The 71378-nt window shown below is 43.9% G+C and overlaps 3 protein-coding genes and 1 long non-coding RNA gene across 10 annotated transcripts in view; 3 read left to right on the forward strand and 1 right to left on the reverse strand.

Annotated features, from left to right (window-relative positions):
- Positions 1 to 5404, forward strand: part of CCL18 (C-C motif chemokine ligand 18) — an 8141-nt gene extending 2737 nt beyond the window's left edge. Inside the window, exons 2-3 of the mRNA XM_055257555.2 lie at positions 3821 to 3932; positions 4325 to 5404. Coding sequence (XP_055113530.1) covers positions 3821 to 3932; positions 4325 to 4415 — 203 coding nt within the window. The 3' untranslated portion in view covers positions 4416 to 5404. The remainder of the gene's footprint in view (positions 1 to 3820; positions 3933 to 4324) is intronic.
- A 2526-nt stretch (positions 5405 to 7930) lies between these two features.
- Positions 7931 to 23133, forward strand: LOC134735382 (uncharacterized). Its single transcript, XR_010118428.1, has 3 exons — positions 7931 to 8166; positions 10019 to 10111; positions 22816 to 23133. It is a non-coding gene; the product is annotated as an uncharacterized lncRNA (long non-coding RNA).
- On the reverse strand, positions 21529 to 23626 carry CCL3 (C-C motif chemokine ligand 3). The gene is made up of 3 exons (XM_055256050.2): positions 23255 to 23626; positions 22455 to 22569; positions 21529 to 22034 (listed from the first exon to the last, which is right to left on the reverse strand). The coding sequence occupies exons 1-3, from the start codon at positions 23325 to 23327 to the stop codon at positions 21944 to 21946; spliced, it is 279 nt and encodes a 92-aa protein (XP_055112025.1). The 5' UTR covers positions 23328 to 23626; the 3' UTR covers positions 21529 to 21943.
- A 12616-nt stretch (positions 23627 to 36242) lies between these two features.
- On the forward strand, positions 36243 to 38375 carry LOC129469446 (C-C motif chemokine 4). Of its 7 annotated transcripts, none has more exons than XM_055256042.2 (3): positions 36265 to 36717; positions 37279 to 37393; positions 37817 to 38375. In XM_055256042.2, exons 1-3 carry the CDS (start codon positions 36642 to 36644, stop codon positions 37935 to 37937), a joined length of 312 nt encoding a protein of 103 aa, XP_055112017.1. In that variant the 5' UTR covers positions 36265 to 36641; the 3' UTR covers positions 37938 to 38375. The 7 variants fall into 7 exon arrangements, with proteins under 7 accessions (XP_055112023.1, XP_055112017.1, XP_055112016.1 ...); XM_055256041.2 differs by having other exon boundaries at positions 36266 to 36717; positions 37807 to 38375; XM_055256043.2 differs by having other exon boundaries at positions 36267 to 36717; positions 37838 to 38375.
- Positions 38376 to 71378: the final 33003 nt, after the last annotated feature.

Consider the following 71378-nt stretch of genomic DNA (forward strand, 5'->3'; position numbering starts at 1 on the left):
TGTTTCCATTGCACAGAAGTGACATGTAAGATGATACCCCAGAATCTTAAGTAGCTCGAGTTGTGTTTGATCCAGACCCAAATGAACAGAATGGAATAGGGAAAGTCTGGACTACAGGAATGACAAGAATGATGGAGCCAGGCTTTTAACTGCTGTTTGATTCATTGAACATTCTTAGGTCCCTACAATATGCCATCATTGGGTTTGACACTGGGTAACAGACATGAATACGCATTACATATGGGGTGTCTATATAGATCAGGAGCCTTAGATGCCCTTATTTTTTCACCCAGGAAGCCTACAGCTAGGAAAATATCCTACAGAAATAACTTCACTTACGGAGAAAGTTTTTTGCATGCAGATATTTGGCACAATTTATAACAATGAAAAATTGGCCAGGTGTGGTGGCTTACACCTGTAATCTTAGCATTTTGGGAGGCTGAGGCAAGCAGATCACCTGAGGTCAGGAGTTCAAGACCAGCCTGGCCAACATGGTGAAACCCCATCTTTACTAAAAATACAAAAATTAGCTGGGCGTGGTGGTGCACGCCTTAGTTCCAGCTACTCAGGAGGCTGAGGTAGGAGAATCGCTTGAACCTGGGAGGTGGGGGTTGCACTGAGCTGGGATCACACCACTGTACTCCATCCTGGGCAACAGAGTGAGACTCCATCTAAAAAAAAAGGAAAAATTAAAACCAACCCACATATGTTACAGTAGTGCATGATAATATTAATGTACTAGGCTTGAGTAAATTAGGCAGTTCTTAAAAATACTGGAACGATTTGGAAAAGTCTTTTAATGTTAAGCACAGTCATATGCTGCATAACAATGCTTTGGTCAATGACAAACTGCATATATTATACAGCGGTGGTCCCATAAGATTATAATTCTGTATTTGTACTATACCTTTTCTATGTTTAGGTAGGTTTAGATATGTGAATACTTAACATTGCATTACAGTTGCCTACAGTATTCAGTACAGTGGCATGCTGTACAACTTTGTAGCCTAGGAGATTCAGGCTGTACCATACAGCGAAGGTGTACAGTAGACTACACCATCTAGGTTTGTGTAAGTCTATGATATTCCCACAATAACAAAACGGACTAATGACAAGTTCCTCAGATGTATTTTTGTCATTAAGTGATACATGGCTGTATAAATAAAAAAATACAAAATGAAAACTTGTATCATGACAACAGTAATGTCTTCCCCCACCAGACACAGTAAGAAGAAGGAAAAAAGCAAATGAGCAAACAGTACTATCATAAGCCTAGAAAAAAAAACTGCACTGGAAAGAAATATACCAAACTGTTAAAAAAAAAAAAAAAAGTGGCTAGGTTTGGGTACTAGAATTTTTCCTACCTTCAATGAAATTTTTTTTTCAGATTTTGCATCAGAATGCACATATGCCACAATAGGGAATGTAGTAAAAATCTCTCACAGTCCTGCCTCCGTTTGCCTGCCACCTACCCAGCTTTGAGATCCTAAATGAGTTTTTATTCTTTTCTGTATTTTATGTGTTTTCAAAATTAGCTTTACTACTTTTCGGTGTAATCTATAGTTCACATGACAAATCATATAAAAAGCTATTTGAACTAAAAACACTAGTAACATTGCTCTTCCTGTACTCCTATGAGACCCCCTCGTATGCTTGTGGATGAGACATTATGAGGATGTGATGACTGAGAAAGCAGCAGCCATTTTGTAACCACGAGGTGACAAGCTCAAATAAGAAAAGCCAACAAAGTGGTGGGGGAAGGGGAGATGTTTTAAGAAGCCTGAGTTCTTGATGGCACAACTGAGCTGTTAAACAAACTCGGGGAGGACCACCCATTAAATTTATGTATTTATCTATTTATTTATTTGAGACAAGGTCTCACTGTATTGCCCAGGCTGGAGTGCAGTGGCATGATCAGAGCTCACTGTAGGCTTGACTTCCTGGGCTGAAACAATCCTCCTGCCTCAGCCTCCAAAGTAGCTGAAACTACAGGCATGCCCAGCTACTTAAAAAGATATATAGAGAGAGACAGGGTCTCACTACGTTGCCCAGGTTGGTCTCACACTCTCGGGTTCAAGCAATCCTCCCACCTTGGCCTCTCCAAGTGCTGGGATTACAGGCATGAGCCACCATCCCTGGCTCTGATTTATTTACTTTTTCAGTTTTAAGGACTAATTATTATTACAAGAGGTGAATATGCCATAATTTATTTAATTGTACATCATCTTTTAAATTGTTACAGATAAGCTGTGACAAATACTTTGTTCATCTTTATGTTTACATCTATAGGATAGATCCCTGGCAGAACACCTTGCTGATCAAAGGGTAACAACTCTTTAAGGCTCGTCATTCATACTAGCCCCCAGTTAACCCAGCTAACCCAGGGACTGGCATATTGTAGCGGTTCAATGAGCCAGTGTCTGAAAGGCCAACCTCAACCTCGCCCCTCCTGTAGCACTTCCCCAGTTCTGCTGTCTCCGTCCAGGGCATGGTTTTCTGTTGGGTTGTGCTTCTTACGATTCTCTGGCATTATCGTCCATGGCACATCTATGCTGTCAGAGCACCTGGGGAGGCCATCAGAAGGTTCCGCTCCATGGGAGAAAGCCTTTATCTACAGATCTGCCCTTGTGAGAAGGTACCAGCTAACCCAGTCTCAGGGTGACACCAGCATCTCACCTCCTCTTACTGTGGAAACCATTTCCCCACCAAGGGAGGAACTACAGCATTCTTGCAAATAGCCTGAAGCTTTGTGGTGACCTGAAGCTCTCCTGGTTTGTGCAATGCACAGCATGACACCAATATCATGATTAAAAATTTTCCCCTTCAGAGAGGATCAGGAAAAAAACTAATGGGTACTAGGCTTAATATCTGGGTGGTGAAATAATCTGTATAACAAACTCCCATGACATGAGTTTACCTATGTAACAAGCCTGCACATGTACCCCAAACTTAAAAGTTTAAAAAAATGAAAAAAGAAACAAAATTCCTCCTCAGTCCCCCCAAGTTTATATCTTCTAATACCCCAAGGCTGCCTGGAAAGAGAAGAGATGACTGAGACCCCAGGAGGAGGCAGCGGCTACAAGTCCTGAGTTCAGCTATTCCCGGCTGCCACGGGAGCTTACACTCTGCCCAGCATCCTGGGGACGCCCCCAGTTGCCCTTGCTGTCCTTTTCTTCACTGAGGCCCTCTGCCCCCAGACCCGCTGTCCCTTGTGTGAATTTGTCTTTTGCTCTTGTGCCCCCACTGTCTGGCCATGGCTTGGACCCCACTGCCCAAGTCTATCCCTGAGGCCTCCAAGTACAGAACATCAGAGGGATTTCAGGGACTATTTCCCGAGGATTTTTCTTCCTAAGAGGTTTCAGCAACTCTATTCTCCATCTCTGGGAGACAGAGGGACAGTGAGTCCCATTCTATGGATGAGAAAATGGAGGCCCGTGGGGATTTTGACAAGAGGTAGGATCTGGGTCCAATTGGTTCTCAGTGGTGTGGCCTTGGCTCTCCTTATGAATTCAGATGGAACTCCTCAAGGAGAGATGGGATGGGAAATAGTTTGTTCAGAAAACTAAATTTCCAGTAAAGAGACAGAGAGACCCAGAACCAAGACAGACAGAGAATGAGAAAAACCAAGAGAAAGATGCAGAAATTAAAATGTCAGGGCAAAGAAGAAATGCCAGCTTCCTTCTGGATCTCTTTGTCCCCATATCCCCACCCCAAGCAGTGATGTCTCCCAGTTCTTCCTGACTCTCAAGGAAAGGGACCAGGAGCAGCTGGCTTGCCTTGTGAACAGTGACTTGGGATCTTTCTGTCCTGTCTCTTGCAGTTGGTACCAACAAAGAGTTCTGCTGCCTCGTCTATACCTCCTGGCAGATTCCACAGAAGTTCATAGTCGACTATTCTGAAACCAGCCCCCAGTGCCCCCAGCCAGGTGTCATGTAAGTGCCAGTGCTCCTGCCCACCCCTCAGGAGGGAGGTTGGGAGGTTTAGGGTGAGGTCCCCTTAGAGTGCTCATCTCTCTAAGGCCCATCAAGGTGAAAGACTCCAGGGGAGGCCCCTGCAATGTTTTCTGACCTGGCCTAGGGCCTGCAGAGTCCTGAAGGCCCTGCCCCTGGGCAGAGGAAAGAGAGCAGACATGACAACAGGAAGTTTGCTTCCTGAGAAACCCCATCGGAGACACTTGGGGAAGGCCTGTGAACCCTGAAGTTAAGGGGAAATTTTACGGGCATGAGGACAGGCTCTGAGATGCCTGGAACAGAGAAGGACGCAGGGGCCACAGGATTCCCCTGATGAGTTCATCAGTTCTTAACTCTTCCTCCCTTCTCCACAGCCTCCTAACCAAGAGAGGCCGGCAGATCTGTGCTGACCCCAATAAGAAGTGGGTCCAGAAATACATCAGCGACCTGGAGCTGAATGCCTGAGGGGCCTGGAAGCTGCGAAGACCCAGTGACCTCGGTGGGCCCAGGAGGGAGCAGGAGCCTGAGCCAGGGCAATGACCCTGCCACCCTGGAGGCCACCTCTTCTAAGAGTCCCATCTGCTATGCCCAGCCACATTAACTAACTTTAATCTTAGTTTATGCATCATATTTCATTTTGAAATTGATTTCTATTGTTGAACTGCATTACAAAATTAGTATTTTCTCTGACACCTCATGACGTTGTCTTTCTCACCCTTTCCCCTTTTCCCTTCAACTCTTCGCACATTCAATGCATGGATCAATCAGTGTGATTAGCTTTCTCAGCAGACATTGTGCCATATGTATCAAATGACAAATCTTTATTGAATGGTTTTGCTCAGCACCACCTTTTAATATATTGGCAGTACTTATATAAAAGGTAAACCAGCATTCTCATTGTGACGACTCTGTTGATTTTGTTTCACTAATCGGAATCACAGATTGAAAGGAATTCTGGGGGAGGAGGAGGGAAATATGAAAAGAGGCAGAAACAGCAAGATAGGGACCGAGTACTTCTACTGTCATACCAGACGTTTCTGTGGAGATACTTTCCTGAAAAGTTGAAACAGACACCATTATTTTATAAACCATATTGTAACTGAAATGTGATAGAAAAATTTTCCACTTAAATGAGTATCAAGATGACACTGCAATGCATATTTATGCGAACGAGCTCATTTTCATAAACGAAGCTTTCCTCAGAATGATGGCTAACATCTGTTGAGGCCTTACCCAGTGCCGGGTTTTGGGCTAAGTACTTATATTAGTAAAAGTCTAGCAAATACTGCCCACAGTCTAGCAAGGACTCCTTACCTGGAAGTTGCTGAAAGCCTTGGTCATGTTATCTTCGTTCTCCACTCTGCTTTTGGGGAGGATGTTTTCCATGACTATCTGAGATGAGGCTTGGGGCTGGGTGGCCAGAGTTAGCAAATAAAAATAAAGAATGGATACTATTTTAGTGTAAGTATATCCCATGCGATATTTGGGACCTACTGGTACCAAAAATGATTTGTTCTTTATCTGAAACTCGAATTTAACAGGGTATCCTAAATTGTATCTGGCAACCCTCCGAAGAAGGAATACCGCTTATAGAGGTGTCTGTTTCCTGTTGGAGATGTTTGTTGATTGGCTTAAATGTAGAACAGGGCTTCTCAAGCTTGAATTCACATTAGAATCACTTAGGAGAGCTTTTAAAAATTCCAATGCCAGGGCCTCACCTCCAAAGTTATGAATTTAATTGGACTGATGTGGGGCCTGGCATCAGTAATTTAAAAACTCCCCAAGGGATCTTAATGCACAGACAAGTTTGAGAACCACTGTTGGTGTGCGGTCATAGGTTGCTTTTAACCAGCAATAAGGTTTCAGAGGCAATGCAACTCCGTTCTAATTTTTGAAGGCATCTGATCTAGTTATTTTTGGTTCATTCCATTGGATGGTTAATCATAAGCAGAAAATCTATCAGATACAGTTATTTCTAGAACTGGGTTTTTAACACGTCTCCTCCAGCAGAGCACTGGGAGCTCTGTGGTCATCCCTTCCACCGCCCATCGGCTCCCCATTGTATTGACTCCACATTGCCCCCTGCTGGTGAAACAAGTGCGAAGGTCACCCTCTTTAGCCCCCTGCCTCTGATGAATACAGCTGCACCTTCACAAAGAGCACAGTTGTTCATTTTGATGGTTAATGTTATGCGTCAATTGGACTAAGCTAAGAGATACCCAGATAGCTGATAAACATCATTTCTGAATGTGTCTGTGTGGTGTTCCAGAAGTGATTAGCATCAGAAGACTAAAGAAGATCTGCCCTCACCAATGCAGGCAGGCATCATCCAATTCACTGAGGTCCCAAATAGAACAAAAAGGCCGAGGAAGGGTGACTTTGCTGTCTGCATTTGAGCTGGGACATCCATCTTCTCCTGCCCTCTGACATCCACACTTCCGCTTCTTGAGCCTTCAGACTCAGACAGGGTCTTGTACCATCACCTCCCCTTCTTGACCCCTTCTCAGGTCTGTGAACTTGGACCAGGACTGACAACTTCAGCTGCCCTGGTTCTAAGGCCTTCGGACCAAATCACACCTCTGGCTTTCCTGGTTCTCCAGCTTGCAGATGGCAGGACTTCTTGGCTTCCATAATTGTGGGAGCCAATCCCCCTAATAAATATTTCAGTATTTATATCTGTATCAACATTGGTATCCAATCTATATCTATAGAGAGAAATAGCCTATTGTTTCTGTTTTTCTGGATAACTGACTAATACATTCATTTTATCATCAAGATAAATATTTACAAGATGGGATCTGAGAAGGAGGTGGATTGGGCTGCTTCAGGACCTGCTTTCCTGCCCTGCCTGATCTCTCACCTCCTCATTTTTGCTTATATTAACATTAGCTTGGAGTGGAAAATTCTGCTCATCTAGTCCTGCAAGCTCCAGATCACAGGATTCTTAATTAGCTTGGTTTTCAGGCAGCAAGCAGAAAGTACATTTCTTTAAAAAACTACTTTTTTTCCCCTTCTCTGCTATCAGATGAATCAGTTTCAAACTAAGTTAATTTCTTTCTTAATGGGCCTTACTAAGACTGATGCAAGAAATAGTATCCAATACCCTGAATTTTCCTTTTTGATAAAACTTTGGCTCGAAGATGGCCTTAGATTATATAACAGGCCATGGGGGTAACTAGCAATTTTGGTAACTAGAGGTATCCCCACTGACTTTGACCTTAGCTACTGCCTTCAGCCAGTTCCACGTTTGGGGACCTATACTTACAACATTGCAGTCTATGTTAGTTAGGGACGGTTTAAGTCACAGTGTAGAAAAATAACTCAATCTGGCTTAAATGATAAAGGGAACTTGTTAGTTCACATAACTGAAGCTTCAAGAAATAGAATTAGTTTCAGGCAAAACTTGATTCAGTGGTCCTTGTTTTGCCATAGACTATACACATCTTTCTGAATTTCTGATCTCCCTGCATTTGAGAGCTTCATCCTAGAACAAAGTTACTATATTCATCCTAGTTACTCTATTGGCAGAATAGCTTCCAGAAACTTCCAGAGCAAATTGGGAAGACAATGTCTGTATCCTCGTATTTTGAGCCAAGAGCCTGAGTTCCACTTTTGTTGGTCTGGCTGGCTTGGACTAAGAGCCCATCTCTTAACCCAGGGGCCAGCAAACTATGGCCATTGGGCCCAATTTGACCTACTACCTGTTTTTGTATGGCCTGCAAGCTAAGACATTTTTACATTGTAAGTCATTGAAAACATCCAAAAGAAGACTATCTTGAGAAATATGAAAATTGTATGAAATTTGAGTTTTAGTGTCCATAAAAAAGTTTTATTGGAATGCATTGGGCTTATTTGTTTGTGTATTGTTTACAGCCCACAGTCTAGCAAGGACTCCTTACCTGGAATGAACCATATTTTCATATGACGAAGCAGAGCTGAGTAGTTGTGAAAGATACTGTAAGACCCACAAAACCTGAAGTAGTTTCCATTTGGTCCTTTACAGAGCAAGTTTACCAACCTATATCTTAATTCATCTTTGTGACCAGGGAAGTGGATTTACTGATTTGTTTCAGCTGATCAGTGTCTATAATAAGCAATGTTAATGGGCTCAAAACCACACAAACTACCAGAGCGGTCGCTTTTCCAAAGAATCATTTAAGGATAAAAGAGAAACAAATAGAGACAGACCTTGGAACCCAACTAGTATCTACCAAATGTATGCAACTTTCTTATATTAATTCTGTCTTTATATGTGAAGACGACCCATCCCCTGCCTGTGATTACAACACATCAGACATGTTCTTCCCAAATTGGGGGTTCCATCCGGACTCTCCTGTTATATGCCAGTTGTCTTAGGGATTTTCTCACTTTATTCAACACTATACTCAATTTTTACATTAATAACGCAGTAATAATTTATTCCTTTGCCATTCTGTATTTTCCTGTATAATAATAATTATTATTGTTATTATTATTTTTTGAGACAGAGTTTTTGCTCTTGTCGCCCAGTTTGGAGTGCAGTGGCGTGATCACAGCTCACTGCCACCTCTGCCTCCTGGGTTCAAATGATTCTTGTGCCTCAGCTTCTGAGTAGCTGGGATTACAGGCATGCACCACCACGCCCAGCTAATTTTTGTATTTTTAGTAGAGACGGGGTTTCACCATGTTGGCCAGGCTGGTCTCGAACTCCTGATCTCAGGTGATCTGCCTGCCTTGGCCTCCCAAAGTGCTGGGATTACAGGTGTGAGCCACTGTGCCTGGTCTTTCCTGAATTATTTTACTGGTTTTGTAAAAAGATTTTGATCAGGATATACCCTGTTGCCCCACAAATGATGGCTAGTTCCCAACTCTGAGACTAAGTTTTCATTATAGAGTTTATATTCTAAGCTAAGTCACTAGCAACTGGGGCCAGACAATCCTTCCAGGGCATCGTAGACATAGGAAGAGGAAAGAAAGTGGTCATCCTAGTGGGTTCCACCTTTGTGAAGGAAAGGTCTTTACCTCTAACTGCCCTTGAAGCCCAGTGAAGGGGGCTCCAGAGAGTAACTTGTACAAACTGGAAGTGCCTGCAAACAAGGCAACTCATTTTCCAGCTGGATGTCAGCTTATACAGTGAACCTCATGATTTGCCTGAGCCAAAATGAGCAGGGGAGAAGAAAACAGAGATAGGAACCAAAGCAGGGAAAAGGATTGTTGGAGGCTGCTCTCCCACCACATGGAATGAGCTTTCCCTTGGCCGAGTGATCCTGTGGAAGGGAGCTGGGCTACAGCCATCCTCCCAGTGACACTCCACACAGGTTGGGGGAATCACGTGTCCCATTTTGTTTGGGAAATGACCCAGTTTATGCCAGTTGTGCCAGTATAGTTATTAATAGTATCCCCTTTGAGTCTTAAAGTGCTCATCCTACCAATAAGAGATCCACTGCTTAGCTTACAAGGATCTTAACAGCAGTAGCTGACGGGGTGGTCTCAGGGCTGCTGTCTACAAAGGCCCCTGGATGTGTGGGCAAGAGGGTGCTGAAAGCCAGTCTGCTCATCACCTGTAAGGTCTTGCACTCACACAGGGCTAGGTGTGCTCCATGGTGCTTTTTTGTAACATCCTCAGTGGTGTCTTCCAGGCTAGCAAAGGCCCAGGGTATGCTGCCAGTGGTGTGAACAGAAGAGAGAGGTGAAAAATGTTGGGCAAGGGTGGGATCTCTCACCTAAGAAACTATGCAGAGAGAGGACCCTCAGGAATGCCCATCTATCCAAGGAAAATATACATGCATTGCCCATAATTTCAATATTTTTTAAAAAGATGCAGGGATAACCTAGCAGTGGCGGCAGGTACTACATCTGTAGGCAGTTAAAAGAATTTTTTCTTTCTCTCTTTTAAACATTTAAATTTAAAAAAATTCTTTTAGAGACAGGGTCTTGTTCTGTCACCCAGGCTGGAGTACAGTGGTGTGATCACAGCTCACTGCAGACTAGAACTTCTGGGCTCAAGTGATCCTCCTGCCTCAGGCTCCTGAGTAGCTAGGACTGTAGCTGCACACTACCACCCCGCTAATTAATTTTTTTTTTTTTAGAGACAGGGTCTCACTGTGTTGCCCAGGCTGGTCTCCAACTCCTGGCCTCAAGTGTTCCTCTGGCCCTGGCCTCCCAAAGCACTGGGATTATAGGTACAAACCACCACATCCAGTAAAATTTTCTCTTTATATTACCCACACAGACAACTCCTCTTTCCAACATGCCAGAGGAGTTAAAAAGAGAAGGAGAGAGGGTATCTCAGAACCAAACTAAAGCTTTATCACACTCCAACTACCAGAGCCTGTTTTGCTCTGGTGGAGGGCAAGGAGAAAGGAAGAAGTAGAAATGTTATTTAAGTCAAATTTAAGATCAGAGTTCTAAACTGAAGGAATTTTAATAACTGGATGTGACCAAAACGTAATGGGATCTGCCCAAGATGTTAAGGTGGAGCTGATGATTGGAGAACAGTTAAGCATTTTATGTTTATACTCTATAACGGTAAGGATAGAATAGGTTGTACCTAGATAACAAACAAACCCCCAGTGGACTAACAAGGTAAAAGTTTTCCACTCATACAAAATCTGATGTGGGCTAGATCACTGGTTCTCACAATTTAGTTGCATCAGAATCCACTGGTGGGCTTGTTTAAACACAGATTCCTGGGTTCCACCTGAGACTCTGATTCTACAGGTCTCGGGTAAGGCTCAAGATTCTGCCTTTCTAATGAGGTTTCAGGTGATGCTGATGCTGCTGACCCATGAACCACACTGAGCAGTACTGATCCTAGAGCATCTCTCCTCCAGGTGGTGACTCAGGAATTCAGGCTGCTTCCATCCTGTAGCTATAGATTCTGGAATGAGAGAGAAGACAGAGAAGGCATACTGCTTTTAACTGTCTTGGTCCAGAAGTGACATGCTTCACTTAATCTTACAATTCATTGGCCAAAATTAGCCACGAGAACCCAATGCAAATGCCATGAAGGGGATCATGTGGACTATTTAGTGAGCACTGCTTTGTCTGTCACTTGCCCTTATAAAAGAGATTAACCAAGGAAAGAGGCCCAGCCAATGTGAACTTGCAGTCTATTAGAATCTTTTGCTTTTCCTTTCCCCTGATTATAATAGGCTGTCAGTTTAGTATTCATCGAATATATGAAGGATTTATGCAATATTCATGTTGTTGAGATGTGAAATAAATCCTAGATCTATTTGAAATATTTTAAAGTTCATGGGCCAATGGTGCCAGTCATCAGATGTTGAGAGCCCTTAGGGGAAGAAAGAATGAGACTCTATGGCTTCATCAAGGCAGAGGTTGCTACTATCATGATTCCGGATAATGCCCCCATACTTGTCCGAGCTGGTTTGCTATGATGGGCTAGAGGAGGAATATCTCAAAATTGGAAGGGAATATAAAATGTTGCATGAGAGAAGCTATTTATGCAGGGGTGTGTGTGTGTGTGTGTGTGTGTGTGTGTGTGTGGAGAGAGAGAGAGACAGAGAGTTAAAACGTACTCTTTGGATCTAGACAGGACATGTTTGTTGCCTTGATCTCTTGATACAATGGGTAACATAACAGCAGCGAACATTCCTGAAGTTCTCTGAACTAGACTGAAATCTGCAAAGCTTGTCCCCTCAATGAGGGACCCAGAGCAAGTGGTTCAAGAGAACTAAGAGAGAACCCAGTTTTCAGTGCAAGGCCCCAGCTTCTCAAATCTTGTTTTTTGAATTAAAAATCACATACTCATACTTATGAAAATCAAAGCACAAAGAATGGAAAATGAAAAGTGGAGATCCTCATTTCTTAAAAATTATAGTTTGCCGGGGAAATCACATTTAATAGATTGGGATATATCACATATGTAAAATGTCTTTCTTAGGTTTATGTAAATATATATAGCTTTTACCAAAGCAAAATATTATTTTATATATATAGTTATATAATAAATATGTGGTAATATAGATATTGGTATAGAGTTACACATATGGAATGTATATTCTATATACATAGTTTTATATTAATATCTTAGATACCTTTCATTTCAGTATGTATATCTACTTCATTCTTTTCAGTAATTTTGTGTTTATTATGTGGCTATACCATGATGGCTTAAACTATTCATCTTTTAAAGAATTTATTTCTATTGGTTGTTTTACAAACAGAGCTGCAAACAACAGCAATGTGCCAACACTTTGTGTCTTTTTTTTTTTTTTTTGAGACAGAGTCTCACTCTGCCACCCAGGCTGGAGTGCAGTGGTGCCATCTCGGCTCACTGAAACCTCTGCCTCCTGGGTTCAAGCAATTCTTCTGCCTCAGCCTCCCAAGTAGCTGAGATTACAGGCGCCTCCCACCATGCCCAGCTAATTTTTGTATTTTAGTAGAGATGAGGTTTCACTGTGTTGGTCAGTCTGTTCTCCAATTCCTGACCTCAAGCTATCCACCTGCCTTGGCCTCCCAAAGTGCAGGGATTATAGGAGTGAGCCACTGCAACTGGCCCTCCTTTGTTTCTTTAGATAGTGTTTCTTGAAATAGATTTCTAGAAATAAGATAGATTGAAGGGTATGTAAATTTTAAATTTTTCTACAGACTGTGTCATTGCTCCTCAAAAATGCTGATTATCAAAATGTCACTTTTTGATACTAAAAATAGATTGTTTTAAACACACAAAGTAAGTAGGGCTTATCAAAAGTTAATATATTTTGCATTTCTCACAAATATGTTGAATTTTTCCCACTTGCACTTTACAGCAGGAATCCTGACTCAGTCTAACTTTCTTATACTTAAAAACATAACATAGGCCAGGAGTTAGCAAACGTTTTCTATAAGAGGCCAGACAGTAAATATTGGTGTCTTTGTGGGTTATACCATCTCTGTTAGAACAATGTGACTCCACCTTTGTCTTGGGAAAGCTTCGATAGATAATATGTAAAAGGGCGGGAGTGGCTGTGTTTCAACCAAACTTTATTTACAAAACAGGGGTCATGCTAGGTTTGTTCTGAGGACCATAGTTTCTTAACCTCAGTCTAGGCAATCCGTCAAATAATTCTGCATTCACAACAGAGGTCTTGTTGTATATATTGGCTGACGGTCTTTCCTTCCTCTAATGTTAACCACTGATTTTGTGGAGCATGGATTCTAGGGAAATAATACCCAGGTAAGATGTCTATTACCATGTGCGTCTTATTTTTAAAAGAGTGGTTAAATTCTTATTGAGGCCGGGCGCAGTGGCTTATGCCTGTAATCCCAGCACTTTGGGAGGCTGAGGCAGGCGGATCTCTCAGGTCAGGAGTTCAAGACCAGCCTGGCCAACATGGTGAAGCCCCGTCTCTATTAAAAATACAAAAATTTAGCCAGGTATAGTGCCATGCACCTGTAATCCCAGCTACTTGGGAGGCTGAAGTAGGAGGATCACTGGAACCTCGGAGGCAGAGGTTGCAATGCGCTGACATCACACCACTGCACTCTAGCCTTGGTGACCGAGTGAGACTCCATCTCAAACAAACAAACAAACAAACAAACAAAAAACCAGTCTTATTGAGAAATTCAGTAGTTTTTGGTCTTTGGTCTGTATGTGTATCACTTGGGGGTTTGGTAAAAATCTAGATTCCCACATCCAAATCCAATTCTCTTGTGAGCATTTTAAACAACTATCCCAGGTGGTTCTGGAATGCTCATAGGTTTGCATATTGGTCACTCTATTTATTCGCTGCATGGCCATGGACAAGTTGTTTTAACTGTCTGAGCCAACACTTCCTCTTCTATCAAATGGGAATATTAATAATACTTAGCCCTTGGAGACATTGTTAGAATTTGAAAGACAATGAATAATTTTTAAGAGAGCTTGACTCGTGAGAAAAATAAACTTAAATGCATGAATATATATATCAAGCATGAATTTACCTAGTGCATATGCATTATACACTGGGTGCATAATATTTTATAAAATAATCATTGTTTTATAAAATAGTGTTTCATTATTTGGGGAGAGGCTTTTCTGTCATTTCCTTTCTGCTGACTTCCCCTCTTCAGAGTTCTCTACTCTTCCCCTCCCATCCCACCGCCTTGCTTTGTCACAAAACAAAGCCAATAGAATCACCACACTTTAAGACCGCTTTACTCAAAACGAATTCATTATCTTACATAGCTGAACACAGAAATGATAAATAATGTTCTATAAATATTTGTTGGTTGACAGCTTTGGAACAATGTCCTCTAGGAAAAGCTGAACATAGCCACCCGCCTTGGATGAGAGCCGCAAAGTATAGCCATGTGCCTGAATATGTGTCAACCACTGTGTGACTGGAGGGGCTGAGGAAGGGGTGTAGAGGGTGTTGTGGGATCCCTTCCGACAAGCAGTCAGGAACACATAGAAATACATTACAAAAGTTAAATAATCTAGGTAAGTTGAAATGCATGTTAAGAAGAGTCCCAGAGTGTGGTTGCTTGGGTAGGGGTAGGTTCAGGAAATGAAGGGACGTCCCTAGGGCCTGGGTCCCTGGTTCCTAATCTGCCACAAACATAACAGTGTCTTGTTGCTTCCAGGTCACTCAGGGATTCGACTCTGAGGTCAGTGATGCACTTGGCACCAGAACTCGGTGGGGTTGGCACAGAACTGCCAGCCTCAGCCACTTTCATTCTGGAAGCTGTTAAAAGAGACAGTTATAAAAATTGAGGAATCAGCAAGGGAATTCCTGTCCCATGCTGCCTTCTCCTGTCTTCTTGGCAAGCGTAGGGCCTGTCCACTTGCTCAGGACTCTTTGCCCAACCTCAGCTCCCTAGACTTTACCTCAGTGGCTCAGGGGGGTCTCCTCAGGCAGCCTCTCCTGCTAACACTTCCTCCTCTCTTCCCTCTGCCAGGGGCAGCTCTTCCCTGGTTCCTTGCAGACCCCAGGTCAGGCCAGAAAACACCTCTATGGCCCTTCCCTGTGTCCCACCACCAGATAGGACCTCAAAGGCCTGGGGTCCCAAGGATGGCCTTCATACCAGCTGGTTCCCTTGCAGGCTGCCCCCCTCTAAGTCCTGCTTCTCTCCAGAGATGGGTAAGAGTACAAGCCCTTACCTGGCACCAGCAGTGAGTCTCATAATTGCCATCTACCATTTTGCTAGGGGGCTTCTGGGGATCCTAGGAAAAGCAGCAGATGCCTGGGTGCTTGGGGACCTGGGCATTCTGAGGGAAGGAGCAGCATGACCCTGAGTCATTTTTCACCGGGGACAAGTGAGCCAACTCCTTCTACCCAGTGATAAAATCAAAAGGAAGTAGGTGGAGACAGCACTGTTCAGGGGATGATTTGGGGATGAGAAGAACTGGCAGGAAGTTGGGGATTTCTTGTTTCCCCACTTTTCCCTTCCGTTTCTGTTTGAGCCTTACGTTTGGCCTCCATCTCCCTCTGTAGAAATTGTAGCTAATTAAATATTCTGCCTCTTATTCCAGCTCTACTGGGGGAACATAATATGGTCTAAGAAGAGATTTTTCCAGCAAGAGGCCATCTCTGCAAATCACCTGTGAGGCAGACCCGTGCCGATTTTATGACTCAGCTGGCCACCGGGAAGCGATTGTAGCTGGGTTCTGCCCCTTACTGAAACCTACTCAATGTTCTCCTTCCCTAAGTAGGACAAGACTTTACCCTGCCTTTAAGATTTATAGAATAAAAAATGAAAACTCTCTGGGGAAAAAAATCTTCCTGAACAGATAGCCCAAGGCATTTTGAAAATCCCTTAGGAAGTTCTCTGTTTCCCTTGGGTACCTCTGTCCTTGGACTTTGGTGATGTAGTTTGACCCCAGCCAGAGAGTGAGGGGAACAACAGCAAAAGGCAGGACAAAGACAGACTCATGAGAGGAGGAGGCCCAGGAACAGGGTGGCATCGTGAGTGAGGAGGACGTGGGGGCCCAAGAGTGTGGGCAAAAGAGGACAGGGCTTGGGCACTCAGTCACCAGCCCCCTTCTGGGGTCCAAGCTGTGTCCCCTTCTCTAAAGAGGTAAGCCCTGAGTCATGGGAAGATGGAAACCGGGGCTGATGAGACAGGATGTTTTTTAAGCACTGTGGTGTCTTGTTGACTTGCACATGCGAGGGGGTCTTGGGTAACCACAGGGCTCAGGGTATTTGCAAGAATAGTTCAAGTGCTCACTTGTCTTGGGGCTGTTTATGGGGAAGTGGTTTCCACAGTGACAGGAGGTGAGATATTGGTGTCACCCTGGACCACACTTAGCTGGTTCCTTCTCACTAAAGCTCTGTAGTCATAGTTTCCCCTGGCAGAGCAGAAGCTTCTATGTTATCCCACAGCTGTTCTAACGGTGTAGACTTGACTCATGCAATGATGCCAGGAGTCCTGAGCAGCACAGCCCAACTTCAACCACACACAGATGGATAGAGCTGTGTTAGCGAAGCCTGAGCTACTAAGCAATGAGAGTACAGCCAGGCTTCCAGACATCTGTTCATTCAAAAGAGATATACGCTAAGCAAAGGACCTAAAGATGAGTTTAATGTGGGTGCTAATATGCATAAGGAACCTTGAAATAAATGTTCTTAGCATTTGGCCAAGAGGGTCCATGTCTAGGAATCTATTCTCTATAGAAATAAATTCAAATATGGAAAAAACGAACAATGCATAAGTGCCCCCAGCATATTTATAGCAACTTAAAATTGGACCCAATTTAAACGCCTATGATATGGATATGGCTAAAAAAATTATGGGATCTTCCCTTGATTGGCTATTAGGCAGCCTTTACAAACAATGCAATGACGAGAAATGCTTATGTTGTGGTAAGTTTAAAAAACTCAAGATGCAAATCAGCTTATTTTAATCAGGACCCACCTAGCATTTGGGATGTGGTCAATCCCACATAATGTATTTTTGTGGGTGCAGTTCCCAGGAAAGAGGAGGAATCAAAACTGCAAGTATGAAGTGTTGCCTTCGCTTTCAGTCTCCTTGTCTACCCCTTTGTCTATCCACTGTGAAAGGACTCCCTTCTCTTCCTTAATATGGACAATTTCTACTGAGGACTCGTTCTAAGAATTGTCTCATCTCCTCCTGCCTCCTCAGTGCCCGATCTTTGGCTTCTGTGAAGGAAGGTGGGTAGTGCTTGTGGCAGGGCCAGTTCTACCTTTCTCAGTATGTTCTGGAGTGGGTATGTAGCCCCATTTTCTATTGGTTACCTTGACATCATGAAGAGTTTATGTCCCTTTTGCCCTAGATTTGGGCAATAGTCATTCATTGGGAAACAGGAAATAACACAAGTCAGCATCTTGTTAAAAATAAGGTCATTCAGGAAAGTGGACAACAGTTTCTCATCTAGAGAGCATAGGAGAAGAAATGTTTACCACACGCAAAGTATTAGTGCCTTTTATATCATCAAGACAAAAATAACAGGAAAAAGACAAACATATTATAGTGAAAACTTGTTTTTCCTAACCAGCATCTATTCTGCATGTTTCCTGATGCCAGAAACACACATTTCCTCAGGGCAAATCTCCCTTCCCCACCATTCTCAGGCTTTAAGTTTATGTAAAATTCAGTAAACCCAAAGATTCAAGTTATGTGCCTTGATTAACTTAAGCAAATCAATGAAACCCATCCCCATAACCACAGCGACTGGTTAGGAATTCGGTTCCTAAGTCAGTCAAATCGGAAAGGGCCTAGTGATGTTTTTTCCAGTGGGAACACAGACTCCCTCTTCCCTGCAGAAAATGAACACGGATTCATGTACACTGGCTGGTACTGGCAGCCACCCAGGGCCTCTCACAGGAAAGGGAGATCAGAAAGAGAAGCAAAGAGGACTCATGAGATACCACAGGGCCGCTGCGTCCAGCCTTGCCTGGAGCTAGCGCCACCTCGATGCCCTATAGTCTTGGAGCCACAACGTGTGTTTACTCAAAGCCTCTTTGAGTTTGGTTTGCTTGTTTGCTTTCTGCCTGGAAACTGCCAGCATCCTGAGAGATATGAGATCTGTATGTGTGCAGAGACACAGGGTCTGTTAAAAGTCACAGGCCCTGACTGAAGTGTGGAACTGGCTGAAACGAGAAAGTAGGAAGTAATTTGGGGAGGACCTTGTGAAATGGAAGTGACTTTTAAACCTTACATGCATCAGAATTACCTGGAGCCTTGTGAAGACACAGGTTACTGGGCCCTAGTCCATTAAGAAAGGAAGTGGGGCTCAGAATGTGCAGTTCTCCCATGTTCCCAGGTGATATTCACCATGCTGTCCTGTCTGGGCACTACCTTTTGCCATACCCATTACAAGGTATTGCACATGCTGGTTGAACTATGGTCTGTCTTATTTTGGTGCTAAAAGCCTGTGCCAAATACCAAGGCTGCAGCGTTAAGGAATTTGATAGAAAAGATTCTGAATATTGGAATTTAGTAGCTGTATATTACATCAGTAAGGTACTTTAAGAAAGAGTTTAGGCTACTTTGAAATGGGTTCATCTGAAATTGAAAAAGAAGAAATGCAACTTGTTAAAAAAGGCCCTTCCAGCCTGTGGTCTGAGAATCCAGTAATCTGGAGACTTGAAGGGCTGTAAGTGCAGAATTTTCTACTCTAAGATAAAGTTAGCATGAGCAGAGACAGGAAGATGAGAGACATAATGAGGCCAGGGGTCAAATATTCATTACCTCCACATGGGCCATGATGCAGGCAGAGGTCTCTCACCAGGGTCTTGGAGGTTGGGGTGACAATGGTATCGCAGCCTGGGCTAGAAAGTGCACATCCCCGGCTGGGCGCGGTGGCTCACGCCTGGAAGCCCAGCACTTTGGGAGGCCAATGCTCGTGGATCACGAGGTCAGGAGTTAAAGACCAGCCTGGCCAACATGGTGAAACCCCATCTCCACTAAAAATACAAAAACTTAGCTGGGTGTGGTGGCGGGCACCTGTAATTCAGCTACTTGGGAGGCTGAGGCAGAAGCATCGCTTGAACCTGGAAGGCAGAGGTTATAGTGAGCCGCGATCACGCCACTGCACTCCAGCCCGGGTGATAGTGGGAGACTCTATCTCAAAAAAAAAAAAAAAAAAGAAAAGAAAAAAGAAAATGCACATCCCCAACCCCAGTTAAAATGCAAATGCAAACTATGTAACTGACAACCTGTCTGCTTCTGGCTACCTGGCCCACGGAATTGATCAGAAGCAAATAGTACCTATGGACATTAGAAGGGAGTCACATTGCCAAAGAAACCATAAGACTGGTTCCAAACAGTCCTTGATTACGCAATACCTAAGGCAACCTCAGGCTAACTCACACAGACAGGAAGTCAGCAGCCTGCAGAAAGCAGATCCTCCACATTGCACATCTCAGATTGTCCATAGAGGACATTCCCCCAGGCAGGAGAGCTAGGGACTGCCGGATCAGCTGAACTGCTTAAAAATGCAATTCCCATTCTCCTGTTCCCTAACAGGGATCTTTGTTCAACTTACTCTGTTTGTTCATAACACTTGCATTTAGGGAATGTTGGGCATGATTAAACTTCGTTTAGTTTTGGGTTTCTGGACCTTGAGAAACAATTCAGTGCAGGCAAATATTGTATGCCCCTATATTTTTTCCTGAAAGCCAATAAAGAAGGAATGATGACACCTTCACCGTGTCTATGGGGACAAAAGCTGCTTTTGTGTGTGTGTGTGTGTGTGTGTGTGTGTGTGTGTGTGTGAGAGAGAGAGAGAGAGAGAGAGAAACAGCCTTGTCAAAAGGACGTGTTTGTTGCTGTACCCTCATTATATGAAAGCCATCATGGCATCAAAACAGTATAAGCCAGGCTGAGCTCTATCCTCTCTGCATCAACTCAGAATCCCTACCAGAAAGCGGTTGTGATGGATGGAATATCACCCATCAAAGAATAGGGTAAGATGCCACCAGAGAGGTAAGCTATGCAAGCTAATCAGAAAATAACTCAAAGTTTTAAAAGTGCAGAATATAAAAAGGAAAAACCCTCATTCCTAAAAAAAAAAGCCTCATTTCCTCAAAGAAATCACAGTTAGCTATTTGATGTGTATCTTTCCAAATATTTGCCTATGTAAATATATATGTGTATATGGCATTTAAAAATAAGACAAAATAATATACTTTATAGATAGTTCCATAGCATATGTACAGAATATATATGTATATACTGAATGTAATTAGATCTGCCTTTTACATATAATATTGTGGACACTTTCCACAGATATAGATGTGTGCTACTTTTTTTTTACTGACTGCAAAATATTCCATTGATGGACATCTTAATCTTCTACTGATTAATCCCCTACTGATGACTGTTTGCATTTCTTTGCTCTTTGCCAACCATACTCGAAAGAATATCCTCATGTCTACATAGTCTCATCATTTGGCAGAGTTTCTATGAAGCAGATTCCTAGAAATGGGATCAGGTCAAATGGGATGTAGGTCACATAGTATATGCATTTTAATATTTGCTAAGTAGTAGTGTTTATGCTTTAAAGAGTTTGAACCCTACAACTCTAAACATGTTTGGACACAAAAATTAGATTATTTGAGACAAAATGAAAAAAGCATAGCTCATAAAAATTAACACGTTTGGTTTTCATACAAATGTTTTGAATTTCTCTTTCTTCTGCAAAAAGGACCCTAGCTTAGTATGCATTTCTTGTACATACAATGCAAGCAATCCATCTATTAAATAACTTACCTTTCACAGTAAACCTATAGACAGCATCCTGCTCCACACAGAAGCTGGTTGTCTTTTCCTTCTCTGACTTTAGCTATTTATTTTGTAGAGTGTAGATTCTAGAGAAATAATGTATAATACACCTGTTGCCATATGCAGATACTTAACCACATTTAGAAAACAGTGGTGAATTCTATTGACAGTTGCTGTCAGTCATTAACATGCTATTGAACACCTCACGAGCTTGATAAAAATATCAGTTCCCAGGTCGACACCTAAAGATCCTGTTTAAGTGGCTTCAACAATCACTGCTCAAACACTCTACATCAACTCAGAATCCTGACCAGAAAGTGGTTGCAATGGATAAAATATCATTCGCTAAAGAATAGGGTAAGATTTGAGTATAGGTGGGTCATACTTTGAGAAATAACTTGGTCAATGGTTAACAGCATAGTCTGTAGTTCAATAAAAGCCCAGTTTTGGAACACAATTGACCATTTACGTGCTGTGTAACCTCAGCCAAGTTGTCTAACCTTTCTGAGTCCTGGGTTACTTTTCTGTCACGTGGAGGTATTAATAGTACCTAAGCTGTACTATTGCATTGGTAAGATTAAATGAACAATGTATAAAAAGCACTCAGTAGGAGTAAGCCTCAACAATGTAAGTAATTGCTATTAAGAGCTTGATTCATCATGAATATGCACCACAGAATACTCTGCTTAATGGTGTCCATTCAAGTAGTGAATTCTCCTAGAGCGTGCACATTACAATTTGAGTTATAACATATTCATAGTTTAAATGTTCCAGAACTGTGTCTCCATTGTAAAGTGGATAACTCTGTGGTAGCCCTCCCCATCTCTCCCAATTTCCCTCCATTTCACATCTTCCTAATCTTTGCCTATGATTCCTCTTAACCAGTGATTTTGATTTGCCGGAAAAACAAAACCAAACTCAAAACTGGTTTACCTTTTAAAAGAGCATCTTTATTATTTCCCCAGGCCGGTCACAGCCCGGAACAAAAGCATCCGATACACATTTGTCAGTCTGGTGGCTTTGGTACCCTCACTGCCTACAGCAGGCCGATGACAGCCACTCGGTTGTCACCAGACACAGTGTGAGGGAAGGGGCAGGGGACAGGGGAACTCTCAGAGCAAACAATCACAAACACACTGTGAAATCGAAAATAAATTACAAAAACTAAATAGTATAAATAAATTAAAATTTAAGTTAAGAAGAGTCCCACAGTGTGGCTGTTTGGCAACAACCAGTCCATAGAAGAGGTAGCTGTGGAGGTCACAGGCATGTTCCCAAGGCTCAGGCTCCTGCTCCCCACTGGGCCCACCGAGGTCACTGGGTCCTCGCAGCTTCCAGACCCCTCAGGCACTCAGCTCCAGGTCGCTGACATATTTCTGGACCCACTCCTCACTGGGGTCAGCACAGACCTGCCGGCCTCTCTTGGTTAGGAAGCTGTGGAGAAGGGAGGAAGGATTAAGCACTGGGGAATCCAGCAGGAGGATCCTGGGCCCACCATGGCCCCGCCATCCTGCTCTCTGTCCTGGGCAGCTCAGGGCCTGCTCCTCGCTCAGGGGCCCCCTGCCTATCTCCATCTAGAGAGCTTCTCTCAGGGACTCACCAGGGGTGGCCCTCAGAGGGTCCCACTGCCTCCTTCTTCCTGTCCCTTTCCTCTGGGCTGGGGCAGCCCTTCCTGACTCTGTAACACCCGCCTCACTCCAGCCCCGAGTCAGGTCACACCTCGGAGCCCTGCGGCCTGTGTCCCCGATAGGCTCCTGAAGGCTGGGCCTTTCCAGGATGGCCTTCTGGCCTGTCCCTGCCCCCACCCCGACCCTCCCTACCTCCCTAGAGGTGAGCAGGAAGACTGGCACTTACATGACACTGGGCTTGGAGCACTGGCTGCTGGTCTCAAAGTAGTCAGCTATGAAGTTCTGTGGAATCTGCCGGGAGATGTAGCTGAAGCAGCAGGCGGTCGGCGTGTCAGCAGCAACTGCGGAGAAAGGGGAGAATGAGCCCGAGTCACAGCTCAGAAGAAAAGGCCAGGCAGCTTCTGATCCCGAGTGTTCGAGGAGGGCAGGCTTGCTCAGACCAAGTGACTGGAAGGCATTTGGGCGTTTTTGCTGAGGAATGTCTCTTTGTTTCTGTCTATATTCTTCTTTCCCCTTGACTCTTTACAGTGGGTTCTCTGTTTCTCTGTGTGATCCAGACACCTGAACGGACTGTTCTCTTATCTCAGTTCTCTTCAGGGAATTTTGTCTGGTTCAAGAAGTCATAGCCTAGCCCAAGAGAAGCCTTGGACATCTCTCATAAGACATCAAAGGGACAGAACTCCTGGGAGACCTAGGGTGAGCTGGAGAGTGAACAACAGACCCCACTGGGAAGTAACCAGCCTGGATTCTGCCTCTTGCAAACTGATTCGTTTCAAACCCTGTTTTTCTATCTGTACAAGGGACTGTAACTCCCCTGCCCCTGCCTAGATTCTCATACCTGGAGACTAGGGGGCTAAGACCCCTTCTAGAGATAAAAATAAAAGTCTTGAAGAGAAAGACCAAGATGTTTGGCAGCCCTTTAAGACATTCTCTTTTCTCTTGGGGGCTCTTAGGCCACAAGAAAAGATTGATGTGGTCTAACCATGGCCAGAGAGTGGTGATACCCACAAAGAAACTCGGACTCACGTGATGCAGAGAACTGGTTGCAGAGAGCCATGGTGCAGAGGAGGACGGCAAGGGCAGCAGTGGAGACCTGCATGATTGTGAGCAGGTGATGGAATGTGGGCTCGAGTGTCAGCAGAGCCAAGAGAGGACTGACCACTGTCTGCTGCCCGTGTCCTTCTGAAGTCTGAAGCCAGCTCTCCTCTTTATAGGCAGCCCTGGCGGATGGGGAAATGGAATCTGGGGGTGAGGAGGGAAATTTTTAAGCGTAGTGATGCTGTCACGCTGAGTGTTGCACAACTCAGGGTCCCTGGTGACCACAGGGGCTCAGGATATCCAAGAATAGCATCTCTGAGCTATTCTCTAACTCTCAGCTCTCAACTCATGACTGGTTGTAGTTTCATGGGGAAATGGTTTCTCCTGTGAGTGTGAAGAGGGGTGTATTTCAACCCAAGGCTATTCTTAGCCAGTCCCTTCTCATAGGAACTGGTCTATGCATGAACTCTCCAGCCCCATTCCTTCCCACAGAGCTGCAATTCTGCTTCCTCAGCTGCTATAACCACAGGGATAGGGTTGATGGGCTGATGCTGTGGAGGGCTGCACAACACTTCCTCCTCCCAGAGGCAAGGAACTCAATGAAAGCTGGAGGAATAGAAAGCATGAGGTCACGTTTCAGTCATTTGTCTATTTATTAGTCTCGGAGTGACTGGGGCGCTGTGTTAAATGCTAGTTGTGGATCATAAAAATACTTTAGAGGTGGGTGTCAATATGTCAGGTGCCTAGAAATATGTGTAGCCATTAACCTAGAAAAAGCATTTCTAGAAACGAGTTCTGTGGAAACAACCCAAATATGGAGCCATCATTAAACATAAAGATACCCGACCCAGCATCATTTATAACTCTAAAATAAGCAAAGCTAAATTTTTCTCTATCAGGGAATGATAAATTATCCACAGATCATTTATTATTAAGTCTCTAAAATGAATGAAGTGGCATAAATATACTTATAACATCAGTGGTTTAAAAAAGCAAGATACGACATTATACAAACTCTACAAAATTTGAAGAATTGTACAAATATATATATTTCTACTATATATACATATATTTGTAGATATACACATATATATTTATACAAATATATATATATTCCTTGCCAACCCTAAGCGTGGAAAAAAATACAAAGGCTTGGAAATACATGCCTTAAAGAATGTTCTTATATTTGTGTGATAGGTCCCTGGGTGATTTATTTTCTTAATTTTTTCTTTTTCTGGATTTTTCTCATCTTACTTAGTTAGACTTTATTACCTTCTTGGTCAGCCCACAAATTTATAAACTAATTTTTAAAAAACATTTCCAACATCACTGGTTGAAAAATAGGTTGTTGTCAGTTGTTTAATCTGAAAGAAATTATTGATAAATATGCTAAAGTTTCTGTTCAATGGTTTTTGCCAAAATGAAGTCTTGATTTCCCATTTCTTTGAAGCATTTTAAGGGTCCTATACTATACTTACATAAATCATGCCAAACTGAAGCAGTATTTTCCTTATTCTTTTCAATACATAATTTCAGTGGTGTGGAAGGGTCTCTACCTTCTCAGCCAGATTATATGCTTTATTTTTCTTTTCCATACTTTGTTATTTTATTCTTTCACGATCAATCAGCATACCTCATTTTATAATGGGAAATAGATTTAGTTGGTTTTAATGATCTTTGTTTCTGAGATGCCCCTGGTCTCGTGGGCGCAGGTAGAGTATATGAACAGGTAGTTGTAGCATTTAGCCGAAAGTGCTAGGACTCCTAGTAGAAAAAGAAATGAAAGCTCAGAACCCCACAAGGGGAAGAAGTGACCTTCCACCAGAGGGTTGGGGAAGGCTTCATGGAAGGGATGGAACTTTAGTAGTGTCTGGATAACTGCCCAGGATTTAGGCATCTATAGATGAGTGCCCAACTGAGGCAGAGTTCTGGGTGTGACATTGTGGGCTCAGAGGAAAGAGGGGGTGCTTCAGTGGAGCTGCAGAGCGGTGGGGGCAAATATGGATGATAAGGCTAAATTGGGACCAAACCAGGACAGGCTTTGAATTCCCTCCAAAGGGGTTAGAGTTGATATGTTTGATGCTGGAGAAAAATGGAGGACAGAAGCCAAGTGTGACCACGCCTTTGGAATTCTGTCCTTTCTAAGTGTCTGTAGACTTAGATCTTTTAATACACATGAGCTCTGTTTCCTTCCCACCCCAATGATGGCTAGTGCCAGTCTTGAGGGAGGAGAAGCAGAGGCAAGATCAGGGGCCGTGGTAGGTTTCAGCGGAGTTTTGGCATCCACGTATCTTCCCCTATTGCTACCAATTCCAAATAAAGGTATCTCTGCCACTTGTCTCATTAGAAACCTACATCACAGGCAATGCCTCCTTCTCACCCCACCCTCTGCCTCCCAGCTCTCGGTGATACCCCAAATTGCATTCCGTCACTCACTTCTTAGGGGAACCCCTTCCATACTCGTGATTCCATTTCTGAAAGCCGACTTCTGTGAGTTGCAGAGAGTGAGAAAGGGAAATGGAAACTGCTGAATCAGTCAGTGTTCTGATAAAGGGACATCTTCTAGCTCTATGATTACAGCACAGTGTGTTATAATTAGTTATCTATGTAATTTGCTCTTCAAAAATCTAGCCCATGTCCTGTTGATTTTATTTCAGTTTCTTTTTCTCAAGAAAGTTATAGTTTAATAAAGGCAATGTGGGAGTTTGAAAACAAATTTTTATTTCGTGCTAATGATAGATTAGCAGCTACACAAATTTTAGTTCACAATAAGTAATATTTATCGAGTGATCACCATGTGCCAATTTCCATAATAGGGATTTACATGTTTGAACTGTTACTCTTCAAAACAACCCTATGATTTAGTTACCATTATACTTTCTCAGTTGAACAGGTGAAGAAACCAAAGTAAATAGAGGTTAAGCAATTTTCCGAAGGCCATAAAGCTGATGACTAGGAGAGCAGGGATTCAAATCCAGGTAGTCTGACTCTAGGTACCACATGCTTCATGTTCTGTACCACAACTTATTATATTTGATCCTCACAACACTCCTATAATGGTAGATTTTTTAGAGTGTCTTCTCAGATCGTAAACCAACTTCAGACCATGTCTTGTGGTTGATTTAAACCAAATCCTAGCACATGATGATTATAACATGATGAACCTCCTGACCTAGTCTCTATCTCTTATTATTGTGTTATTTATAATAAAGATGATTTATTGAATATATAATTCTATCTCAGTGTTTATATATTTGTAAGACTTTCTCTATCAATCCCCAAACCAGGAAATAGCCCTTTGCCATGTGTTTTGCTTGGATTGAAATACAGTTTCATCTATAGCATGTGCTTAATTTATATACGTTGAATGAATAATGTAAGGGAGATATAGGACAGGGTTGAGTTGGGAGGGTCTTAGACATTTCCTAGGTGGTAAATTGATGTTCCCAGTTGAAATGATGTACCCACAGTCATATGGATGGAATTGGTCAGTTTTATATTCCACTATCTGTGTTAGTTACCAGTGTATCTCCAGTGATAACCACAATGCCTGACATATAGTGAAGCATAATAGCTATTTGATGAATAAATAAATCACTGATTTGGCTAACAATATGTGTTATTCCTGAACTCTCACTATGGAGTTGAAATACTAATGGGAAAGGTAGGATAAGTAAGGCCATGGTGAGTGGGAACGGGGAGAGGATCAGGAAAAATAACTAATGGGTACTAGGCTTAATACCTGGGTGATGAAATCACTTGTACACCAAGCCCCCATGACACAAGTTTACTTATGTAACAAACCTGCACATGCATCCCTGAACTTAAAATAAAACACACACACACACACACACGCACACACACACACACAGAGAATCAAGAGAGAGAGTCAAAAGTGTGATGGGTCTCCAGAGCCAAGGAAGAATCTTTAAATAAAATGAGAATTGAAGTGGGGCATGGTGGGTCACACCTGCAATCCCAGCACTTTTGAAGGCCGAGGTGGGCGGATCACCTGAGGCCAGGAGTTTGAGACCAGCCTGGCCAACATGGTGAAACCCATCTTTACTAAAAATACAAAAAATTAGCCAGGCGTGTTGGCACATGTTTGTAGTCCCAGGTACTTGGGAAGCTGAGGCCAGGGAATCACCTGAACCTGGGAGGTTGCAGTGAGCCAAGATCGCACCACTGCGACCAGCCTGGGTGACAGAGTGAGACTCCATCTCAAAAAAAAAAAAAAAAAAAAAAAAAAATTGAGTGTCTTGATAAAGATGCAATTTGAAAGAGAAATATAAACTTATATAAAGAAGTTTTCAGTAACTTGGATCTAAAAGGTTATGATTTGCTTTAAAAAGAAAGGAAGGAAGGAAAGAAAGAAAGAGAAAGAAAGGAGAAAGAGAGAACAAAAGAAGAAAGAGAGAGAAAGAAAGAAGAGAGAAAGAAAAAAGAAAGAAAGCAAGAGAAAGAAGAGAAGAAGAAAGAAAGAGAGAGAAAAAGAAAGAAAGAAAGAAAGACCCTGGTGTCACAGTCTTGATCTTTGGGAAACTGACCATCCAAGATTCCTTAGGTGGTGGTGACAGAAAGTAGCCAGCAGTCAACACCATGGACCCTTCAGCATGGAGGGACCTGATTTGTGTCCCAGCGCTCTGGCTCATTTCAGCTTCTGTGAGGCCCCAACTCAGTCCAGCAGAGGGTCCCAGTCCGCAGTGCAGGGAATCCTGGCTGGGCAGTTTGTCCTCTGCGGCGTCTTTGCCTTGTGCTGCTCGGCTTGCCTCCCCACTGTGTGCTGCTGCCCGTGCTCCCCAGCGTGGGGCATTGCTTTCCTTCCAGATTCTGGCCCCCAGGGCCCACTTCCCCAAGTGTCGCCCTCTGCTATCTCCTTTGGCAGCAGGAGCCCCAGGGATGAGTTCACTGATGATGACATCCTGTTTGGCCCAGCTTTGGCCTCCTTTTCTCATATGTGGTCTGTGTGGTCAGGTTGCAGCAGGTGTGGGCCCCACCTTTCATGCAGGCAGAAGCAGCAGCCTGGAGTCCCCTGTCTAGGATCTTAGACAGACAATGTCTCATTGACACAGCCCCTTCTTTCTGCAGCCAGCCCCTTGTTTCCTGTCCTGAGTCCTTGTTATTTTCTCTGGCCATTTCTTGCGTGTGTGCAGTAGGTCAGGGCATATGTCTTGGTACTGGATCTGATCCCTCTCCCGGTCCCTTGCCCCTTCTTCCATATTCTCTATGCAATAAAAAGTGCCTCTTCCTATCAATATTCCAAGCTGGAAAGCTGAGAGTCACCCTTGTCTCCTCTTTCTCTGTCATTTCCTACAGCTATTCAATCACCAACTCTAGTCTACATTCAATTTTAAATGCATCTGCCTCTCACCATTCCCACTGCCTCTGTCTTAGGTCAAGTGTTCTTATGGTTTCTCACCATGACAACTAGAAGAGGGTCTTAGCAACTCCCTTCCCTCCCTCCCTCCCTCCTTTCCCTTCCTTCCTTCCTTCCTTCCTTCCTTCCTTCCTTCCTTCTTCCTTTTTTCTTTCTTTCTTTCTTTCTTTCTTTCTTTCTTTCTTTCTTTCTTTCTTTCTTTCTTTCTTTTTCTTTCTTTTTCTTTCTTTCTTTCTTCTTTCTTTCTTCCTTCCTTCCTTCCTTCCTTCCTTCCTTCCTTCCTTCCTTCCTTCTTTCTTTCTTTCTTTCCTTCTTTCTTTCTTTTCTTTCTTTCTTCTTCCAAGACAAAGTCTCATTCTGTGGTCCAGGCTGGAGTGCAGTGACTCGATCTTAGCTCACTGCAACCTTGGCCTCCCAGGCTCAAGCAATTCTTGTGCCTCAGCCTTCCTAGTAGCTGTGATTACAGGCATGTGCCACCATGCCCTGCTATTTTTTTTGTACTTCTCGTGGAAATGGGGTTTCACCATGTTGGCCAGGCTGGTCTTGATCTCCTGGCCTCAAGTGATCTGCCTGCTTCGGCCTCCCAAAGTGCTGGGATTGATTACAGGAGTGAGTCACCAGGCCTGGCCTAGTTTTGTATCTTTTTAATCTATCCCACCACACAGCATCCAATATAATTTTGCTAAAGATCAAATCAGTCTCTGTTTCTCTCCTTTTAAAATCTTGCAAACATTCTACATTGCTTCTGGCGTGAAATGGAAACTTCTCTGTAACCTAACCCCTGTCTACCTCTTTGGCCTTGTGGCTTGCCAAGTTGGGACTTCTGAAAACCAAGACTCAGCCTATTTGCACTACCTGTGGTTCCTTAAATGTGCAGCTCTCTTACCTGCTTTTAATGAAGGAGGTGTTGACTTGGTAGAACACAGTTTCCCCTTCTTGTAAGCCACAAGGCAGAGTGTAATACTACAAAAGTGGGCACATCCCAAGACAGCTGCAGGGATTAATATTTAGAACAATTAAGGAAAAACACTATGTCATTCCCCAAATTTTCTTTACTTTTTGTTTTTCTTTTTTTTGGATGGAGTCTCACTGTGTCACCCAGGCTGCAGTGCAGTGGCGTGATCTTGGTTCACTGCAACCTCTGATCCCACCTACCCCTCTCCCCGGGTTCAAGTGATTCTCCCACCTCAGCCTCCTGAGTAGCTGGGATTACAGGCGTGCACCACCACGCCTGGCTAATTTTTATATTTTTAGTAGAGACAGGGTTTCACCATGTTGGCCAGGCTGGTCTTGAACTCCTGACCTCAAGTGATCCGCCTGCCTTGGCCTCCCAAAGTGCTAGGATTATAGGTGTGAGCCACCAAGCCTGGCCTGTAATTCCCCACATTTTCTAAGGAAAAGAGGAAATCCATGGATCTTGCTGTTCAAAGACATGCAAAATGCAAAACAGAAAAGATATTTTACATTAGAATAACAGAAACTTTGGCTGTTATGCTTTGAACATAAATTTATAATACAGCACACTTCCCTTTTGTGACTTATTCATGCTCTAGAGCCAGACTTTTGGCTTCAGCTTCAAATCTGTTATATGTCAGCTGTGTGTTTTTCCCTAGGTTATGTACCTCTCTGTGCTTCAGTTTCTTCATGTGTGAAAGGGGATAGTTACAGCACTTACCTCAGAGGGCCACTGTGAGGATTAAATGCATTAATATCTACGAAAGGCAGAGAACATTACTGGTTCATAATAAGTGCTGTGTTAAGTGCTATCTACTATTATTACTATTTTATTATTATTGCAATATTTCAATATATCCATTTTACATCAGAAACAAGCGCAGGTCTCTTTTTCTTTGCCTGGATACCCCTGTGCCTGTCTTTGCCTGGCTAATGTCAGTTCAACCTATAATACAGAAAAGTCAGAGCAACATAAATGGACTGATGTGAATAGCAGAATGATTAAATACAACTTTTGGTATATCTATGCAATAAAATATCGTGTATATTCATGCCATTTTTGAGTAATATTTAAGTTTGTAATGACACAGAAGAAGATTAAGTAACAATAATAAGAAACACTAGTTCATAAAAGACTATTAAGTAGCAATAATAAAATATAAAACTAGGTACAGAATGATAGGGCAATTTTAATTTCCTTATTTATGCCTCCCTATATTTTCTCAATTTTGTACAATGACCATGTATATTTTCTATAAAAGAAAACCAGACTAATATAATTTTTTTTTTTTTTTGAGACAGAGTCTCACTCTGTCACCCAGGCTGGAGTGCAGTGGCGTGATCTCGGCTCACTACAATCTCCACCTCCCAGATTCAAGAGATTCTCATGCTTCACCCTCCTGAGTAGCTGGGACTACAGGCGTGTGCCACCATGCCAAACTAAGTTTTTGTATTTTTAGTAGAGATGGGGTTTCACTATGTTGGCCAGGCTGTTCTCAAACTCCTGACCTCAGATGATCTACCCACCTCGGCCTCCCAAAGTGCTGAGATTATAGGCATGAGCCACCATGCCTGGCCTATAAATATTTTTTCAAAAAAAAAAAAAATTCAGATCTCACATTTTTTGGAAGCCTTCCTTAACGCTACACTACCACCATCTAAAGTGCATACCCTCACCCTCGGACGAAATGCCTGTCACACAGTAGGTACTCAATAAAGCTTTACTGAATTACGTTCATCTCTTGCTGGAATATTCCCTATGACCTGCATGGAAAGAGGCCAGAAACAATTTGAAGGAAGATGCTTCACAAGGAATACTGAAAGTTTTCTTGACCTCACGAATGCTGGTGAGGCTTTACCCCCTCTCAGGAATTTAGCATCGCCTGAAGTTCCTGACCTCTGCCTTTCACAAGCAAGAGCAGGTTGTGGCAGGCGACGAAGGTCCATTTCCTTGGTAAGAAGAGTGGGGCTGTCCAGCTCCATAGTCAGAGTGTGGCAGTCACTGATGAGCTGCTCTAACCAGCCCATTGTCCTACAGATTTCGTCCTGAAGAATTCTGCACTCTGGATAATTGTGTACTTGTTTCTTCAATTCACAATCCAGCTTCTGCTCCCATTTCCTCTAAAGTGACTTGGACGCCATATTGGCAAAACCACGGGATTTGCCTCTTCTTGGTTTATTGTCTTGGCAAAATGACCCTATGTTCTAGCTCCCCTTGGCTTTCCAGTCTCCACATTTGCCCTCCAGGGGTTCTCTAGTTCTATGCATCCCACCTCATAGAGGCTACCTCTTGGACCCAACACCCAGTGGTCTCCTGGGTGGGGGGTAAGTTAATATTGCTGAACAAAATGATACAAGTCCTTTTTACTCTCAGTGTGGACTTCCACTGGTGCAGACACAGTATTGTTGTTAGGATCTTCATGAAGATCTCTCAAAACCTTTTACCCCCATGAGCCAAAGATCAGATCAGGGCGAGGAAACAAAAGTCAACAAACTCATTGTATGGCTCAGTGATGACTAATCACCCATTTTATCAATCGTTATTCTCCTGAAGCCCCAGAGCAGGCATCCTCCTAACCCCTCCACCCTGCTCATTCAGACAGCTGCTCTAGTGGGGATTGAGACTTCACTTGAAACTACTCATCTACAGCTGATAGACAGCCTTCTCCATCCTTCAGCCTTCCTGACACTTTGTTTCTTCCTCTGACACGACACTTAGCTTATTCCACCTCGTGGGATAGTTATTTCTGTCACTGTCAGTGCCATCACTAGACACGCAACTCTTCGAAGGCAGGGATAGGGCTTCGTTCAGCTCTGCCTGCCCTGACAAATAGCAGATAGTTAGTACATCGGGTTGAATAAAAATGTCATAGATAACGAAGTCTGTGTGAATCCAGAGAACATGAGACACATTCTGCTTCCTTTAAAGTAAGGTCCTTGATGCATGAAGATGAAACTGCACTAACTAGGAAAGGCCAGGAGAGGTACAAACACATCTGCTCTCAGGGAACATGGAACATTACAGCTGGGGGCGAGGGTCTTGGAGAAGATCAGAACATTTGAAGCAAGAGCTGTACAAAGAAAAGGAGGAGAGAACGGATGAGAGAAGTGCAGCTTGTGTGTGCGGGTGGGGAGTGAGGGAGAATGCTGAGATAGGATGACCTTGTACTTTATTTAATGACCCTAAAGTACCCCAGGATGCTGCTCCAACCTCTCCTATGGCTCCCAGATGCTGTAGGTCCCTTTTTTTCTTAACTTGCATTTTAGGTTCAGGGGTACATGTGCAGGTTTGTTATATAGGTAAATTGTGTGTTGTGGGAGTTTGGTGTACAGATTATTTCATCACCCAGGTAATAAGCATAGTACCCAATAGGTGGTTCTTTTTATCCTCGCCCTCCTCCCACCCTTCACCCTTAAGTAGGCCCTGGTGCCTGCTGTTCCCTTCTTTGTGTCCATGTGTACTCAAAGTTTAGCTTCCACTTACAAGTGAGAACATACAGTATTTGGTTTTCTGTTCCTGTGTTAGTTCGCTTCAGATAATGGCCTCCAGCTCCGTCCATGTTGCTGCAAAGGGAATGATGTTGTTCTTTTTTTTTTATGACTGAGAAGTATTCCATGACATATATATACACATATATATACACATATATATACATATATACACATATATACACATATATACACATATATACATATATACACATATATACATATATACACATATACACATATATACACATATATACATATATACACATATATACACATATATACATATATACACATATATATACATATATACACATATATACATATATACACATATATACATATATACACATATACACATATATACACATATACACATATATACACATATACACATATATACATATATACACATATATACATATATACACATATATACATATATAACATATATACATATATACACATATATACATATACACATATACGCATGTATACACATATATACATATATACACATATACACATATATACATATATACACATATACACATATATACACATATACACATATATACATATATACACATATATACATATATACACATATATACGTATATATACACATATATATACGTATATATATATACACATATATATACGTATATATATACACATATATATATATACACCAAATTTTTTTTATCCAGTCTACCATCAGTGGGCATTTAGGTGGATTCCATGTCTTTGCTATTGTGAATAGTGTTGCAATGAACATCTATGTGCACATGTCTTTATGGTAGAATGATTTATATTCCTTTGGGTATATACCCAGTAATGGGATTGCTGGGTTGAATGGTAATTCTGTTTTAAGTTCTTTGAGAAATCGCCAAACTGCTTTCCACAATGGCTGAACTAATTTACATTCCCACCAGCAGTGTATAAGTGTTCCTTTTCTCCACAACCTCACCAACATCTGTTATTTTTTGACTTTTTAGAAATAGCCATCCTGACTGGTTTGAGATGGTATCTCATTGTGGTTTTAATTTGCATTTCTCTAATGATTAGTAGTGTTGAGCATTTTTGTATGTTTCTTGGCCGCGTGTATGTCTTCTTTTGAAATGTGTCTGTTTATGTTCAGTGCCCACTTTTTAATGGAATTGTTTGTTTTTTGCTTGTACGTGTGTTTAAATTCCCTATAGATTCTGGATATTAGACCTTTGTCAGATACATAGTTTGTGAATATTTTCTCCCATTCTGTAGGTTATCTCTTTACTCTGCTGATAATTTATTTTGCTGTGCAGAAGCTCTTTAGTTTAATTAGATCCCATTTGTCAGTTTTTGGTTTTGTGATTTGTTTTTGGCATCTTCATCATGAAATATCTGCCAGATCCTAGGCCCAGAATTCTATTATCTGGGTTATCTTACAGGTATCATATTTTTATAGTTTTATATTTTAGGTTTTACATTTAAGTCTTTAACCCATTGTGAGTTGATTTTTACACATGGTGTAAGGAAGGGGTCCAGTTTCAATCTTTTGCATACAGCTAGCCAGTTATCCCAGTACCATTTATTGAATGGGAAGTCCTTTCCCTGTTGCTTGTTTTTGTTAACTTTGCCAAAGATCAGATGGTTGCAGGTATGCAGCATTATTTCTGAGCTCTCTATTTTGTTCTATTGGTCTATGTGTCTGTTTTTGTACCAGTACCATGCTGTTTTGGTTACTGTAGCCCTGTAGTATAGTTTGAAGTCATGGCTCCCTCTTTTTACTCTTCTTTTTTCTTTATCAGTGAAGAGCAGGTAACAATGTGGGGTTAAAGGTGAGCAGGTGGGTTAGAGTAGTAGAGCTAAAGGCAGATAGAGATCTTGATCCAATTATCTTCATTCCCTTCATTTGTCCAAACTTGCACACTCCTGTATGCAGGGCCTTTGTAAGCTTCACCTTCTGTACAGGTGCCCAGCAACTGTCAAACCAGCCAAGGCTTAACATGAGCATGGGCATTCCCTATGGACTGGCTGGGACACACCCACGTCCTTAGATTACACATTTTGCCTGTAACATAGATAAACTCATTACTAGGTATATAATTCTGTTTTGTTTTGTTTTGCTTTGCTTTGTTTTTGAGACAGGGTCTCATTCTGTCAAACAAGCTGGAGTGCAGTGGCACAATCTCCACTCACTGCAGCCTGGACTTTTTTGGGCTAAGGTGATCTTCCCACCTCAGCCTACTGAGCAGCTGGGACTACATGTGTGTATCACCACTCCCAGCCAAATTTTTTTGTGTGTGTTTTTTTATAGAGACTGTGTTTCACCATATTGCCCAGGCTGGTCTCGAACTACTGGGCTCAAGCAATCTGTCTGCCTTGACTTCCCAAAGTGCTGGGATTACAGGTGTGAGGCCCTGTACCCAGCTCAATCCTGTTTTTATACTAGAAGAACATTCTCTATCTGGGTCTTCCAAACTTGATTCTTACTGGTTTGTTTGTCCTATTCTTTTGTTGGTCCACGAAAATATCCTGAAATCTTTATTTCTTCTCCGTTCCCTCCTTGTCCCAGGACAGACTAGCCCTATCCCTTTCCTGAATTAAGTCTGCATATAATCAGTCTTTGAGTGTGGAATAGTTCCTAGCAGTCTATCAGTCAACAGTTTCTCTTTGTGCTCACACTCTATGTTTATTCTGGAGACTACCGCTTGGAAAGAAAATGGACTTTGGAGTCAGATGAAACTTGATTCAAATCTTGGCAGTGCCATTCATCAGCTGTGTGGCATTGAGCGCATCAGTGGACCGCTCTCTGATCTTCAATTGCCTTATCTGTAAAATGAGATTAGACACCCCTGCTCAAGATTAGGGTAGGATTATATATAATATGTGTAACACTGCTTTCCCAGTGCCTGGTACATGGTAATTGTCCAATAAGAAGTTACAAATGTTCCTGAGCCACCCTACTGGGTCCCTCTGCACATCCAATGCTGGACTCTTCGTGCCCAAGGAAACATATAGGGCACAAAAGTCAGTGGCACTCAGCTCAGCAGAAGAAGGCACAGGAAAGGGATGGGAGAGTCCTGGCTCCCGCTTTGTCCTTGGGGCCAGGCTTGTGGCCAGCCTGGAAAGACTGACATGAACCCTCCAGCATCTGGGGGTGACAACCACCAAGAGCAGCACAGTTCTTGTCTACAAGCCACATGTGGCAGGTGTGAACATTTCATCTTTTCCTGTGGGGTTTGCAACTCTCTCCCCAGTCTCGGTCACTGCCTTTGGTTGTGCCACTTCCCTTTTCTTCTCGCCTGCACCTCCCTCATCTTTCCTCTATGATGACCGCCCTGGGGAAGAGAAGCTGAGAGGAACTCCTCACTCAGCTAGCTTCAGGGGCCATGACATCATCTCTACCATGGAAATTCCACTCACTTCCCTGAGCCCCCACATTCGTCCTAGGCCTCACAGTCCCTATAAAGAGAGATTCCCAACTCAGTAGCAGCACGGGACACAGCTGGGTTCTGAAGCTTCTGAGTTCTGCAGCCTCACCTCTGAGAAAACCTCTTTTCCACCAACACCATGAAGCTCTGTGTGACTGTCCTGTCTCTCCTCGTGCTAGTAGCTGCCTTCTGCTCTCCAGCGCTCTCAGCACCAAGTAAGTCTACTTTTAGAGCTGCCATCTCTAGAGTCAAGGTGTAGGCAGAGTCCTTTTTTCTAGTCATGGCTGGTCAAACAGTGGGATCTGGGGATGGGACAAAAAGCAGCTAGGAAGATTGCCACGTAGTCTGCTACTAAATGTAGAGTCTAGTAGATATTCAATAACACTCAAGTTCCTATTTTCTTAAGAATTAGCAACCAGCAGAGGAAAAGGATGGGCTGGAAGTCAGACTGCTGAATTGGCTCTGCCTCTAATTACTTGTTCAAGCAAGCCCCTGTCTCTCTCTGTACCTTGGTTTCCCCATCTGTCACATGAAGGGAGTGCGATGTGTTCTGAGACTGAATCCAGTTCCAATCTTCTAGATTTCTTTCTTGTTCTTCTCTGAAGATCCACTATTCAGAATAAGACTCCTGCTCAGGTTAGGTGGGAATGGATGCAAGGGACCATATTTGGGGTTCTGGTAGCTCCACAGGGATGCTCAATGAAGACGCAAAATTAGAAGTCAAAATAAACAGCTCCCATGGGCAGTGTTGATCTCACCCTGGCCTTTCCTTTCAGTGGGCTCAGACCCTCCCACCGCCTGCTGCTTTTCTTACACCGTGAGGAAGCTGCCTCGCAACTTTGTGGTCGATTACTACGAGACCAGCAGCCTCTGCTCCCAGCCAGCTGTGGTGTGAGTATCAACCCCTGGGCTGCCCTGGGAGGCAGGGTGAGGGCTGGATTTTAAAAGGGGGCCTGTTTTGGGGAGGGGGTGATTGAGCGCTGGGGAGGCAGCTCTCAGGGCTGAAGCCTTCCCTGAGAGCAGTGAGGACACAGGTCATGAACTCACTTTTCAAGTGCTGAAGGCGGCTGAGTGGCAGCCGAGAGAGAAGGGGATTCCTGGGGAGGAAGTGATCCAGAGGACAGTGAAGTGGGGGAAGGCAGACAGGTCCCATGAGATATGGACCGATTCCTTAAACTGTGCTAGAAAGACATGTGGAAAAGTCACTGCCAGGCTGGCAGGGAATGGGGAGATCTATTCATATTGATCACAATGCCCGTTGGTTCCTAATCTGGGCAACCCCTGGGGCCCACAGCGAAATCCAGTGGGTGGAAGTTACAGGGAGTCTGCTTCCAGTGCTGCTCCAGGAAGGATCCCATCCACCAGAGCTGCCCCACATGGACCACGGTCAGGCAGAGGAAGATGCCGACCACAGGCAAGGGATAAAGCCAGATGACCTCAAAGGTCCCATGGGATTCTAATCTATCTGCTCCTTTTTCTACAGATTCCAAACCAAAAGAGGCAAGCAAGTGTGCGCTGACCCCAGTGAGACGTGGGTCCAGGAGTATGTGAATGACCTGGAACTGAACTGAGCCGCTCAGAGGCAGGAAGTCTTCAGGGAAGGTCACCTGAGCCTGGACGCTTCTCCATGAGACACATCTCCTCCATACTCAGGACTCCTCTCCACAGTTCCTGTCCCTTCTCTTAATTTAATCTTTTTTATGTGCCGTGTTATTGTATTAGGTGTTATTTCCATTATTTATATTACTTTAGCCAAAGGATAATTGTCCCCTAAGGGGATGGTCCACTGTCACTGTTTCTCTGCTGTTACAAATACATGGATAACACATTTGATTCCATGTGTTTTCATAATAAAACCTTAAAATAAAATGCAGACAGTTTCTTTGTTATTTTAATTTGATCTGGGGGTAAAAGGAATGGCCTGGTACTATTGGACGGGGGGCAAGCTACAGTTTCCAAAAGCAGTAAGAATGAGCAATTGCTGAGTCCTTAATATGAGCTCTGGGCTGAACGCTCTCAATACATGATCTCACTGCATACTTTCAACAAGGGTTTTAACACCCTTATGAAGTAGGGACTATTGCCCCCAGTTTCACAGTTAAGGAAACAGAGGCACAGAGAGGTGAAGTGACTTGCTGAGGCTTGTAAGTCTGCTTGGGGAGTGTCATGAAAGAATGCCCCCCAAAAGGAGGTTATCATTTCAACATCTTGAGGGGAAGTTGTAAACAGGGGAAGCAGCACAGCAAAGGGGGAAGAAGAGTGAGAAGAGTGACTTCATCATCTTATTATCAGCATAACATTGGGAAAGTCATCTTGCCTTATTAGACCTCAGTGTTCACACATGTGAAATGGAGATAATATTAACCGCTTCGAAGGGCTGTTACGAGGTGATGTGTAAAGCACCCATCATAGGACCAGGCACCTGGAAGTTTCTCTCCTTCCCTCTCTGAGCTTCAGCCTTTTCAATTAAAATGGACCTAGCAATTATCAGGATCATCATGAGGATTAGATTAGTTAGCTGACAGATCAGCACTCTAAATCCCAAGCTACTGTGAAGTGTTGTCATGAGGACAGTAGGATGGAGGTTTTGTTTGGAAGTGTTGCAGGAGTAACCTAAAGCCACTTCTACTTAATTATCCTTCAATCAGAACTGCTTATTCCATGGGTCAGACACAACACGGCTCTGAAATAGAATTACATGCACAATAAAGCCTGATCCATGGGACACAGACTCGTAGTCTACTAAAGCTGAAAGGAAACTTTAGACCATCTGGTCCAACCCTCTCATTTCATGGAAACTGAAGGAGAAGGCCTGGGAAGTAACTTTCCATGTGCCACTCAGCGAGTGCATAGCAAAGCAGGACCCCTGGCCAGTGCCAGCTCCCAAGCTCAGGCCCTTTCCTGCACACATTCCCTAGTGACACTCCTCTGTGGTCCTCAAAAGGGAGACCGGTTGAGTAAGGACAAGGCAGAGACTACCTTGAAAATCATTTGAGTGTTCTCAGTCCTGTGCAAAAGCAGAACTGGAGCCCTGCACTTCTCTGGGGTCAACAGACACAATTCCTTTCCTTGTCCTGCCCTTGGTCACCCCCATCATTCCAGAGCCCCAGTGGAAACCTCCTTCAGATTCTGCGGGGACTGAGAGAAGGAGGTTGGGGGCAGAGCTGATCCAAAACAGGTGTGGGAAGAGGCTAGCAGCAAAGAATGTGCCTGGCCATTGTTTCTGCTTTCATTTGCCTAGATCTGAGCTATCTAATATGTTAGCCACTGGCCAAAGCGGCTATTTACATTTTCATTACATTTAAATAAAATGAAATAAAATTTAAAATTCAGTTCCTGAGTCACACTAGTCACATTTCAAGTGCTCAGTAGCCCCATGTGGCTAGTTCTCATGTTAGACAGCACAGATGATGGACTTTCTGTCCACCATTGCAGAAAGTTCCGTTGGAGAGCAGTCTCCTAGAATGTTCTCATAGCCTAAAGAGAGTGAAGGGAGGGCAGTTGTGATGGCCTGTAAGATTAGAGTGTGGATTTGGAGAAAGATATGCAATTCTATTCTGAGGGGACGGGATGGGAGAGAGAATGGATGACCCCAGGCCAGAGACAAGGTATAGATCACTATGGTAGCTGAATAATGGCCTCCAAGGCGTCCATATCCTATTCCTCAGAACCTGTGAATGTCACTTTTATAGCAAAATGGACTTTGGAGATATGATCAAGTTAAGAATCTTGAGATGAGTGATTACCTTGAATTATCTGGTCAGGCCCTAAACATAGTTGTGAGTGTCCTTATAAGAGGGAGGAAGAGAAAAATTTGCTAATAGAGGAGAAGGTAGCGATGTGACAGCAGAAGCAAGATGCTATGCTGCTGGCTTGGAAGATGGAGGAAGAGGCCAGGAGCCAAGAGGTGTTAGGATGCAGCTCTAGAAGCTGGAAAAGGCATGGAAATCGTTCCTCCCCTAGAGCCTCCAAAGGGAGTGCGGCCCAGTGAATCTAATTCCAGACTTCACACCTCCAGAACTTTTAGAGAATAAACATGTTGTTATAAGACGCTAAATGTGTGGTAACTTTTTACAGCAGCAGTAGGAACAAATACAACCACCAACTGACACGTCACCGATAGCGACCCCCAATAGCTCAGTGTGGCAGGAAAGGGAGCATTCTAGAGGGTGAGCCAAACCTCCCTGCAGGAGGAACCCAGGGTGAGAGGGACACACCTCAAGGAGATGAACTATAATGAGGAGAGGCATCCCAAGAGGAGACCAGCTTCAGCAACTGAGTTCCGGGGCTGAGGCTTGACCCAGGGTCCAAGACCCTTAGGAAGCATGCCTCTTCTTGAGACATCTAGGGTGCTCTGAGGGGTCCTGGATTCCTGTCTGGGAAAGAGTCCATCCTCTCATCTGTCAGATGCAGCCCAGAGCGGAGCCGTGACCCGTCTCTGGTTCATTGTTGAGTAGGCAGGGTTAGGGCCAGAATCCGGGTCTCCTCCCTCACGATGGAGTCCCTTCCCCAATCCTCCCTGCCCCTCCGCTAATGGAAACGGAGGAACTCAGCTCCACAGAGGCAGGGCCACCAGGGCAGGAGGCCTGGGCAGCCTCATGAAGAAATGCTTCACCAGGAATTACAAACGGCAGCATGGAATCCTCGAAGTGGGGCAATGTGGGACTTCACCTGTTGCACAATATGAGACTGTTTTTTCCTTTCTCTTCTTTTCATACAACTTCCTTTTCCCACCCTGGGCCCAGAGAGCTGGAATCTGCTTACTTGACGTTCCAGTTGAGGTTTCTCCAGGTCTCTGGGTGGGGGCAAAAGCCAGAACAGACAAAGCAGGACACTCGAAAGGAACTATGGATTATGGAGCAACTTCTAGAGATCCAGCTTGTTTTCCTACTCCTTGCAGTGCCCACCACCCCCAGCTCACTCTCCAGATGGGAGTCCATTTTCTTATGTACATGTTCCTTTAGGACATGTTCACGCAAACATGTCTTTATCCCCCTATCCCACCTCAACCTGGAACCCTCCATCACGCTCCCATTGACACAGGCATTTTCCTCCAAGGAGGCCAGGAGCGGAGCAAGCAGAGGCAGGCATCAAGGGAGCAAGATGAGCTGAGGATGGTGACATAGCCACAGCTCTTCCTCGAGGCTGAGACCAGCGACCGGGTGGCAGTCCTGTGCTGCAGTCTGCATTCAGCCTTTACAGACTTGAGGGCCTTAAGACCCTCTCTTTCCCACTTATCTCTACCTGTTCTCCCTTCTAAACTTCTTCTCCCTTGGGTTCCCACTGAGTCTAGCATACGGGAAAATGGAAGAAAAGAATTGAGAGGCAAAATCGTGACGCATTTTTCCACCTTTTAAATAGTTTCATTTTTGGATACAGCCGATGCCTCATATATGTGGGTTCCACATCTGTGGATTCAATCAACAATGGATGGAGAATATTTGGGGAAAAAAAGCACAACAGGCCAGGTTTGGTGGCTCACACCTGTAATCCCAGCACTTTGGGAGGCTAAAGTGGGAGGATCATTTGAGCTCAGGAGTTGGAGACCATTCTGGGCAAACATAACAAGACCCTGACCTTACAAAAAATATCAAAATTAGCTGGGTCAGGTGGTACATGCCTGTAGTCCCAGCTACTTGGGAGGCTGAGGCAGGAGGATCACTTGAGTCCCGGAGGCAGAAGTTACAGACAGCTGAGATGATGCGACTGCACCCCAGCCTGGGCACTAGAGCAAAATCCTGTCTCAAAAACTAAATAATAATAATAAAAAAATACAAATAAAAAACAATGCAGTATAACAATGATCTACATTTACATTTATTAATAGCACTTACATTTTAGGTATTCTAAGTAATCTGGAGATTAAAGTATATGGGAAGATATGCATAGATTATGGGCAAATAACATACTATTTTGTATCAGAGACTTGTGCGTGTGTAGATTTTGGAAGCCATGGGAATTCCTAGAAACAATCCCCTGTGGATATCAAGGGATGGTTCTATATGATAAGTGTGTAAAATATATATATTCAGAAGGAATCAGAAAATCAAAATTAATGTCTTTCAGGGAAGATGGGCTTGATGGGACTTGATGGAGGATGGTCTGGGAGACTCTCCCCTTCTATGGAAACATTCCCAACTGGGAGACCAGCACAGCTGCATGGAAATAATTTCTTCAGGCAGTGTTAGCTGCTTCTAAATCTCAGGACCCTATGTCCCTGGGCTCCTCGAGGACATGTTTGTTATTTACAGTGACTCCTGATTCATTTCCTTACGGGGTCCTCTCTTCCTTCTGCTAGGGACTTGAAGGGGAAAAGTGCCAGCATTTACCAAGCTCCTTAAAGCGCCAGGTGCTGTACTGCTATGAGTTTCGTATATAGTCTTTTTTAATCCTTGCAAAATCTCAGGTACAGTGGCATGTGCCTGTAGTCCCAGCTACATGGGAGGCTGAGGCAGGAAGATTGCTTGAGCCCAGGAGGTCTGGGCTGCGGTGCCCTATGCCAGTCAGTGTCCACACTAAGCTCGGCATTAACACTGTGATCTCCTGGTAGCAGGGGACCACCAGGTTGCCTAAAGAGGGGTGATCCGGCCCAGGTCAGAAATGGAGTAGGTCAAAACTCCCATGCTGATTAGTAGTGGGATCGTGCCTGTGAATAGACACTGCCAACTGGGAAACATAGTGAGACCCTGTCTCCAGAAAAAAAAAAAAAAAAAAAGCAACAACAACAAAAAGCTAAGGTAGATATTGTTATTCCCATTTTAAAGATGAGAAAACCAAGGCTCTGAGAGATCTAGAGGTAGATCCACCGTGTGAGGACACTGGTATTTGTAATCTCTGCAGACCTATTTGATTTATATTAGCTCTTCTTTTCTATAACCTGCCTAAACAGGTCTAGCTTGGCATAGTAAACCTCTTTCCCTTCCATCCTGCTTTTCTATATCTCCTTGATTTTGGAGGTTGGAAGAGCTTGTCTTGTTCTCCCCCTTCATTTCTTGAAAAGAGTGAATCCCTGAATCTTTCAAGCTGTCTGTAGAGGAAGTTATTATATCTATGACTCCAGATGAAGTCTGCAGATTCAAGGCCCTACCCACCCATTAGAACTTCTGACAGATGAGTGCCTACCAAGGAGTTTGATATCATGCACTTAATGGTTTTAAAAGTAATAATTTTTGAATAGATAAGAGTAGACATTATATACAATTCAAAGGGCATAAAAAGATATCCAACCAGAAAGTAAATCTCCCTCCTAGCTCTGTCACTCAAATATCTGTTACCCAGGGTAATGTCTATGTGGCCTAGGTAAATTTCTATGCCACTATAACTCTGCTTATCTTCAGAAAACAGGATGCCTGAGGTCAAAAGTTCCCCCTCGGGACCAACAGACTAAGACTGCTGGGGTCTAAGTTGGCAGCTCGCTTGACCTCTGATGAACTTGTGACTTCATTATAATCTAATGTCCATGCTAAATGACACTCCCACCAGCACCATGACAATTGACAATTTCCATGACAACAACTGAAGAAACCATAAAAGGATCAAAAGAAAGGCAGGAACTCCAATTCCAGGAAGCTCTCCACCCATTCTCAGAAAATACATGAATATTCCTCCCCCTGCTTTTAATGCCCAACCCCTTCATTAAATATATCCTATTATCTGTGATTTCCCGGCTCTCTGAGCTAAGGAGTTGATTTGTGAGCCAGGCTCCTGCTTCTCAGTTCCGTGGCTGTGATGTTAATCAATGTCAACTTGATTGGATTGAGGGATACAAAGTATTAATCCTGGTTGTGTCTGTGTGGGTGTTGCCAAAAGAGATTAACATTTGAGTCAGTGGGCTGGGGAAGGCAGATCCACTCTTAATCTGGTGGACACAATCTAATCAGCTTCCAGCTAATCTAAAGCAGCCAGAAAAACATGAAAAGAAGTGGGCCTAGTCTCCCAGCCTACATCTTTCTCCCATGCTGGATGTTTCCTTGTGATTGTGTAAGTTAACACTTAATAAATCCCCCTCCTCTCTCTCTCTCTATATATATATACTATGAGTTCTGTCCCTCTAAGAGAACCCTGACTAACACAGATTTTGGTACCAGGAGTGGTTCTAGAGAAACAGAATATTAAGGATTGAGTCCTTTCGTTGGTTTTGGGGTTTCTGGAATTGGCTGCTTAATATGGTTAGACCACAAAATGGTAAGGACTCTACGTCTAATAGTATGGAGAACACTGATAGTCCTTGGTGTGAACTGTTTAGAGAGTTAAGCAAAATAAATGCATTTGACACTCCTGATTCACTGCTCATGAGAGGCAAGGAGTTTAGTGACTCTATACATAATACCTTTGACCATATGTGGAGAACCAAGGAACATAATGAAGCTAGTTGGTTGCTCCTAAGCTCAGTAGACAAAGTGATGAAAGAAAATGATGAACTCAGGGATTCTGTCTCCCGGCTTCAGAAATAGATACTAAGCTTCAAATCTGCTAAGATTGCCCTGAGTGAGAACCTTATCTCCTGTACAGAAAGAGCTGAAATTGTAGAAAAACAGACACAAGCTTTTATCATGCAAGTGGCTGACCTGCAACAAAAGGTGCATGCACAGCCTCACCAGGTGTCTATTGTTGAAGTGGGGGCATTGATTGGACCCTGCAACTTGGAATAGGGAAATGTGGAAGCACCCAGATGAAGCTGGGGACACTGAGTTTGTAAACTCCGATGAACCTTTTTTGCCAGAAGGAACAGCTTCCCCATCCCCAGTAGTGGCAACATCCACTCCCCGACCCATGCTGCCATCAGCCTTTCTACCTTTGTTTGAGGGGATAAACCCTGTGCTGCCTGAGGCAACAGTGATGGCCTCCCCTGAGGCAGTTTCCAGGCAAAATAATGTTGATTCCCGTCAGAAGCCATACCCAACACCCCTGTTTGCTGGTCCACTACATTGATGACAGCCTAGACATGTAACTAGACTAAAGTCTGGTCCATTACATTGATGACAGTCTAGACCTGTAACTAAAGTCCCAGTGGGCCCTTGGAGGTGAGATTGAGAGTGTGACCCATGAGGAGGTGCATAGCACTTCAAAAGAACTGTTTGAGTTCTCTAATTTATAAAAACAGCAATCTGGAGAACACGCATGGGAATGGATATTGAGGGTATGGGATAATGGTGGAAGGAACACAGAGTTGGATCAGGCTGAATTTATTGATTTGGGCCCACTAAGTAGGGATTCTGCATTTAATGTTGCAGCTTGGGGAGTTACAAAAGATTCTAATAGTTTATTTGCTTGGTTAGCTGAAATATGCAATAAAAGATGGCCCACTGTGAGCCACCTGGAAATGCCTGATCTCTCTTGGCTTAATGTAGAGGAAGGGATCCAAAGGCTTAGGGAGATTGGGATGGTGGAGTGGATTAGTCACTTTAGACCTAATCATCCCAGTGGGAAGGGTCCAGAAGATACACCCTTGACCATTGCTTTGTGAAATAGATTTGTGAGCACAGCACCAGCATCTTTGAAGAGGCTTGTTATTGCTCTTCTCTGTATGTCAGATCTATCAGTGGGAACTGCAGCCAGTCAACTACAAAATTTAAATACAATGGGAATAATTGGATCCCAAAGTGGCAGGGGCCAGTGACAGCACTTGACCATCAAAAGCAAGGTGAGCATAGACACTGTAACGGACAGCAGAGGCAAAGTGGCAATCAGAATAGCCTGACTCGTGTAGAGCTCTGGCATTGGCTAGTTAATCACGGTGTTCCTAGCAGTGAAATTGATAGGAAGCCTACTGCATTTCTACTTAAATTACACAAACAGAGAACTTCCAGGTAGAATGGACAAAAGACTAATTTGAATAATAAAAACAAAGAATCACGGCCCCTTAATCAATTTCCAGAATTGAGCCAGTTTAGAGATTGAAGGGGAGGCCGGGTCCCCTTGAGGAAGGACCCCACTACATTGCTGGCAATTTATGCAGTGAATTTTTCTCCCACCTTTCCCCAAGGAGACCTCCAGCCTTTCACCAGGGTAACTGTGCTTTGGGGAAGGAGAAACGATCATACATTTTAGGGACTTCTGGACACTGGCTCTGATTTGGCGTTGATTCCAGGGAACCCAAAATGTCACTGTGGTCCTCCAGCTAAAGTAGGAGCTTACAGAGGTCAGGTAATTAATGGAGTTTTAGCTCAGGTCCAACTTACAGTGGGTCCAGTGGGTCTCTGGACTCATCCTGTTGTCATCTTCCCTGTGCCAGAATGCATAATTGGTATAGACATAATTAGCAGCTGGCAGAACCCCTACACTGGTCCCTGACTGGTAGGGTGAGGGCTTTTATGGTGGGAAAGGCCAAATGGAAGTCATTAGAGCTGCCCCTACCTAGAAAAATCGTAAATCAAAAACAATATCACATCCCTGGAGGGACTGCAATTAGTGCCACCATCAAGGACTTGAAGGATGCAGGGGTGGTGCTTCCCAACACATCTCCATTCAAGTCTCCCATTTGACCTGTGTGGAAGACAGATGTGGTTTCAATGCTTGAGCAAATTAACATATCTCCTGGTGCCTGATATGCACCAATTGACTTGGCAAATGCTTTTTCTCCATTCCTGTCCATAAGGCCCACCAGAAGCAATTTGCCTTCAGCTGACAAGGCCAGCAATATACCTTTACTGTCCTACCTCAGTGGTATATCAACTCTCTGGTTTTGTATCATAATCTTATTCAGAGATACCTTGATCAGTTTTTGCTTCTGAAAGATATCACACTGGTTCATTACAATGATGACATTATGATGACTGGATCCAATGAGCAAGAAGTAGCAAACACACTGTACTTATTGGTGAGACATTTGCCTGCCAGAGGATGGGAAATAAATCTGACTAAAATTCAGGGAACTCCTACCTCAGTAAAATTTCTAGGGCTCCAGTGGTGTGGAGCCTATCGAGATATTCCTTCTAAGGTAAAGGATAAGTTGCTGCATTTGGCCCCTCCTACAACCAAGAAAGAGGCACAAAACCTAGTGGGCCTATTTGGATTTTGGAGACAACACATTCCTCATTTGGGTGTGTTACTCTGGCCCATTTATTGAGTGACCCGAAAGGCTGCCAGTTCTGAGTGGGGTCCAGAACAGGAGAAGGCTCTGCAATAGGTCCAGGCTGCTGTGCAAGCTGCTCTGCCACTTGGACCATATGACACAGCAAATCCAATGTGCTTGAGGTGTCAGTGGTAGATAAAGATGCTGTTTGGAGCCTTTGGCAGGTTCCCATAGGTGAATCACAGCAGAGGCATCTAGGATTTTGGAGCAAGGCCCTGCCATCTTGTTCAGATAACTACTCTCCTTTTGAGAGACACCTCTTGGCCTGTTACTGGGCTTTGGTGGAAACTGAACATTTGACTATGGGTCATCAAGTCACCATGTGACCTGAACTGCCTATCATGAACTGGGTGGTTTCCAACCCATCTAGCCATAAAGTGGGTCAGGTACAGCAGCATTCCATCATCAAATGGAAGTGGTATATACGTGATTGAGCTCGAGCAGGTCCTGAAGGCCAAGTAAGTTACATGAGGCCATGGCTCAAATGCCCATGGTCTCCACTCCTGCCACCCTGCCTTCTCTCCCCCAGCCTGCACCAATGGACCTATGATCAGTTGACAGAGGAAGAGAAGACTAGTGCCAGGTTCACAGATGGTTCCGCATGATATGCAGGTGCCACCAGAAAGTGGACAGCTGCAACACTACAGCCCCTTTCTAGGACATCCCTGAAGGACAGCGGTGAAGGGAAATGTTCCCAGTGGGCAGAACTTCGAACAGTGCACTTTACACGAAAGGAGAAATGGTCAGGTGTGCAATTATATACTGATTCATGGGCTGTAGCCAATGGCTTGGCTGGATGGTCAGGGACTTTGAAGAAGCATGATTGGAAAATTGGTGACAAAGAAATTTGGGGAAGAAGTATGTAGATGGACCTCTCCGAGTGGTCAAAAACTGTGAAGATATTTGTATCCCATGTGAGTGCTCACCAACAGGTGACCTCAGCGGAGGAGGTGTTTAATAATCAAGTGGATAGGATGACCCATTCTGTGGACACCACTCAGCCTCTTTCCCCAGCCACCTCTGTCATCGCCCAATAGGCCCATGAACAAAGTTGCCATGGTGGGGGCGATGGAGGTTATGCATGGGCTCAGCAAGATGAACTTCACTCACCAAGACTGATCTGGCTATGGCCACTGCTGAGTGTCCAATTTGCCAATAGAAGAGACGAACACTGAGCCCTTGATATGGCACCATTCCTCGGGGGGATCAGCCAGCCTCCTGGTGGCAGGTTGATTATATTGGACCTTTTCCATCATGGAAAAGGCAGAGGTTTGTTCTTACTAGAATAGGCACTTACTCCTGATATGGGTTTGCCTATCCTGTATGCAATGATTCTGCCAAGACTACCATCCATGGCCTCACAAAATGCATTACCCACCGTCATGGCATTCCACACAGCATTGGGTCTGACCAAGGCACTCACTTTGCAGTTAAGGAAGTGTGGCAGTGGGCTCATGCTCATGGAATTCACTGGTCTCACCATGTTCCCCATCATCCTGAAGCAGCTGGATTGATAGAATGGTGGAATGGCCTTTTGGAGTCACAATTACAATGCCAACTAAGTGACAATAGTTTGCAGGGTTGGGGCAACAGCCAATCCAGGCAGGACTACAAATGACACAGACCCTTCAGGAATGAAGGTTTGGGTCACTCCACCGGAAAAAACAAAACAAAACAAAACAAAAACACGACCTACTGAGGTGATTGCTGAAGGCAAAGGGAATGCAGAATGGGTAGTAGAAGAAGGTAGTCATCAATACCAGCTACGACCACGAGACCAGCTGCAGAAACGAGGATTGTAATTGTCATGAGCATTTCGTCCTTCTTTTGTTAAAAGCATGTTTGTGCATGTATAGACTTGTACTAAGAAAATATCTTAATTTTATTTCCTTTTCCTTTATCATGTGACATAATATTTATTGGCTTCATATCATCATTTAAGTATTGTTCACTTTATGTAATAGTATTTGGGTTGGGTATTGGTGCCTTTCCAGTTGTACAACGGATAGTTGTATTATGTTACATGTAATTATGACCTCATTATTGTCTTTATTTGAAGATTATGTATGATCTCAGGAGATGTGCATGGGTTCAGGTTGACAAGGGGTGGATTTGGGATGGTTAATACTGAGTGTCAACTTGATTGGATTGAGGGTTACAAAGTATTAATCCTGGGTGTGCCTGTGGGTGTTGCCAAAAGAAATTAACACTTGAGTCAGTGGACTGGGAAAGGCAGATCCACCCTTAATCTGGTGGGTACAATCTAATCAGCTGCCAGTGAATATAAGGCAGGCAGAAAAACGTGAAAAAGAGAGATGGGCCTAGCCTCACAGCCTACATCTTTCTCCCATGCTGGATGCTTCCTGCCTTCGAACATCGGACTCCAAGTTCTTCAGTTTGGGGACTCGGACTGGCCCTCCTTGCTCCTCGGCTTGCAGACAGCCTATTGTGGGACCTCGTGATCATGTGAGTTAATTCTTAATAAATTCCCTTTATATCTATCTATCTATCTATCTATCATCTATCTATCTATCTATCTATCTATCTATCTATCTATCTATCATCTATCTATCATCTATCTATCTATCTATCTATCATCTATCTATCTATCTATCTATCTATCTATCTATCTATCTATCTATCCTATTAGCTCTGTCCCTCTAAGAGAACCCTGACTAATACTGTGGCCGTGGAATAAAGCCTGCACTACTTGACACTCACTTTTGGTTTTGTATATTGGCTTCACAGCACTAAAGAGGGAAAGACTCCACTTGTATGGGGACTGGCTTTGTTGTATCATATCCACTTCCCTTTCCTAGAAGCAATGAATAATTGCTAACACTATTTTATGAACACATCTGGAGATTACACAGCCTTTTAGAAGTGTCAGAGAATGGAACAACAAATGCAATAACGAGGATTGGCCAAACGATCAGGGCCTTAGGCTTCTAGCCTTTATCCTGAAAGTACTTTAGCCCTCTCCTCCTACAGGCCCAGATTTACAAAGCTCTTGACAGCTGTGCTCTGGGACAAATTGAATTCTGACATAAAACACTTTCTTGAGATTTGAAAATGCTACCTTTTCTCTCCTTTACTCTGTTCCCTAAACAAGAGGTTGCTGGAAACAACCTTGGTAAGTTTCATAAGACTGCCTGTTTCATATGATGCTTATAAATTTCATAATGACTTTCTTGCACAAAAAAATGTAACTATTTTTCTCCATAATTAAACTTAGCTTTCAATCTCAATTTCTTTTGGTGGCAGAAATTTAATCTGACCAACAAGGTAAACAAAGTTTCTTGCTGCTTTTTTTTTTCCAATTGAGAATCTTCCATCTCCCATCCTTCTTCCTCTTCTCTCCTCCAGTTCTTCCCAGGACCCCTCTGCATTCTGGAAGGCTGGAGTGTGATTGAGCAGTCAGGAGATGCAGGATTCTCACTCATGATTGACACTGACCCCTGCTAGCCACTGATGAGGTGTATTTCTTTTTTTTTTTTTTTTTTTTTTTTTGAGACGGAGTCTCGCTCTGTCGCCCAGGCTGGAGTGCAGTGGCGCAATCTCGGCTCACTGCAAGCTCTGCCTCCCGGGTTCACGCCATTCTCCTGCCTCAGCCTCTCCGAGTAGCTGGGACTACAGGCGCCCGCCACTACGCCCGGCTAATTTTTTTGTATTTTTAGTAGAGACGGGGTTTCACCGTGGTCTCGATCTCCTGACCTCGTGATCCGCCCGCCTCGGCCTCCCAAAGTGCTGGGATTACAAGCGTGAGCCACCGCGCCCGGCCTGATGAGGTGTATTTCAACCTTTCTGGTCACTGCCTGATCACTTGTCCTGCCGTGTCCTCCTGGGTCAGGGCTGTGACTCTGTCCCCTTTGTCCCACCCTAAGCTTCTCTGAGCCTACCAGGTCAGGGGCTTCTTGGAAAGACTGGTGGTGTTCCCAGGCACACCTCCCTCCTGCTGCCCTGCACCTACAGTCCTCCCTCTTCCCAGGCAGATGGACGCCCTATTGGGGTTATTCTCAGATGTCTAGCTTTCTGGCTCCCATCTTCCACTTTATTCTCCCATGAATGTCTATGTGATTTTCTCTCAGTGTGTGGGAAGCTAGCTCTTAAAAATTATCATTAATTTAAAAATGCATATATTACTAATGGTATCATCCCTATCCCCATCGTCATTGGCGGTTTAACCTTAGGAGCACCCTCTCCCTCCCACACTCAGATCCTTTCCTCTCAAAAAGTCCAGATCCTGAAATGCACTTTCAGAATGATTATGTCTGTTATGAGTTAAAAATAAAAAATACCGAGGAACTCAACTGACTTGTTTGTTTACACTCTATCCACCCTGTCCTGCAGGCAGTCAGCATGGATGATGATGATTGCCGGCAAAACAGGGGAGCGGTAGTGAAGGTTAGAAAGCCAGGGACTGGGGACCCTTGTGCTGCCAGAGTGTTCTCTGAGCAATGATGCTGCTTGTGGTGAATTCACATTCATCTCCAGAATGGGTTTCTGGCTTTGCTGAGAAAGGCTTTTATTGAGTGTCATTAGTAATTCTATCAAAGGTGGTGGGGAGGCGGGGAAAATTCCCGTGCTAAGAATCAAATGAAGAAACCCTCTCTGGGGAATAATGAGAGCTGTGTTCTTTCTAATGTGATATGAAAGCACTGAATATTTGTTACTGCTTTTACAGAAATGATTAATTCTCAATCTATGTCAGAGAGATTCTCAGCCCTGATTCTGAGATGATGGCATTGGGAAATAGGCATCACTGCATGAAGTTGCTACCCCTTCTGCAGGCCTCCCTGGTGGCCTGTGTCATTGTTGTGGGCTTCAACTGCCACATTGTGAACTCCTCCCGCCCCGCCCACACCCAGGTGTGGATCAGAAGCTGGAAGGCAGGGTCCGCAGGGTGGCCGTGGAGAGGGGTGTGGTGCAGCTGAAAAGGAATGAGCTCCAGGGAGGGCAGGAAAAGCAATGAGATCAGCTCAGCCAAATCCAGTCCAGCCACAGCTTTTAGCTGGAGAGCATTGACGAGCTGTCCCAGGATGAAAAGGGGGTTTTGTGAAGAACATCACTTGGGTGAGAGACTCATAGGCGTCCTGCAAGACCAGATAAAGACTACATAGGAATTACAGCAAGCTGCAGCAGGATGGTCTCCAGTTTCAGAAGGGCTGCACCAACTTGGAGAGCGATGCATCTGACCCAGTGCATTGACTGAACGAAGGAGGTGCACGAGCCATGTGAGGAACCCACAGAAGAGGTCACCAAAAAGGGAATGAAGCTGTAGCTTCCAGACACCCGAGTGGAAAAAAAGACCAGAGTCAGCAGCTCCAAGCCAAAAATAGAACACAAGCTCTCTTTCAAGTAAGGTGACAGTGGTGCTTATTTATCCTTGAGTATAATTTTGTGTGAAAAAAAGCAGCTTGTAGGAAGAGTCGCTCTTCCACTGTGAAGGAGAGGCTGGTTGCAGGTAGAGAACTCTGTCTGGGTTCCCTCTGGAGTTCTCCTCTTCTTCACACATGGGGCAGAGTGCTGTTTCCAGCCTGTTATTCCTATTCTCGCTGGTACCCACTGAATGACTATGTACCGTGCACTCCCGATTCTGACAATCAATGGTCTAGAACAGCAGTCCCCAACCCCCAGGCCACAGACTGGTACTGGTCCATGACCTGTTATGAACCGAGCCACACAGCAGAAGGTGAGTGGTGGGTGAATGAGAAGCTGCATCTGTATTTACAGCCACTCCCTATCGCTGACATTACTGCCTGAGCTCCGCCTCCTGTCAGGTCAGCCGCAGCATTAGATTCTCATACAAGTGCAAACCCTATTGTGAACTGTGCATGCCAGGGATCTAGGTTGCCTGCTCCTTATGAGAACCTAATGCCTGATGATCTGTCACCATCTCCCATCACTCACGGATGGGACCATCCAGTTGCAGGAAAACAAGCTCAGGGCTCCCACTGATTCTACATTATGGTGAGTTGTATAATTACTTCATTATATATTACAATGTAACAATAATAGAAATAAAGTGCACAATGAATGTAATGCACTTGAATCATCCTGACACAATCCCCCACCCCTTAGTCGGTGGATAAATTGTCTTCCGTGAACCCAGTCCCTAGTGCCAAAAAGGTTGGGACCACTGGCCAAGAGCACTGTTTTTTTATTTTATTTCAGTAGCTTTTGGGATACCAGTGGTTTTTGTTACATGGATGAATTACAGAGTGGCAAAATCTGAGATTTTAGTGCACCCATCACCTGGGTAGTGTATCTTGTATCTAATATGTAGTTTTTTTATCCCTAGCCCCCCTCTCATCCTTTACCTTCTGAGTCTCTAAGGTGCATTATATCACTCTGTTTGCCTTTGCATACTCATAGCTTAGCTCTCACTTATAAGTGAGAACATATGGTTTTTGGCTTTCTGCTACTGTGTTACTTCATTTAGAATAATGGCCTTCAGCTACACCCAACTTGCTGCAAAAGACATTATTTTGTCCTTTTTTATGGCTGAGTAGTATTCCATGGTGTATATATACCACGTTTTCTTTATCCACTCATTAGTCGATGGGCACTTAGGTTGGTTCTGCATGTTAGCAGTTGTGAATTACAGAGAACTGTTAACACAGACAGTATTAGCAACAGTTTTAAACAAGTCTAAATACAAAGCTGTTTGTGCAAGATTTTTTTAAAAGGCTACGTGTATAATAACCCTGTCATTTTTAGTGTACTATTAAGTTATTTAGTATAATAGTGCACTATTAAGTTATTTGTAATTTGAACATTTCTGGTCTATACATACTTTGCTTCCTATGTGTGGGCAAAGCAAAATATTAAGTACATATTGCCAAGAAAATCCATGAGTGTATTAGGCTTTTGATAAAAATGGGCCAAAAATGGGCATGCTTGCCACAGAGCACAGTGAGGGAGGCACAGCATTGTGAGATGGATTTGTTGTGGAGAGATCTATGCCTACTTTACTAATAGAATAAAAGAAAGTTAATTTGTATTGATGGATTTATATAGTGTTACAAATCGGGAATGTTTAGAAAGGCAAGAGGAATACAATGATTGTTTTTGCCGTGGTTTACACATTTAGCTCGTGGTAAATGACTCACAAAACTGATTTAAAAATCAAAGGTTGATGTTAATTTTGAAAATGACTATTTAAAACATGGGCAAAGACTTCATGACTAAAACACCAAAAGCAGTTGCAACAAAAACCAAAATTGACAAATGGAATCTAATTAAACTAAAGAGCTTCTGCACAGCAAAAGAAACTATCATTAGAGTGAAAAGGCAACCTACAGAAAGGCAGAAAATTTTTGCAATCTATCTCTCTGACAAAGTTCTAATATTCAGAATCTACAAAGAACTCAAACAAATTTACAAGAATAAAACAAAAAACCCCATCAAAAAGTGGGTGAAGTATATGAACAAACACTTCTCAAAAGAAGACACTTATGCAGCTAACAAACATATGAAAAAAGCGCATCATCAGTGCTCATTAGAGAAATGCAAATCAAAACCACAATGAGATACCATCTCACACCAGTTAGAATGACGATCATTAAAAAGTCAAGAAACAATAGATGCTGGCGAGGCTGTGGAGAAATAGGAACACTTTTACACCGCTGGTGGGAGTGTAAATCAGTTCAACCATTGTGGAAGACAGTGTGGCGATTCCTCAAGGGTCTAGAACCAGAAATACCATTTGACCCAGCAATTCCATTACTGGGTATATGCCCAAAGGATTATAAATCATTCTGCTATAAAGACACATGCACACTTATGTTTGTTGCAGCACTATTTACAATAGCAAAGACTTGGAACCAACCCAAATTGCCATCAACGATAGAATGGATAAAGAAAATGTGGCATACAAACACCCTGGAATACTATGCAGCCATAAAAAAATGAGTTCATGTCCTTTTTTTTTTTTTTTTTTTTTTTTTGAGATGGAGTCTCGCTCTGTCACCCAGGCACCCAGGCTGGAGTGCAGTGGCGGGATCCCGGCTCACTGCAAGCTCCGCCTCCCGGGTTCATGCCATTCTCCTGCCTCAGCTTCTCCGAGTAGCTGGGACTACAGGCGCCCGCCACCACGCCCGGCTAATTTTTTGTATTTTTAGTAGAGACGGGGTTTCACCGTGGTCTCGATCTCCTAACCTCATGATCCACCTGCCTCAGCCTCCCAAAGTGCTGGGATTACAAGCGTGAGCCACCGCGCCCGGCCGAGTTCATGTCCTTTACAGGGACACGGATGAAGCTGGAAACCATCATCCTCAGCAAACTAACACAGGAACAGAAAACCAAACACCTCATGTTCTCACTTATCCGTGGGAGTTGAACGGTGAGAACACATGGACACAGGGAGGGGAACATCACACACCAGGGCCTGTCAGGTGGTGGGAGGCAAGGGGAGAGAGAGCATTAGGACAAATATCTAATGCATGCAGGGCTTAAAACCTAGTGGATGGGTTGATAGATGCAGCAAACCACCATGGCACATGTGTACTTGTGTAACAAACCTGGACATTCTGCACATGTATCCCAGAACTTAAAGTAAAATAATTTAAAAAAAAGAAAAATGACTATTTAATCATAGTTCCCAATGAAAACAATGGCATTTGGTTTGACTTGAGTTGGTTCTGAAGATTTATAGTAAATAGGCTCTTACCACTTGTGAATGTCTGGCAAGTTTGCACTAATGACTTTCTTCCAACGAAGCTCTCTACAGGAAAAGTGGAAGGAACCATGCAGTTTGAGATGCAGGGGCCTCTCTGGGCTTCAGAGAGGAAATGGAGCCCAGAGAAGTTAGGGAGCATCCAGCTGGTGAGCCGTAGCACTGGGATTCACAGCAGGCTGTGCCACCTCCCTGTGCCCTGTGACCACTGAGGGCAGGCCCTGTTTGCACGCATGTGGCGATCTCCAATTTCAGTGTTCTCCCTGTGATATCTCTTTACCCAGTCACTAGGATTTAATGTTTCCACTCAGAAAAGGCAACTGAAGAAGACTATATTAGTCAGGGTTCTCTAGAGGGACAGAACTAATGGAATAGCTATATATATATAAAGGGGAGTTTATTCAATATTAACTCAAATGATCACAAGGTCCCACAATAGGCCATCTGCAGGCTGAGAAGCAAGGAGAGCCAGTCTGAGTTCTGAAACTGAAGAACTTGGAGTCTGATGTTCGAGGGCAGGAAGCATCCAGCATGGGAGAAAGATGTAGGCTGGGAGGCTAGGCCAGTCTCTCTTTTCACATTTTCTGCCTGCTCATATTCTAGCTCTGCTGGCAGCTGATTAGATTGTGCCCACCCAGGTTAAGGGTGGGTCTGCCTTTCCCAACCCACTGACTCAAATCTTTATCTCCTTTGGGAACACCCTCCCAGACACACCCAGGATCAATACTTTGTATCCTTCAATCCAATCAAGTTGACCCTCAGTATTAACCGTCACAAAGAGAATGAATGCAGCTCTATAAAATTTTCTCTAAATCCTTTTCCAACCTCCTTTTGTGTCCCAATCTTGGGGATGATATGAATTCTGTCTTGCTTTCCAATTAATAATGTTTCTATTCATCTCATGTTTAATTAGTGCACATGGAGTTACCGAGAAAGAAAATACGCTGTTAGTTCAACTAAAAAAAAAAAAAGTAGGAGAGTGAGAGAAATATTACCTGGCACATACTTTAAGTAACACAGAAAGGCAAACAGCCCCACCTGTGTTAAGGAGACTTCCTTGGGCAGATCTTTGCCATCTGCCTTTTTAAATTTCAGTGTCTCTGACATATCGTAGTCTCATGCTGGGTGACACTACATCTTGGTGCCCATCTTCACTTTCTCATGAAACAGGACAAAGATGTAATCTGATCAACATCTGGGGCTGGTGTGCAATTAGGCGTTGGAAGAATTTGACAGGAATAGGAAGTGATTCTCTGCAATATAAAATTCCAGGAAAAATAGAATTCCAGCTTCTTCAGGAGTCTAAACACAGAAGCCACTTCATGCCTAAGGTCCCACAAGCCAGCCTGAAAAAAAAGAAATAAAACTTTGATGGCTCCAGATATGAAGGATGAGATGTGTGGGCTGAGGACATCCAGGGATTCCCAATGTCTGATCAGTCTTCTCTTAATTTTTTATACATATGTGACAGCTGCTGTGGACACCTAGCCCTTTCAAATGATAATATGTTATGAGACCTTCCCAAATGCCCAAATTTGTGATCGTCACCAGAGCTCTAGAAATCTTTTAATGGGAACATTGTTTTGTTTTTCACAAAGAAATAGAGCTTTTACGAAGTCGATAGAGCATCTGCTCATTTCCACATGCAGGAACAGCATCTGGGAGCTTTACCCAAAACCCAGCCTTGGAGATTCCATATCAGTGGGTCTGAGGTAGGCTTGAAGCATTTTCAAGGCGTGGACTTCCTTTGAGCTTCAGTTTCTTCATTTGTGACATGGGGATTCCAATGGAAACGACCCCACAGGCTGGCGGGGCTTCAGGGAGATGATAGGTATAAAGTGCAAGCCGGGGGCCTGACCTACAAACACATAGTATACAAAAGTCAACTATGTCATTATCATTCCCTCCTTAGCAATGTTGCAGCTAAGTGATTGAATTGCATGCCTCAGCAAAACTATCACAGGCCATGAATATCCTGTGCTGTGTACTGGAAACTGCAAATGCTGGAGAAGCAAACACCAGGTGGTATTGTCTCACACAGTTTCTGCTAATTAATTTCTTTATCTAATTGTTGTGAGAGTTCTTTGCTCCATATTCTCAGTTGGAGTAGGTCTCAAGCCTACTCCCTTTTCCAGGGGAAAAAGGGAAGTAGCTCCAAGAATACAAAGCAAGAAATAGTCCACTAAAAATTTAACGTGGGAAAGCAAGGTAACAAATGTATTGGGCTAATGTGCGAGAAATCGGTGTCTCCTTCACTGTGGGTGGAAATGTAAGTTGATGTCTTTCTGGAGAACAACTTGGCAACATCTTCCCACTGTACAGTATGTACATCCTTTCTATTTCCACATATAGGCATTCTGGGGAAATACTGATGTATATAGACAAAGAAGCATGTACGAAATCATCAGAGAGTATTGTTTGTGATAGCAAAAAGACTAGAAGCCACCTAAATGCTCAAGAATTAGAGCTTGGATAAACAAAATATGAGCCATTCATATGATGGAATTTTTAGATAGCAGGGTTTTTTTGAAATGGGGTCTTGCTCTGTCGTTGCTCAGACTGGAGTGCGGTGGCATGATCATGGCTCACCATAGCCTCCACCTCCCAGGCTCAAATGATCCTCCCATTTCAGCCTCTCAAGTAGCTGGGACAGGCGTGCCACCATGCCCAGCTAATTTTTAAATTGTTTTGTAGAGATGGGGTCTCACTATGTTGCCCATGGCTGGTCTTGAACTCTTGGGCTCAGGCAGTCCTCCTGCTTCAGCTTCCCAAAATGCTGGGATGATAGGCATGAGTCACCACATTGAGCTGGCACTTATTTTTTTAAAAAGAAAAAAAAGACACTACCCCGTAAAGTTCTCCAAGATACAACATTAAGTAAATAAAGCAAAAAAATACATATTAACTTCATTTATGCAAAAAAAGTAAATATTTGTACACACACATGTGTGCATGTAAAAGCATAGGAAAAGGCCTTAGAAAAACACACAGCAAACTGCTAATACCGATAATATTGATGATCTCCCAGCAGGTCATTCTGCATGTCTATATTGTTTGAATTGTTCATCTCACGAGTTCATTGATGTGTTTCTTGTATAAAAATTAACTTTTAAAGATTATGCTACCTAAGTTAACATGGTCATATTTAGGTCACTTTTAGAGAGGGACATGGGAGCCCTCCCCTTGCTGACAGTGCTCTGGAGGGTCCTCCTGCAGGCTCTTTGGGGCTGTCCTGCCTGGCGCCACTCCCTCACCAAGGCCAGGCTACTCATCAGCCTAGAATCCAGGCAGCCACTTTGTGGTTGGATTTGGGCTTGCCCTTTGCTGTCCTCTGTGCTGTCTGGGGACATCACCCACCATCCTGTACTGTGTTGCTGACACAGGATTTTTCACAGAGCTGCGTTGCCAGCTAGAGACCTCCATGGCTGGTGATACCCCTGCCTGGGCCTCACTTGGCCCCGGGCTCACCACAGGAGCTACCTCACCCACCCAACCCAGCAGGCTGTGCTTGGCTTGTGCTCCTGCTTGGATCCTGTGCTCACCGCAGGATCCACACTAAGCCTGCAGGTGGGCTCAGCATGCCACAACCTGCTTCCATCTTGGGCAGCAATGTCTGAGTAAGAGGAATGCAGTGGTGCATGAATGGGGATGCCAGCAACCCTAAAGCCCCAGAGGGGGTGTTACAGCATTCTAATAGCTCTTTTAGTCCCATTGTCCCACTCCAGTCCATGGCTCCAGGGCTGGCCTGGCTCCACCACTGCTTCCTGTCACATGAGGTGGCTGCCCTCCACCAGCAGAGGGCAGAGAACCACAGTGTTATAGCCTTTGTTGTACCTGCATTTGGCAGGTCCCAAGTTCTTGTTCCACATCCAAGAAGAATGAGGTTATGCTGACAACCAAAGGATGAGGAGAATTTTATTGAGTGACAGCTCTCAGCAAAGAGAGGACCTAAGAGGGCAGCTCCCTCTCCAAAGTTGGATGGTCTTTTCCAGACTGAAGGTGGGCAGTCCCCCAGTGTGGCTGAGTCCAAGGCTTTTATGGCCTCAGAATGGGGTAGTGTGTGTTGATTGGTTTGTAAATATGCAAGAAAGGCTAAAACAAAGGCACCACTCAAAGGTGGGCACAGCAGTGTAAAAAATCAATTAGGGAAGTGTAGGTATATGTAAAATGGGTGAAGGGTGGGGATCAATTAGAGGAAAGTGTGCCAAATGGGAAGAGAGGTTCCCAATCTGGTCCATGGATTTATCTAAGACTGGTAGCTTGGCTTTCAGGCTTTAAACAGTCTCTGGTTTCAAGATGGGATTTCACTGGTGACCCACCCTTGTCTGCCTAGGGATTTGTCTGCCTCCTGCAGCTCCATCTCCTCCAGGTGCCCTGGTCCCTTCTTCAGACTGAGTCATTCTTCCTGGGTGCTTGCAAGTTTAGCACTTCCAAAGATTCTGAGATGCCAATGTGAGCTAACTACCAGGGGTGTTCAGTCTGAGCCCCTCTCTTGGCTTGCCTAGTATTTCTTTGCTGCTAGGGTATCTTGTCTTGTCCAGGCCCCCCATAGGTGGTCATGAGTGCTTGTAACAGCTCCAACAACCAATGACAAAGCAGGCTTTGAATTCACCTCCTCCTTCTTCTTCTTTTTTTTCTTTTTCTGAGACAGAGTCTTGCTCTGTTGCCCAGGCTGGAGTGCAATGGTGCGATCTTGGCTCACCACAACCTCTGCCTCCTGGGTTCAAGCAATTCTCCTGCCTCAGCCTCCCAAGTAGCTGGGGCTACAGGCGTGTGCCACCATGCCCAGTTAATTTTTGTGTTTTTAGTAGAGACAGGGTTTCTCTATGTTGGCCAGGCTGGTCTCAAACTCCTGACCTCATGATCCGCCTGCCACTGCCTCCCAAAGTGCTGGGATTACAGGCGTGAGCCACCATGCCTGGATTCACCTCCTTCTTTGACTGTCTTTGGGGTTTTACCTCCACATCTCTTTCACTGAAATTCTGTAATTTGGGTAGGAGAGAAGGCAAGCATCCTACTCAGGCTTGTATGGAACATTTAGTGTTCTTCTCTTGTTATTTTGTTCACTCTTTAGCTCACCGAAGCAGCGTTTTCTCTAGGAACTTCTGAGTACAGAGCAGAGGTCAGAGACCACCAGGCATCAGGGTAGACCCTATCTCTCAGCCTTCTAGGCCCTTAGCCAGCTTGCAATGTTTGAACACCCATCTTCTCAGGGAGTGACTTCACTACCCACCTGTTACTGCCTCTGCAGTTAAGTGGCGGCCTGAATTTCATATCTGCATAGGGATCTCAGCTGGGGGGTTGGTCAGTGGCTACCAAGCACACATTCACCATCTTTCCCAGAAGCTCTTCAAATCCTCTTATCGCTGAACCTCCAGGAGGCCCCAGATGGCCCCCAGCACACTAAACCTGGCTTCATAGCTTGCGAGTTCACTCTGAGGTTCTAAATGACACAGAGACAATTCATTTCTTTGGCCACTTTTCCTAAAGGTACCAGGAAAATCCATGCCTTGTTGGGATTAGCAAAGTGCTAAAAAGTGTTCTTAAATGTCTCATGTTTGGCGATTACATCTCTAAGAAACCACTACTGTAATTAGAGAGAAACCAGCTGTGAGATAGAACAGGAATTGGCTCACCTAAGGGCACTCCCTGGAGACCTTGTATTGTGTATACTTCCTGCCCTACTGTCTCTGCTCTACCTTCCTTTCTGGCAACATTGAGGGTACAAATTGTTCCATGTGCATGCAGCACATCAAAGGCTAACTGGAAGAAGGCACAGTCTTCATTTTGGTGGCTTTTATCACCATGAGGATGAGGTGGTCTGTGCTCACAGTCCTCCTTTCAGGATCGAGGGGAGCAGAGAAGTGTCTCGGCCCAGTCGTAGACCTGGGATGGTCTGACACAGAGGCAGGCTGTGTCTCCACTGCATTCATCAGACCCGCTTCCTTTGACCTACAGGAGTGATCACCCTGCATTTTCCATCCTTCTCATCAGATTGGGTTGGGTCTGATGGAAGTTGGATGTGGAGAATAGGGTCACTCCTCTAGGTAGGGGATGTGCCCTCCATGTGGGAATCCAAGAGGGAGCAGCTCCGGGGTGAACACAAGGTATGTGCGGAGTGGGGAGATGGTTTGCTGAGAGCAGAGATTTTATAATATCTTCTTATGAGATGGAAAGAAGGGGGTTATGACAAGGCAAATTTCATTCCTGCCAAGACTCTACAGACTTCAGAGCAGAGAGAATATTCTCCCAAGGGCCAGACTGTGAAAATGGGGAACTTAAGAGTGAGAGTGGAACTGAAGAAGCGGAGGGAAGAACCCAGAAGCATGAAGGAAGAAATGGGAGTCCTGCCAACAGTGAGGGCTCCTCAATGGCTAGCAGATCAGCATGCTGGTATTGCTGGTCTCTCCAGCCCACTGTGACGTTATCACATCATTCTGACCCTCCAGGACAGGCACAGTTGCTGTCTTCCTTACAGCCGAAGTCTTCCTTGGACTTAGTGAGGAAAGAACAGAGCACAACCAAAAAGCTTTCCGGCTTATAACCCAATGTCCTATGTCTTGCTCTATTTGGTATGTTAAATCTGATTCATCCAGACTATCTTGTGAAGTTTGTATCTTTCTTTGACATCAGTTATGATCCTCAGATGTCTTGGAAGCCCCCAGGAGCTCATGCTCCCTTGGAGATAGCAGCTTCTGTGGCTACTCAAGTGTAATTTAGGGGAAAGGCTAAAACAAGTGAAGTCCTTACTTGTGCCCTTCCTGGCAATTTTGATGGGGGATGGGGCTATGCCCCATACCACAGAACAGCCCAGCCTCTGTCTGTGGTACCCTGAGGCTTTTATGCTCCAGGCTTTAGTGCCCCTTCCTATGCCAAAACAAACATGGCAGGATTTCTCCCCAGGATTGCTCACAATCTTTATTGCCACTGTTCGGGGTTCTAGGGAATATCCAAAGAAGCTATGAGTAACCTCATGAAGACGGAAGTAGAGTGGCCTTGCTAACTGCTGACCTCCTTCTCCAGGAGGAACAGTTACACCTGCAGTTGACTCTAGGTTTAATGGCTGAGAGAATAAACACAGGCACACCTCATTTTATTGCTACCTCACTTTGTTGCACTTCATGGATACTGCACTTTTTTACAAATTGAAGGTTTGTGGCAACCTTGCATTGAGCAAGTCCATCAGTACTATTTCTTCCCAACAGCATGTGTTTACTCTGTATCTCCAGTAATTCTCTAAATATTTCAATTTTTTCATTACTATTATGTGTTATGGTGGTCTGGGGTTAGTGATCTTTGATGTTATTATTATAATTGTTTTGGGGTATCACAAACCATGCTCATGTAAGACACTGTACTTAACCCATAAATGTGTGTGTGTTCTGACTGCTCCACACACCAGCTGTTCTCCCATCTCTCCCCTTCTCCTCAGACCTCCTTATTCCCTTAAACACAAAAATATTGAAATGAGGCCAATGAATAACTCTACAATGACCGCTAAGTGTTCAAGTGAAAGGAAGAGTCTCACATCTCTCACTTTAAATCAAAAGTTAGCAATGCATAAGCTTACTGAAGAAGGCATGTTGAAAGCTGAGACAGGCTGAAAGCTAAGCCTCTTGCACCTGAGAGTCAAGTTGTGAATGCAAAGGGAAAGTTCTTGAAGGAAATTAAAAGTGCTGCTCCAGTGAACACACAAATGATACAAAAGCAAAGCAGTCTTAACTGCTGATATGGAGAAAGTTCGAGTGTCCTGGATAGAAGATCAAACCAGCCACAACATTCCCTTAAGCCAAAACCTAATCAAAGCCCTAACTGTCTTCAACTCTGTCAAGGCTGAGAGAAGTAAGGAGGCTGCAGAAGATAAGTCTGAAGCTAGCAGCGATTGGCTTATGAGGTTTAAGGAAAGAAGATAGAGATGTACAAGTCATCTCCATAACATAAAAGTGCAAGATGAAACAGTAAGTGCTGATGGAGAAGCTGCAGCAAGTTATTCAGAAGATCTAGCTAAGATCATTGATAAAGGTGGCTACACTAAAGAACAGATTTTCAATGAAGACAAAACAGCCTTCTATTGGAAAAAGATGCAATCTAGGAATATTTTGTTGCTAGAAAGAACTCAATGCCTGGCCTCAAAACTTCAAAGAACAGGCTGACTCTTGCAAAGAGCTAATGCAGCTGGTGACTTTAAGTTAAAGCCAGTGCTCATTTACCATTTCATAAATCCTAGGAGCCTTAAGAATTATCCCAAATCTACTCTGCCCATGCTCTAAAAATGGAAAAATAAAGCCTAAACTACATCACATCTGTTGACACCGTGATTTGCTGAATATTTTAAGCCCACTATTGAAACCCACTACTCAGAAAGAAAGATTCCTTTCAAAATATTACTGCTCATTGACAATGCACCTGGTCACCCAAAAGCTCTGATAGAGAGGTACAAGGAGATGAATGCTCTTTTCATGCCTGATAACACAGCATCCATTCTGCAGTCCATGGATCAAGGAGTAATTTTGACTTCCTAGTCTTATTATTTAAGAAATCCACTTTGTAAGGCTAGAGCTGCCATAGATAGTGATTCCTCTGTTGGGTCTGGGCAAAGAAAATTGAAAACCTTCTGGAAAGGATTCACCATTCTAGGTGCCATTAAGAACATTTGTGATTCGTGGGATGAGGTCAAAATATCAACATTAAGAGGAGTTTGGAAGTTTATTTCAGCCCTAGTGGATAACTTCAGTGGAGGAAGTCACTGCATATGTGGTAAAAATAGAAAGAGAACTAGAATTAGAAGTGGAGCCTGGAGATGTGACTGAATTGTTGCAATCTCCTGATAAAACTTGAATGGATAAGAAGTTGCTTCTTATGGATAAGCAAAGAAAGTTTTTTTTTTTTTTTTTTTTGAGATGGAATCTACTCCTGTTACAGATGCTGCGACATTATTGGAATGACAACAAAAGATTGAGAATTTACTAAGCTTAGTTGATAAAGCAGCAGCAGGGTCTGTGAGAGGATTGACTCCAGTTTTGAAAGAAGTTCTGCTGGAGGCAAAATGCTATCAAGCAGCAGTGTATGCTACAGACAAATCTTTCATTAAAGGAAGGGTCAATCAATGTGGCAAACTTCACTGTCGTCCCACTTTAAGAAATTATTGGCGGGGCCTGGTGGCTCACGCCTGGAATCCCAGTATTTTGGGGGGCCAAGGTGGGCCGATCACTTGAGGCCAGGAGTTCAAGACCAGCCTGGCCAACATTGTGAAACCCTGTCTCTACCAAAAATACAAAAATTAGCCAGACGTGGTGGCACGTGCCTCTAATCCCAGCTACTAAGGAGGCTGAGGCAGGAGAATCGCTTGAATCTGGGAGGGGGAGGTTGCAGTGAGCTGAGATTAAGCCACTGCACTCTAGCCTGGGTGACGGAGTGAGACTTCATCAAAAAAAAAGAAAGAAAAAGAAGAAAGAAAGAGAGAGAGAGAAAGAAAGAAAGAAAGAAAGAAAGAAAGAAAGAAAGAAAGAAAGAAAGAGAAAGAAAAGAAAGAAGAAAAGCAATCACCGCAGCCACCCCAACCTTCAGCAACCACCACCCTGATGAGTCAGCAACCATCAACATGGAGGCAAGACCCTCCACCAGCAAAAAAAAAAAAAAAAAGAATTGCTGAAGGCTCAGATAATTGTTAGCAGTTTTAGCACTAATGTATTTTTTAGATATAATACTATTGTTGCTATTTTCATTCAGCTCCAAGTTCAGGATCTCCTGATAGCGCCCACTTCATCTCTTGTTCTTTTGTGATCCTGTACTGATATTTCATATCCTATGAAATATACTGAAAGTCAACCACCACTAACTCACCTAGTTATAATAGTGAGAAAATGGGAGAAGAAAGAGAAAAGAAGATTAAATACAGAAACATACACCCAACAATAAAAAATGAAATATGGGTAGATTGAGAGTCTTTATTTCTGAAACTAGTTGTGAGGCTGTAGCTTATTATAACAAATTCCTTCCTCCACTTATCCAATCCTTGTTCCCTTTGCCTTCAGACACCCTCTCAATTGATTGGTGCTATTTTTTCTGGTGGAGTGACTCAGATTTTTATTCTGGAGGAGATCTGAGCTCTTGATGACCCAACCTGTACGGAGTTATAGACATCTTTCATGAGCTTATACCACTGACACAGTAAAGCAAGGAGAGACCCCAGGAATAATCTGAGTTCCATTCATACTGTTTTTCCACATTGTCTACATTGTACAGCAGTAGTGCTATTTCCTTTTACAGCGGGAATAGTTGCTAAGTCAACAGAACAACCACTTTTTAGACTGCTGGCAATTTTCCAGGCTTTAGGCATTCTCTGGTCAAATCATAAGCAAAGATTGCTCTTTTGTCCTGGTCATGGCTACCTTTTGCAAGTCCATCAGCTATTTTTCAGTTAACTTCGGTCTTCCTCTTAGGGGAATCAGATGATTAAGATGATCCTCCCATGATACTCTGTGCTCATGGAAAATCAGAGAGCTGCCTCTGCCCTGCTTGTGTTTAGGCATACTGCACCTCCAGTTTTGATATAGGGATGCCTCCTCTCCATGGTTACACTGTGGAACTTATCTATAAGATTTTCTATCATTGAGGGTCCTGCCTAGATAAAAAACCTGGAATCTTCTACTCAAAGACCCCCAAACATGAATGCAGGGTCTAGTTATAACCCAACCCTGGACTCTGGCCAGTGGGGCAAGAGTCAGGAGACAGCACTCTTACAATTATTTCTCACTCTCTTGTTCCCGATTGCATCTTCTTCCAAAATATTTGTATCTTAAATTTGGACTTTTAGGCCGGGCTAGGTGGCTCATGCCTGTAATCCACTTCGGGAGGCCAAGGTGGGTGGATCAGCTGAGGTCAGGAGTTCAAGACCAGCCTGGCCAACATAGTGAAACCCGTCTCTACTAAAAATACAAAAAGATTAGCCAGACATGGTGGTACATACCTGTAATCCCAGCTACCCAGGAGGCTGAGGCAGGAGAATTTCTTGAACCCAGGAGGCAGAGGTTGCAGTGAGCTGAGATCGCACCACTGCACTCCAGCCTGGGTGACAGAATGAGATTCCATCTCAAAAAAGAAAATCTTTTTTTTTTTTTTTTTTTGAAACTTTAGGAGCTACACATTTGCCAGCCTTATTCTCCGGTCCCATCCTAACCATATCCACCTCCACCAGGGAACATATGGTAGCCGCATATCTTATAGCCTGAATGGAGCCCTGTCACAGAGGAAAAAGAATGTTTGAAGAAAGAATTATTTGAATGTTTGAATGTTTGAAAAAGAATTATTACACCTCCACAACTGGCCCCATAGTATTTGTGTCCCCGCAAAACATATTATCTCTGTTCTGGGGTTCTGACATCCCTCTTCATGGTCAGAGAGATACATATTTGTCTTGAATCTGTGTCTTCAGAAGATCTCCTTCCCAGTACATTGCTGTGTGAGTGTTGTGTCTGCAGCCCCAACTGCCTGCCCAAGGGAAAGGTGAGTACAATTCAGTCTCCATTCACTAGGGGCTCCTATTTAATCTCACAGCCTCTATATCCCAGGAAGTCAAATTAACCTGGAGGGAAGATACTGCACCCACCTGGCATAGGTTGCAGATGGATTTTACACAATGGAAATTGGGGCAGGCGGGGTTGGAACATGGCCCAAAGTGTTGGGGGATCACTCTCCTGTGACCTGACACAGGTTCTATGCTCTGTCTCACAGCCTGAGAGAGAGAAAGCAAATTTTAGTCCACTTTAGCCCTACTGCATTGTCATCAAAGGAGACTTCACTCAGCAACTTGATATTGGGAGGGTGGGCGTCCTCTTCCTTTCAGCCCTCCCCACCCCCAGCATAAAGCTACAGGCTGCTGGGCTATCCTCTCACAACTCTCAAGGTGACTGGCAAGTTTAGGCAGCAACTGCCAGTTAATAGCAGAAAGAGAAGCTGGGAAGAGGGAAGTCAGGGGCCCAGTGTATGTATGTGTGTGGGTGGGAGAAAGGTGCAAAGGTGATAAGAGAAAGAGAAGAGTGGCATAAGGGCTTATGTTTGGCACCGTTAAGACCTAGTGTGAACCTGACATGCAGAGATGGAGGGCCTCAAGAGGGTCTTTCTCTTGGTGGGATGGTTCTCTGATCACCTGTCCACTCCATCAGTGAAGGACGGGTCCCCCACCTTAAATAGTATGAGATGGCTGAACCCACGACACCTGACACTGAACAGATGAGATGAATAGCACATAGAATTAGTGTCACCTATACTCACAGCCTGAGGGAGGAGGATACTGCATGCCATGCAGTGACCCACAGGGGTTCCACTTGGGAGCAGGGTGAACCGGCAGAGGCTGTGGAAGGCAGGCTTTGTATTAGGATGGTGCAAGAGTAATCATAGTTTTTGCCATTAAAAATACTCCCTCAGGAAGATGTGATTAGCTTTTTTTGTGCGCTGGCAGGGATTTGAGACTCATAGGTTAAGAAGTGGGTGAGTGCAGCTGATCTGATAATAGAAGAACTAGCCAGGTGGGAAGCCTCTCCCACTGGGTCATGGGGTAGGGGGGCACATCCAAAGAGCAGGAAAACTCAGGGTTAGACCTTTGGACCCTGTGAGCACTTAAAGGAATTTAAGGCAGCTCTTGAAGTTTTAGGCCTTACAATACAAATGGACCAAATGCCTTTGCCTAGTCTCTTTCTGTGGGAATCCATTTTTCCTTTGTTGCAGGGATCCCTTGGTTCATAGAAATTATAGGGCAACCGGCAGATTTTCATGCCTAATAGCTGCCCATGGTACACATTGAAGGCTGATTTGCTTCTAAACAATACTCCAACCAACACTCATGTGGCAGGGCATTCATGAGTGCAGGGAGAGTTCCCATGTGAGGACCTGGTAGGTGGGTAGTAGTGGATGAGGTCACAATGTGGTTGGAACTTGAACAGTATCCAATTTCATTCCTAAAACAGCCTTTTGAAATAGGTGCCTTCCTGGACCTGCCAAAAGGAACCTGTGGTATTTTTGTCAACACATGCCCAGGAAACAAATCCTGTCTAGGGAAAGAGATGCCAAAGCAATGGCTGTGGCCATGTGTGCAAAGTTGGTCCTGAAACAAGTAAAAGCCAGCCCCTGAGATGCTCTCAGGGGAAAATGACACATTGGGCTTCCTTAGGATAACCACAGGGAAGTAGGAATTGTTTTGACTATTCCAGGACTTTTGGCCACCTTATCTGAGCTCTTCTGTTGTCCTGGCTTCCCTGAAGCATGCTTAGAAGCACACTAAGCAGTTAAGAAGAGATAGCTTGATCCTGGACATAGCCCAGTTGTCAATACAGCTGTCCAACTTCCATGGACTTTTGGGCTTATTTCAGTCTGACAACAGGGTGGGTGGTTGGGGAGGAGAGAAAGAAAAGGGACCGGCAATCACGGGGCAGCCGCTATGTGTTACGTGCCTAAATAACAAGAAGTATATGAAAAGGTCACCATCCTCAAGTGCTTTCAGTCTAGTTAGGGAGATGGAGCCATAAAACAAATTAAAAAGCATGTAACAAGGGAACAAAGATCTGAGGAAGCAGTGCAGAGCCAGCAACTTTACCAAGAAGAGTCTTCAGAGAGGAAATAATAATCTGAGCTAGATCTTGACAAACAGCAGGAGTTAACAGAGAGAAGAGGACAAGCCAGGCAGAGGAAGCAACAGTCACATCACCCTGGATGAGCCAAAGCCATAGAGATTTAGAGCATGGAGGATGTGGTAAGAGACTCCCCATAGGGTAGTGGCAGGGAGAAATCTGCAAGAGGGGCATCAAGACAGAGTCTGAAGCACCTTAAACACCCTACTTGGATTCGAATGGGGCACGATGGTAGGTGTTTAAGCCCGGAATGGCTCATGATAAATTCTGTATTTTATGTCAACAGCAGTGATGACTGTGCAGGTGGAGGCACAGACCTTTATAAGAGTTGCCAGGTCACTTCTTCAGAAGATTCTTCACCCATCCCCAAGTCCTGGTTGTTCTTCATCCTTGGAGTTACAAGCCTGGAAGAAATAGCCTTATTTTAGTTATTCAATTTCAGAAATTTCCACAGGCTAACTTTTATCCAGAAGATCTTGATCCTAAAAACTCTTATCCAGAATAAACTGCTCTGGATTTATCCAATCTGAGTCTTTATACTATGTAAGGTCTCTAAGGGGCCCTTTCTGGACTAGCGGCATCATAAATAGCATAAAAATAATAAGACCCATGCATGTAGAAGCAATTCTGGGGATTCTAAGAAGACAAAGTCCCTCAAGTCCCTTCCTACATCCTTAGTGGCCTCTGAATTACTGCCCTCTGTCTAAGGGTGAGTGGGGCTTACCCTCTGCTTAGCCTCCATGGGAAGAGGAAGATTGTATTTGTGTTTTCACGCTGCTAATAAACACATACCTGAGACTGGGTAAATTATTTTAAAAAGGATTAATGGACTCAGTTCCACATGGCTGGGGAGGCCACACAATTATGGCGGAAGGCGAAGGAGGAGCACATCTTACATGGTGGGAGGCAAGACAGAATGAGAGCCAAGTGCAAGGGGTTTCCCCTTATAAAACCATCAGATCTCATGAGATATATTCACTAACACTATGGGGGAAGCCACCTCCATGATTCAATTATCTCCCACCGGGTCCCTCTTACAACATGTGGGAATTATGGGAGCTACAATTCAAGATAAGATTTGGGTGGGGACACAGCCAAACCATATCAAAGATGTAGGGTAGGCTGCAAGGTAGACTGAGGGAACACCAAAAAGTGGGGGTCAGAGCTGGGTCATAGAGAAGGAATGAAGAAGTCGGCTGGGTGCAGTGGCTCAAGCCTGCAATCCCAGCACTTTGGGAGGCTGAGGCAAGCAGATCACTTGAGGTCAGGAGTTCCAGACCAGCCTGGCCAACATGGTGAAGCCACATCTCTACTAAAAATACAAAAATTAGCCGGGCATGATGGCACATGCCTGTAGTCTCAGCTACTCGGGAGGCTGAGGCAGGAGAATTGCTTGAACCTGGGAGTAGTAGGCTGCAGTGAGCCAAGATCGCACCACTGTACACCAGCCTGGGTAACAGGCTGCCACTGCACCCAGCCTGAATACTGATTTTTATTAGT

This window comes from Symphalangus syndactylus, chromosome 20 (genome assembly GCF_028878055.3).
Source record: "Symphalangus syndactylus isolate Jambi chromosome 20, NHGRI_mSymSyn1-v2.1_pri, whole genome shotgun sequence".
Classification (NCBI taxonomy): Eukaryota; Metazoa; Chordata; class Mammalia; order Primates; family Hylobatidae; genus Symphalangus; species Symphalangus syndactylus.

Bases quoted from the DNA above. Each gene is read 5' to 3' on its own strand.
- CCL3 (XM_055256050.2), bottom strand. From the start codon at position 23,327: ATGCAGGTCTCCACTGCTGCCCTTGCCGTCCTCCTCTGCACCATGGCT. The intron at 22,570-23,254 runs GTGAGTCCGAGT...CTTTCTCCGCAG, and splicing joins CAACCAGTTCTCTGCATCAC to TTGCTGCTGACACGCCGACC. The intron at 22,035-22,454 runs GTAAGTGCCAGT...CCTTCTCCACAG, and splicing joins TGCTCCAAGCCCAGTGTCAT to CTTCCTAACCAAGAGAGGCC.
- LOC129469446 (XM_055256042.2), top strand. From the start codon at position 36,642: ATGAAGCTCTGTGTGACTGTCCTGTCTCTCCTCGTGCTAGTAGCTGCC. The intron at 36,718-37,278 runs GTAAGTCTACTT...CTTTCCTTTCAG, and splicing joins TCCAGCGCTCTCAGCACCAA to TGGGCTCAGACCCTCCCACC. The intron at 37,394-37,816 runs GTGAGTATCAAC...AGTGGGTGGAAG, and splicing joins TGCTCCCAGCCAGCTGTGGT to TTACAGGGAGTCTGCTTCCA.